The sequence below is a fragment of the Bos javanicus genome, chromosome 8, assembly GCF_032452875.1.
Source record: "Bos javanicus breed banteng chromosome 8, ARS-OSU_banteng_1.0, whole genome shotgun sequence".
NCBI classification, from domain to species: Eukaryota; Metazoa; Chordata; class Mammalia; order Artiodactyla; family Bovidae; genus Bos; species Bos javanicus.
The window spans coordinates 87,485,734-87,557,822 of record NC_083875.1 but is presented as its reverse complement, the minus strand read 5'-3'; positions in this window follow the sequence as shown (position 1 = coordinate 87,557,822).

The window sequence follows — 72,089 nt, the reverse complement described above, 5'->3', positions numbered from 1 at the left end:
TCTTCTTAGAGAATGTGTATCAATAAATTCAGGCTAGTTCATCCTCATATTCTCTCCACCTTGATGTCACACCCTTAAGAGCCATTCCTACATGTATTCCTGAGGACTCTGTCAATATAAAGTAGAAAGTCACCCAGTTCTCTGCATGCATACCACCCTTCTCTCTGGAGAAACTTTGTACCTCACCCTGTAGGGCCTGCTGGGACTTGAGTTTAATTATGATCTAGAAGCAGAGAGTGATCATGGAGGGTAAGTCCTAAGGAGAATCAGTGCCCCTTCAGGTCCACTATCTCAGGGAGGCCATTGCAAGTCTTCAGGTGAAGGGAGCTCATCTCTTCAGGTGGGGAACGGCTGATTCTATTATCATGCTGGGGCTCCCCAAGACCACCCCCAGTTCAACTCACAGGACTAGGCATATCAGTTGTACTCACGACTATTATTACCTCAAAGGGATATGAATCAAAATTGACCAAGGAAAAAGTCCCATGGGACAAAACCTAGAGGGAAACCAGGCACAAGCTTCTGAGATTCCCCACCCAACAAAGTCACACAGGAAGCATTTAATTCCTTTAGCAATGAACTATGACGACACATGGGAATGTTGTCTACCAGGGAATCAGAGGTACAGCACCCGGGGTTTTTTACTGGGGGCTGGTCATAAAACCACCTGCTATTTTGCATATAACAAAATTTCAGAGTCCCAGAGGAAAACAGGTCTCATGTAAACCCCACTGTTGGCACACTAAGACACTTTTATCATTTAAGGAAAGAAGGGATCTCTTCCAAAGTCCAAGTTCCTAGGAGTCAACTGAGGGTCACCTTGCAAGCAGGACTTTCTATGTTAATTCTTTCCAATACAACTGTCTGGGAAGACATGATGGCATGTAGGAGCTCAGGTCCCCAGCTTCACTGCATCTGTTGCTATGTCCCTGCTCCAATTTTCAGAATCCCACTCTTGTCCAATCAGTGCAATGTTGTGAGGTTAAGAATCAGGTTTCACTATAATTGAGCCCTTATAAAATAAGATTCTTGGTTTGCTTGCTTGACATGATAATTGAGGGGTGCTTTTGGCATTTAGTGGAGAGAAAATAAGGATTCTGATCATCCTACAAAATAGTAAATTGCCCCTCATCTCATAAGACTCTTGAATGCCCACTCGGATTTTCACATAGATGGGGAAACCTGTTTATGATGAACTGAACCTTTCCTATAACTCTTTACATGTAAATACAAAGGCTATTTTTACAAGGAATGAAACTATATTGAAATTTCCAAGAACGTATCTATCATGCAAATTAAGAGATATTTTTCTATTTTGTCTGGAACTTTACCAAGAGTGGTTCATCATTCTAGAAAATCACATTCCTAATGACAAAACCACTTATTTGAGTCACAAAAACAACACCTGCATCATCAGACTCCATTTGTGGGTGGGGCATCCAAAGTGGTTCCGTGTATGTGTGTGTGTGTGATTATTTCAAAATGCCAACTATAGAGACAAAATTTTTCAGCTGAGTATTGGCTTTCTTCTCTCAATCCAACCTTGTTCATTTTAAGTAGGCACAAAAATCTACTTACCTTGTCTCATGGTGAGGTTGCCCTGTCTCTTCTGTTACAATGCATGTTGTTGGGGAATGAATTTATTCATATGCCACTTCATGTACCTATTTCTAAACAACAAACTACCTTAAATATAGCAGTTTTTAAAACAACAAAAATTGTTTATCATTGCTCATAATATTGCAAACTGACTAGAATGGATAGGTGGTTTTTCCAACTTGCCAGATGTTGATTCCAGTCACCTGGAAGTCTGGACTGGGCATCGAGAGTGGTGCATACAGCAAGCACTGACTATGTCAGCTGGTAGCTTAACTGTGTGTGACCTGGAGTGCCTTGCTACCCTCTGATAGCCTCTTCCTGGTGTGCAGGTATCTCCCAGCACTGGGTGGGCTCAAAGACACAGTATCCTCAGCCTGGAATGGCCCAGCCTTGGACAACACAGAGCATCAAGTCCACTGCCTTGGATGGATCAAAGAAATCACAGACCCAGCCAAATTCCAGGGGAAAGGAAATGGGCTCCACCTCTCAAAGAGGGTGCAAAGAATTTATAGCTACCCATCATGATAAGAGCAGATCAATTGGAGAATAAAATCATCTAATAACAATAAAGGGCTTCCCAAGTGGTGCTAATGGTAAAGAACCCACCTGCTAATGCAAGAGATGTAAGACACACGGGTGTGCATGTGTGCTTGGTATCTGTGTGTGGTATGTGTGTGGGATGCACATGTACAAAACAGAACAAAGGAAATAAGAAGGAAAGTTTGCAGTTGTTCAATTCTTGTAGTGTGACTTGTTTCCTTGTAGGACAAACTGATGGGCCAGAAGCAACTAAACCAGTTGATTCCCATCCAGTGATCCCTCCCTCCATAAAATGAGAGTAGGAACACCGACCACGGCTGCCTGTGCCTCTGTGGCACCCTCCATCCCCTTGGGACACAAGTGCAGTGACTGGAGTTTCACCGAAAACTACTAGAATACAACATGCTCTGCCCATTATGCCCGTGTAATGGTGTGGCCAAGCAGGTCAGCATGGAAAGTGGTGGGAGCACTTTTTCCTTCAAAATAAACTAAGGAAACACTAGTCTTTGGAATTTTCTTGGCACATAGGAGACACTCAATAATTGTTCTATGAACAAGTGAATCCAAGAAGCTCTACACCTCCATTTCTTTGCCCTTTTCCTGAGCGACAGAACACAGGCTGGAACCTTTCCAGCCAACCAGTCTGGGCATGTTATGCTCAAAACAATTTGCACCCTCTACACAGGGTGATGACCATGAGTGCCAGAGTAGGACAGAAAAGCCAAAAAGGTGTATTTTCAGATTCTCTGAACTTAACAAAAGCTCCATCCTCAAAAGCATTTGGTTCCTGTTTAAGATCAGGAGTTTGCGTAATATTACCTGGAAGCACCATGGATTGAGACAGCGACTATTGTTAGCTGTCTAACATGGATTAAGTCAGATACTATTGTTATAACTTATTGTTATGTAAGCACAGGATATTGGCTTAAATGTAAATTCTGCACTGACAGATTAGGGACCATTTGGCCATTCCTATTTCCAGGAACTAGTTTTTTATTTTCTTCCTCTAGCATTGACCTTTGAGGTATTTGTCCTTAAACTTGTGTAGAAAAGTTGGAGGTTGGATGGGAGTATAGAATGAAAGAGAAAATGAAAAACAACAAAGACACCTAAACTCAAACTTTCAGTCATATATTTTTGCACAATAATCAAATAAGTGGGTGGAAGAGTTTTGGAAGGCTCTCAGTCCATCACCCAGTGACTGAGCAGCGTGGGGCTTGGGGGTGGGGGCACCTGCCCTGACTCATGGTGGCCAATAGAGCTTGGCAGTACTGGAGATTCCGCAAAGCACCAGGAGACCATGTCTTGGTTCTGGCATGCAGCCCAACCCTAGCCACGCCCCAGCGTAACTCAGAAAACAAACTTAGATTATCTTAATGAAAGGTAGGACTGATGGCTTACCTGCGCTGGAAGCATGATGTTATCTTGTTGTAATTGACTTCTAGCGTGTCACCCTCAGCTCTTTTCTGTATGGAGCCAGTGTTCCTTTAGACCTTAAATCTCCTAATTAAGCTCACTAAGCCTTACCATCAGAGGTGACTTAATAAGGAAGCTGAGTTGCATAACAAAACATCCTCCCTATTCACCCACCTCCACTGTTGTGCAACAGGCCTTGGAGACTGGATGGGGCACACATCACAGAGTCAGGGATCATTCTGCACCTGAGAAATCATTCTGGCCATGGGCCAGCTCTGCAGAAACAGGCAAAGCTAGGTCTTTCTCTTTTTTAAAATTTTATTGAAGTACAGTTGATTCACAATTTGTGTTAATTTATGCTGTACAGCAAAGTGATTCTTTCATATATATATATACATATATATATATATATATATATATACACACACACACACACACACACACACACACACAGGCTTACCAGTGGCTCAGCAGTAAAGAATCACCTGCAATGTGGGAAATTCAGGTTCGATTCCTGGGTCAGGAAGATCCCATGAAGGAGGGCATGGCAATCCTCTCCAGTATTCTTGCCTGGAGAATCCCATGGACAGAGGAGCCTGGCGGGCTGAAGTCCATGTGGTCACAAAGAGTTGGACATGACTGACAGCATGCCTGCATGTGTATATATATATAGTCTTTTTCATATTCTTTCCTATTATGGTTTTTCATAGAATATTGAATATAGTTCCTTGTATTATACAATAGGACCTTTTTGCTTATCTATTTTATCTATACTATTAATAGTTTGTGTGTGCTAATCCCAAACTCCGAATCCATCCCTCTTCCACCCTTCTTCACTCAATCAGAACAGCAGACAGAAAGCCAAATGAAAAAAAAAAAAAGAAAACAATGTAAGAGATCTATGAGATAATATAAATCATGCCAACCAATGCATAATAGGGATCCCAGAAGGAGAAGACAACTGGCTCTCTTCAGTTCTGTTCAGTCGCTCAGTCGTGTCCGACTCTTTGCAACCCCATGAATCGCAGCACACCAGGCCTCCCTGTCCATCACCAACTCCCAGAGTTCACTCAGACTCATGTCCATCGAGTTGGTGATGCCATCCAGTCATCTCATCCTCTGTCGTCCCTTTCTCCTCCTGCCCCCAATCCCTCCCAGCATCAGAGTCTTTTCCAATGAGTCAACTCTTTGCATGAGGTGGCCAAAGTACTGGAGTTCCAACTTTAGCATCATTCCTTCCAAAGAAATCCCAGGGCTGATCTCCTTCAGAATGGACTGGTTGGATCTCCTTCCAGTCCAAGGGACCCTCAAGAGTCTTCTCCAACACCACAGTTCAAAAGCATCAATTCTTTGGCACTCAGCCTTCTTCACAGTCCAACTCTCACATCCATACATGACCACTGGAAAAACCAAAACCTTGACTAGATGGACCTTTGTTGGCAAAGTAATGTCTCTGCTTTTCAATATGCTATCCAGGTTGGTCATAACTTTCCTACTGGCTCTCTAGATATTTCTAATTCAGTCAACACCAGGGAGTTTTCCACCAAACCTGTTAAGATTGTGAGATACAGCTAGTCTTTGCCTTTTAATTTACTGAATAAAAAATATTATGATGTCTTTGTCTCTGTTTTATACATACAATAGACACATTTGTGTTATAAATTATAAATGATCTATATGAAGAAATATGTGTCTATTTAAATGTCTATAACTGGTGCACAGACATGAGGTATATAGCAGTCAGGATTCAACTTAGGAGACCCAAAAGTTTGTGTACCTGATCAAGAAAAGTTTTAATACTTGGATTTAACTATTTCAAAAATTATTGAAGGAACAGATTTTAAGCTAGGGTTCTTGGAATGATTTTGAAACATTAAGAACCAGCCCAGTTGGGGAGTTACTGCCTCTGAGTTCATTTCTGGAGCCATACCAGTCTAAATTCAGAGCCGGTGGCGCTGTGTCCCAGCACATCAAGGAATGAGTCTCCTCACACTCAGGAAATGAGAGATCAGAGGACACAGCACTGGGGAGGCTCTTGGAGGAGAAAACTACAAAGACAGAAGCCACAGGAAAAGCACCCAGCCTCAACCCTGCCTTCCCAATCCTTCCCTAGACCAATAGTACAGACTTTTGGTTCTCTGGGCTACAGAGTCTCTACCATCAGTCAAGTGGGATGTTAATAGCATCAAAACAGCATAGATAATATGTAAATGAACAAATACTCTTGCTCTTATTCACAAAAACAAATAGCCCAACAGATTCGATCTGTGCTAGGCCATGTTAAGCCAAGCCTTACTTTCAGTTCAGTTCAATTCAGTTCAGTCTCTCAGTCATGTCCCACTCTTTGCAACCCCATGAATCGCAGCACTCCAGGCCTCCCTGTCCATCACCAACTCCCGGAGTTCACTCAAACTCACATCCATCGAGTTGGTGATGCCATCCAGCCATCTCATCCTCTGTCGTTCCCTTCTCCTCTTGCCCCCAATCCTTCCCAGCATCAGGGTCTTTTCCAATGAGTCAATACTTCACATGAGGTGGCCAAAGTATTGGAGTTTCAGTTTTAGCATCAATCCTTCCAGTGAACACCCAGGACTGATCTCCTTCAGAATGGACTAGTTGGATCTCGTTGCAGTCCAAGGGACTCTCAAGAGTCTTCTCCAACACTACAGTTCAAAAGCATCAATTCTTCGGTGCTCAGCTTTCTTCACAGTCCAACTCTCACATCCATACATGACCACTGGAAAAACCATAGCCTTGACTAGACAGACCTTTGTTGGCAAAGTAATGTCTCTGCTTTTGAATATACTATCTAGGTCGGTCATAACTTTCCTTCCAAGGAGTAACCATCTTTTAATTTCATGGCTGCAATCACCATCTGCAGTGATTTTGGAGCCCCCCAAAATATAAAGTCAGCCATTGTTTCCACTGTTTCCCCATCTATTTCCCAAGAAGTGATGGGACCAGATGCCATGATCTTCGTTTTCTGAATGTTGAGCTTTAGGCCAACTTTTTTACTCTCCTCTTTCACTTTCATCAAGAGGCTTTTTAGTTCCTCTTCACCTTCTGCCATAAGGGTGGTGTCATCTGCATATCTGAGGTTATTGATATTTCCCTGGCAATCTTGATTCCAGCTTGTGCTTCTTCCAACCCAGCGTTTCTCATGATGTACTCTGCATATAAATTAAATAAGCAGGCTGACAATACACAGCCTTGACATACTCCTTTTCCTATTTGGAACCAGTCTGTTGTTCCATGTCCAGTTCTAACTGTTGCTTCCTGACCTGCATATAGGTTTCTCAAGAGGCAGGTCAGGTGGTCTTGTATTCCCATCTCTTTCAGAATTTTCCACAGTTTATTGTGATCCACACAGTCAAAGGCTTTGGTGTAGTCAATAAAGCAGAAATAGATGTTTTTCTGGAACTCTTTTGCTTTTTTGATGATCCAGCGGATGTTGGCAACTTGATCTCTGGTTCCTCTGCCTTTTCTAAAACCAGCTTGAACAGCCTTACTTTAGTGAATCTAAATAGAATCTAATATGGGACATCCCTGGTGGTCCAATAGTTAAGAATTTGCCTTGCATTGCAGGGGACACAGGTTTAATCCCTGGTCAGCAAACTGGGATCCCACGTGGTGTGGATCAGCTAAGCCCTTGTGTTGCCACTACTGAGCCCATGCACCAAAAGTAGGGAGTTCGTGCACCTCAAGGAAAGAACCTACATGACACAACTAAGACCCTGAAGCAGCCAGGTTAGTTAGAAATGTTAGAAATTAATTATAAATGTTAAAGAATAAATGACGAGGAGAGTTCAACAAAACGTGGTCCACTGAAGAAGGGAATGGCAAACCACTTCAGTATTCTTGCCTTGATAACCCCATGAACAATATGAAAAGGCAAAAAGATAGGACACTGAAAGATGAACTCCCCAGGTCAGTAGGTGCCAAATATGTTACTGGAGAACAGTGGAGAAATAACTCCAGAAAGAATGAAGAGATGTTGCCAAAGCAAAAACAATACTCCATTGTGGGTGTGACTGGTGATGGAAGTAAAGTCCAATGCTTTGAAGAACAATATTGCATGCTGCTGCTGCTGCTGCTAAGTCACTTCAGTCGTGTCCGACTCTTTGCAATCCCATAGACAGCAGCCCATCACGCTCCTTCATCCCTGGGATTCTCCAGGCAAGAATACTGGAGTGGGTTGTCATTTCCTTCTCCAATGCATGTAAGTGAAAAGTGAAAGTGAAGTCGCTCAGTCGTGTCCGACTCTTCGCGACCCCATGGACTGCAGCCTACCAGGCTCCTCCATCCATGGGATTCTCCAGGCAAGAGTACTGGAGTGGGGTGCCATTGCCTTCTTCATAATATTGCATAGGAACCTGGAATGTTAGATCTATGAATCAAGGTAAATTGGAAGCGGTCAAACAGGAGATGGCAAGAGTGAACATCGACGTTTTAGGAATCAGTGACCTAAAATGGAATGGAATGGGTGAATTTAACTCAGATGACCATTGTATCTACTACTGTGGGCAAGAATCCCTTAGAAGAAATGGAGTGGCCATCATAGTCAACAAAAGAGTCTGAAATGCAATACTTGGATGCACTCTCAAAAACAATAGAACGATCTCTGTTCGTTTCCAAGGAAAACCATGCAATATCACAGTAATCCAAGTCTATGCCCCAACGAGTAATGCTGAAGAAGCTGAAGTTGAACAGATCTTCTAGAACTAAAACCCAAAAACGATGTCCTTTTCATTATCAGATCAGATCAGATCAGTCGCTCAGTCGTGTCCAACTCTTTGCAACCCCATGAATCGCAGCATGCCAGGCCTCCCTGTCCATCACCAACTCCAGGAGTTCACCCAGACTCAAGTCTATCGAGTCAGTGATGCCATCCAGCCATCTCATCCTCTGTCGTCCCCTTCTCCTCTTGCCCCCAATCCCTCCCAGCATAAGGGGACTGGAATGCAAAAGTAGGAAGTCAAGAAATACCTGGAATAACAGGCAAATTTGGCCTTGGAGTACAAAATGAAGCAGGACAAAGGCTAACAGAGTTTTGCCAAGAGAACCCACTGGTCTTAGCAAACACCCTCTTCCAACAACACAAGAGAAGACTCTACACATGGACATCACCAGATGGTCAATACCAAAATCAGATTGATTATATTCTTTTCAGCCAAAGATGGAGAAGCTCTATACAGTCAGCAAAAACAAGACTGGGAGCTGACTGTGGCTTAGATCATACACTCCTTATTGCCAAATTCAAACTTAAATTTAAAAAAGTGGGGAAAACCCCTAGACCATTCAGGTATGACCTAAATCAAATCCATTATGATTATACAGTGGAAGTGAGAAATAGATACAAGGGATTAGATCTGATAGACAGAGTGCCTGATGAACTATGAAGAGAGGTTTGAGACATTGTACAGAGGCAGTGATCAAGACCATACCTAAGAAAAAGAAATGCAAAATGGTTGTCTGAGGAGGCCTTACAAATAACTGAGAAAAGAAGAGAGGCTAAAGCAAAGGAGAAAAGGAAAGACATACATATTTGAATGCAAAGTTCTGAAGAATAGCAAGGAGAGATAAGAAAGCTTTTCTCAGTGGTCAGTGCAAAGAAATAGAGGAAAACAATAAAATGGGAAAGACTAGAGATCTCTTCAAGAAAATTAGAGATACCAAGGGAACATTTCATGCAAAGATGGGCGCAATTAAAGACAAACATGGTATGGACCTAACAGAAGCAGAAAATGCTTTTAAGAAGAGGTGGCAAGAATACACAGAAGAACAATGCAAAAAAGATCTTAATGACCCAGATAACCACGATGGTGTGATCACCCACCTAGAGCCAGACATCCTAGAATGCAAAGTCAAGTGGGCCTTAGGAAGCATCACTACGAACAAAGCTAGTGGAGGTGATGGAATTCCAGTTGAGCGATTTCAAATCCTGAAAGGTGATGCTGTGAAAGCGTGCACTCAATATGCCAGCAAATTTGGAAAACTCAGCAGTGGCCACAGGAGGGGAAAAGGTCAGTTTTCATTCCAATCCCTAAGAAAGGCAATGCCAAAGAATGCTCAAACTACTGCACAGTTGTACACGCTAGTAAAGTAATACTCAAAATTCTCCACAACAGGCTTCAACAGTACATGAACCCTGAACTTCCAGATATTCAAGCTGGATTTTAAAAAGGCAGAGGAACCAGAGGTCAAATTGCCAACATCTGCTGGATCATCGAAAAAGCAACAGAGTTCCAGAAAAACATCTACTTTTGTTTTATTGACTATGCCAAAGCCTTTGACTATGTGGATCACAACAAACTGTGGAAAATTCTTCAAGAGATGGGAATACCAGACCACCTGATCTGCCTCCTGTGAAATCTGTATGCAGGTCAAGAAGCAACAGTTAGAACTGGACATGGAACAACAGATTGGTTCCAAATCAGGAAAGGAGTACATCAAGGCTGTGCATTGTCACCCTGCTTATTTAACTTCTATGCAGTGTACATAGTGTGAAATGCTAGGCTGGATGAAGCACAAGCAGGAATCAAGATTGCTGGGAGATATATCAATAACCTCAAATATATAGATGACACCACTCTTATGGCAGAAGGCAAAGAACTAAAGAGCCTCTTGATGAAAGTGAAAGAAGAGAGTGAAAAAATTGGCTTAAAAGTTTTTAAGAAATTAAAACTTTTTGAGAAAACTTTTTAAGAAATTTAAGCATTCAGAAAACTAAGATCATGGCATCTGGCCCCATCACTTCATGGCAAATAGATGGGGAAACAATGGAAACAGTGACAGATTTTATTTTGGGGGGCTTCAAAATCACTACAGATCATGACTGCGGCCATCAAATTAAAAGGCACTTTCTCCCTGGAAGGAAAGTTATGACCAACATGGACAGCATGTTAAAAAGCAGAGACATTTCTTTGCCAACAAAAGTCTGTCTAGTCAAAGCTATGGTTTTTCCAGTAGTCATTTATGAATGTGAGAGTTGGACTATAAAGAAAGCTGAGCGCTGAAATGAATTGATGCTTTTGAACTGTGGTGTTGGAGAAGACTCTTGAGAGTCCCTTGAACTGAAGGAGATCCAACCAGTCCATCCTAAAGGAAATCGGTCCTGAATATTCATTGGAAGGACTGATGCTGAAGCTGAAACTCCAATACTTTGGCCAGTTGATGAGAAGAGCTGACTCATTTGAAAAGACCCTGATGCTGGGAAAGATTGAAGGTGGGAGAAGAAGGAGATGACAGAAGATGAAATTGTTGGATGGCATCACTGACTCAAAGGACAGGAGTTTGAGTACGCTCCAGGAGTTGGCGATGGACAGGGAAGCCTGGTGTGCTGCAGTCCATGGGATCACGAAGAGTCAGACACAACTAAGTGACTGAGCTGAATTGAACTTACCTCCAGACTACTTCCTGCAAAGGAATTTGGAAAATGTAATTCTCAGTTTCCTAGTGAAATGGCTCTGGAATAGTGAAGGAGTGTTGCTTTCCTGCTTGCTGAAAGTATATTGCTTCTGCTTTTATTTATTTGAATAAAGAGAAAGGACTAGCCAGGGTGATAGTTTGTACCAGGCATCAAGGGCCGTGGCAATTTTCCCTAGTAGAGACCACATCATGAAGAGTGCCGGCAGTTAGAGTCACAAGTGACCAGTTTATGATAATTTATTGTTATTCTCAAAGAATTCCCTTCCTTTGCATCAGTTAATAAAATGGAGAGACGGTACAGTCACTATCTCTGTGTCTCAGTGTTTGATGGTGGTGCTCATCTTTGCAGTTCTCCCAGAGGTGCTGTATTGGTTTTGGTTGCACATGGAGGATGGTTCCCAAGGGTGCCATTGATCATTTGTGGCAGAGAGGCACTTCCTCTATCAATAAGGGATCCCATGTGGGGATGCAGCTGATTGCTGAGTATGTCAATCTTTTTTTTTTATTATTGAGGTATAGTTGATTTACAGTAATATATAAGTTTCAGGTGTACGGTATAGTGATTCAAAAGTTTTTAGGTTATATGTCATTTATCATTATGAATATTTCTATTCTAACTCTATATTCAGGAAACTAATATGAAAATAACCATCAGATGGGTTTCCAAAGTCACTGGGCCTACCAGGAAATAGATATAAGCCAAAACTCCATTTATCCTCTGACCCTCCCACCCTCCGTGAAGTCCCAGCTCTGGGTGGATTCACATCAGCTCAGAGCTTGTGTCTATGGCTTCCTGAAAATCGGAGTCTCTGTCTCCCTCAAGAAGAGTCACCCTGATTAAGGGCTTCAGGTCATGTTCAGGAAGGCAGAGGAAGACTCACAGTGTGTTTCTGTGGCAGCTTCTCAGGGCCTAAGGTCAAGAGAACCAACCAGCTCCTCACTCAAGGCCTCTCCTCTGGTTTCCTTGCTCAAGGCTCCCGAATGTTGACTCAATGTTTTTCAGTTTTATTGATCAAGCAGGGTGTCCATCTACTTCCCTGACCAGTGTGACCAATGAGACTCACCCCAAAGACCTGTGGGCCCAGACACTTGACAACAGCTTGGCCCTGCTACTGGCCACCGAGATCACTCTTATCTTGTCTCTGAAGCAGGGGTCTTCCCTCCTTCTAGTGGATAAGGCCTTTTGCCATTTCTATATAGATCACATGCCAAAGAATTTGCCACTTGCCTGATCATGATAGGAAGGATCATGTCGTTGTACTTTTTTCAATGAAAGCACTTTGATGTATTTAACACAGCTTTCATGCTTGATTTATTTTCCTATTTATGTAATACTGATAACTATTAAAAACCTGTATTTTTGTTTTGTTTAAGTGCTCACCACAAACACAAAATTTGGAATTATTTGGTTGGCACCAAATTAAGTGGTTGGCACCACTTGTATGTCAACCTACTCTAGTATTCTTGTCTGGAGAATCCCATGGACAGAGAAGCCTGGCATGCTATAGTTCGTAGGGTTGCAAAGAGTCAGACACCACTGAAGCAACTTAGCATGCATTTATGCAGCACTCGCAATTTTGCCTCTTTGCTGGAAATTATGCAAAAGCTGGTAGCAGCAGGCCTTACAGAGGTGTTTTCTGTAATCAGTCTGATCTAGAGTAACTGAGGAATAAGATACCCTTTATGAGTCAGAAATCTATTTAGCTGGAAGTTTTTTTAAGAATTCCTGACCCATATCCATTGTGACTGCAAACTCTGAAAAACTCTATAGGTCTCTGAGACTTGGGGTGGTTTGTCTATAACAGTCAGATTACATAAAGCTTAACTTGGAAGCATAGTAAAATAGGTGAGGGGCACCGCAAGTGGAAAATTGTTTCTAAGTGAGATATGACTCTAGAGAATGACCTTAATTCTCCTGTGTTATAAGCTGCTGCTGCTGCTAAGTCACTTCAGTCGTGTCCGACTCTGTGCGACCCCATAGACGGTAGCCCACCAGGCTCTCCCATCCCTGGGATTCTCCAGGCGAGAACACTGGAGTGGGTTGCCATTTCCTTCTCCAATGCATGAAAGTGAAAAGTGAAAAGTGAAAGTGAACTCGCTCAGTCGTGTCTGACTCTTCGTGACCCCACGGACTGCAGCCCACCAGGCTCCTCCATCCATGGGATTTTCCAGGCAAGAGTACTGGAGTGGGGTGTCATTGCCTAGGACTGCCCAAAATGAGGATGGACTTCCTGCCTTCAGGAAGGAGAAGACCAACAGAATGGCTTTGTGCTCAGGACCAGATGAGGTTAGCAAAAAAAACACAGACTCTAGAACCAAACTTTCCGAGTTTGAATCTCACCTCCACCACTTGATGGATAAGTTATTAATTTATGTTTAAGTTTCTTTATCTATAAAATGGGAGTGAGTGAGATTGTCTTGAGATCAAATAAATGAATCCACATAAAACATTATGAGTAGTGCCTGCACACTCAAGCTCAATATAATAGATACATCATCAATGTTGTGGGCAGATAGGGCAGTGGCAGGGATTAGAGATGAAGACAGAATAACAGGGCTTACCTTATTTAACTAGGTTCCATTTATCCCTATGTGGTGTTTGGATGGAATTATGCTAACTTTTACAAATCTTTCTTTTGTATTTATAAATGATCTCTTTCAATAAAAACCATTAGGGTGAGTAAAAGCTCATGTGGTTAAAGACCAGACTTGCCTTTCAGGCAAACAGCACACAGGAAAACTAGTAGCTCACCCTCTTGCCCAGGTGTTCCAACCTACTAAATTGTTCCAGCTCCAGGTATCATGGGGCTTCCCTGGTGGCTCAGACAGTAAAGAATCTGACTGCAGTGCGAGACACCCAGGTCCAGTCCCTGGGCTGGGAAGAGCCCCTGAAGAAGGGAATGGCTACCCACTCCAGTATTCTTGCCTGGAGAATCCCATGGACAGACCATCCTGGCAGGCTACAGTTCGTGGGGTCACAAAGAGTCAGACGTGACTGAACAATCATGAGCTGTAGCCACTCTTCACATGGATACTAGATGTCTCAGCTCTGAATCTGTTGATGATTTCAAGGAGAGTAAATGGGAGAGTAGCCCCTTCCACTGACTTTGCTCCTTCTTCTTTCTTTCCTCTCTTCCTCCCTCTCTCCTTTCTATATTGATGTTTGTTGAACTAAATTGAATCCTAGAAGAAGTTGAAATAGTCTTAAGCTACAGCCTCTAAAAGCATCTAAAAACCTTACTGCTGGGGAAAAAAAAAATGTGATTTGTGCCAGACAGAGTCACCAGTGATGAGCAGTCCACTTCATCAGTTTTTCTGGGATGAGTTTTCAGTTCTCAGTCAAGCCCATTCACCTGCCACAGGTATTTCCTCTACACTCAGGAGACACCAGCACAGGCAGCCACACTCTCTGTCCTCAAGGGCAGTCAGTTTAGTTATCCATGCCTATCAGGGAGCACATGGACTTGTTGCAAAGAGACACAAATGGCTGGAATCCATATGACTGGACCACCAAGAGCTTTGTGGGCATCAACAGCTCTGAGGATGGCTAGAGCAGCTTTCAGTTCATAAATGAAAGCAGGAAGCTCTCTCAAGGCAGTCTTCATAGGCCCCTAAGCAGAAGTGATGGTAAAGAAGACAGGTGAGACCCATCAAAGGACAAAAAAAAAAGAAAAAAGATGGCATATGGTACCATTGGACTTACTAATTCAGCCAGTCCTCTTTGAGATTAGCTTGAACAGTAAATATTAAAAAGATAAAGAAAAAACAAAAGAAGAAAATCTGCTTAAGCTACCAAGGAAAAAAACAGCTAACAAAGAATTAGCAGTGAAAAATCTGAGTGGTAAAGGAAGGATGGAAGGAGGCCTAGTCTTGCCAGAGATGTTGACCAATTCAAAAAAAAAAAAAAAAAAGCAAATAAGAGGAATCAAGAGTTCCTGGCAGCCTTTCAGTGGAGGAGATAAATCCTGGAGCCCAGTGCCAACCAAAGGGCAGGAGAGTCTCCTAGGCCACCTGCACTCTGGGTGGGGACTATGAAGAGCTCCCATCCTAGGAATAAGGGTGACCCAAATGTTGATTGTTTCTCATAGGGACTGAATCCCACCTTCAAATCATGTGTGAAACTGGATTATTGTGAATGTCCCAGCTGCCAGTTGGGAGAAAGCCCAAATCTTTCCTGGAGGACGATATCAGATTAGGTCTCAAATTATTTCTACTACTTGTCACATACAGCCTACTACCTGTCATATACTTGCCATTTGACCCTCAGTCAAAAATACCAAACATCCATGAGACAAAACGCAGGAAAATAAACCAAAAAAGTCAAGAGAAAATAGAAGCAAACTCTGAGGAGCACCTCCCAGAAATTGAGTCATCAGAACAAGACTTATTAAAAAAATTTTATTATTATTTTGGAGAGTTTTAGGCATACATCAGAGAAAGAATAGTATATTGAACCCCCAATATTAGCACAAATTATTCAATAACTACACTCATATACATATGGGGGGTGGCATTTTAAAACAAATCCCAGACATAATATTTCACCTCTAAGGACTTCAATATATAATTTAACAACCTAGCCATCTGACCATTATCATATATCATAAAATTAATAATAACTTATCAATAGAATATAAAACCTAGTTTGACACTAAAATAACTACCTTTAATATCATCAAGCAAATTAAGAATGAAACTGAAATTTCTGGCAGAATATTGGAAACTTTTAAATAAAAACAGTGAATATCCTAAAACAGAAAAAATAAAATTATTCATATTAAAACTCAATGGACTTAACAGCAGATTAGACACCACTGAGGAGAAAAAAAGTGAATAGGGATACAGATTAGAAGAAAAGATTCTGAAAGAGATGAACAGATGGAAAACATAAAGGAAAAGGGAAAAGATAAGAGAATGTAGTCTACCAACCAGAGGTAAGAGACAAACTGGAGCAGAAGGAATCTCAAGAGCTACTGGATGATGATTTGTGAAATCTGAACATCTTGGCCCCTTGTTCATGGACATCCCAAGCTGCTGCCACCATGACTGCAGCTACAGCTTCCACTATGTCCCATCCAAAAGCCAGGATAGGTTGACCTCACTCCTGAGTGAAATCAAGCTCCTTCACATTCTGTTTTGGTAGCTGTGATGGTGGGAGCTGCAGCAACTCCAGTGCACAGGTGTGGCCTGACCAGACTCTCAGGCTCCTGCATTACCACCACCTATCACCTTAGCTGGTGCTTGGGATTTGACTTCTCCAGGGTAGTGTACTCAAAAGTATGGGAGTGGGGGAGAGATAGAGGGTGCCAAACCCTCAAGGGGAAACTTAATAAAGGGAGACAAGATAAGAGTACCAGGAAATAAACTCTCCCTTCCTCTGATGGTTTAACAGTGTCTTCCTGTTCTTTCTGTCCAGCCTGACTAAAAATACTCCAGATAATGAGCACCCTGCTGTGCCTTCCTATTAAGCTACAATCGGCTCTTTTTGGCACTTGTTTCTCTTCCTTTCACTTCACTCCTGTTCCATACTCATAGTCCTATGACTGTACCTCCCTTCACCTTCAATAGCATCATGCTTGTCCACAGTTTGTGTGTACCACAGTTTCATCAGCAATTCCACCATAGATGGATATTCAGATGGTTTCCTGTGCTTTGCTATTAAGAAAATGCATAAGAATATCTTTAGATGTACATTTCTGTGTTTTTTTTATTTTTGGTAAAATATATTGTTAAAAGTGGGATTTTTATACTTACAGAGTTAACAGTTACTTCCAGATTGCTTCCCCGATTTCTACAGCTAGAAGTTGCAGCAATTGACATTCCCATTAGTAAAATTACAGGGTGCCAGTTTCTCCAGGCCTTTTTAGATCTTGGATCCTATCAATTTTTTTCCAAATTATTAAAATTTGCTAGAAAACTGCATATTTTTGTTTTAATTTAAATTTTCTTAATCCTAGTGAACTAGTGAAATTGAGCATTCTAATCTTTTCTCACGTCTTCCATTTTGTCTAGGCTATTCATACCCTTTGACATATTTTTCAACCAGATCTTTGCTTTTTTTCCCTTTATACAGAAATTCTTTGCAGTAGGAAAAATATTAAACTTTTGTCTATATTTATTGCAAAATTTTCACCTTTCTATCATTTACGTGACTCCTCCAATATTCTTTGCCATATAGAAATGTTACCATATGCAGTGAATCTATTATTATTTGTCTGTCACTTGAGAAGGCCTTCCTCACTCTAAGGTTAGATACATATTCTTCTTTGTTTCCTTCTAATATTTTTATAGGTTTGTTTTGTTTTACAGTTAGTTATTTAAACCTTTTGGGATTTATTTACATTGAACAAGGTAAGGGTCTTTTTTTCTTCCAAAAAGATGATTAATCCCTTTCTACTTCCTCCTTAGCAATATAATCCCAGACTTTTCTCAGGAAACAAGTTCTGCCATGTTTTCACGGGAAGTTCAGTTCAGTTCAGTCACTCAGTTATGTCCAACTCTTTGCAACCTCATGGACTGCAGCAATGCAGGCTTCCCTGTCCATCACCAACTCCCGGAGCTTATTCAAACTCATGTCCTTTAAGTCAGTGATGCTATCCAACCATCCCATCCTCTATCATCCCCTTCTCCCTCCGCCTTCAATCTTTCCCAACATCAGGGTCTTTTCAAATGAGTCAATTCTTCACATCAGGTGGCCAAAGTATTGGAATTTCAGCTTCAGCATCAGTCCTTCCAATGAATGGGAAGCTGTCCCCACTCAATTTCAATGTAATGCTAACTTGTCTAATTTTTCCCCAAAGTTTGGTTTGAAAGTTGGCATGCAGCCCAATTCTGGCTGAAAGGATATGAAGAGAGCTGTGTGGTCTTTGGAGAAAGCTACTTCTTGCTCAACTGGGTCAACACCCACAAGTTACCATCTCTCTTCTTCCTCTGGAAGTGGCCATGCATGGGAAGAGGCCAAGACTTGCTACAGGATCTGAGCATCTGTAGGAAGCTTACCAGATGGTGCTGGTGGTAAAGAACCCGACTGCCAGTGCAGGAGATGTAAGAGATGTGGGTTCGATCCCTGGGCCAGGAAGATCACCTGGAGAAGGAAATGGCAACCCACTCCTATACTCTTGCCTGGAGAATCCCATGGACAGAAGAGCCTCACTGGCTGTGGTCCATAGGGTCACAAAGAGTCAGACGTGACTGAAGTGACTTAGCATACATGCACCAGAGGAAGCCTATGAGGAGGGCAGAGCCAAGAGACTCAGAGAAGTTCTGAAGACTGCATATCTCTTAGCTCAACTCGCTATACATCACCTTGTCTAAAGACTGTTTAATAGTCTTCCAATATGTTCTGTTAAATTCATTTTCATTTTTTAGTTTTTATTTTTATTATTAAATTCATTTAATTTCCATTGATTTTCTAGCTTTTAGTTTTGTTTTAAATGGGGTAGTTTTCCATTTAATTTCTATTGATTAATAATATTTTAAACTATTAATTTTATTTGTTTTGTTTGCAAAATTATCTCTTTAATTCATTAGTTTTTCTTTTAATTTGACCTGTTGTATTTTTCAAGCCTGCAATTCTATCATCTACAAATACAGATAATTTTGATACTTCTGTTCTAAAAGTAATATGACTTATTTCCTCTGTCTTATTTTATTACATTAGCTAGACACTCCAAAATCATGTCCTTTAATAGTGATGGTAGAGGGCATTGCAGTCATGTTTCACATTTTAGATACTTAATATTTCATAATTTGACATGTAGATTTCTGGTAAACTGCCTTCATTATGTTTCAGTAGTTTATTCTTAGTCCTATTTCATTTTCGGCTTACACTACCAATAGCTAAAAATTACTCAAATGTTACTTTAAATCTGTTGCTATAATTACATGTTTTTTTTAATGTGTTTATGTAATGAGTTTGCTAAACACATTGAGTCATTTTTACAGTCCTGGAGTAAATTCCACCTGGTCAAGCAAGATTTGTTTTCTAATTCACTGCTGAATTTTATTTGCTAATATTTAGAGTACTTTTGGGGTTTTCATCTATATTTACAAATGGAATTGATCCGTTGTTTTCCCTCCTAATGTAATCTCTTTAAAGTCAGACTTTGGTATTTCACTGTCATGAGTGAAATATAAAATGAATGAAAAGTTTTCTTCATTTTCTATCACCTGCCATGTTTGCTTGAATAACAAGAAAACTACGTTTTATTTATTAAGATATGTCTTCTAAAGGCACCACACACTATGAAATGAAGTGATGTGCTTCCCTAGTGAATATAGTACCACAAAAGTAGTTTTTTGCCTGAATAGCTTCTTTGAAATCAGAGAAATAACACTGATTCATGAGACACATACATTTTAATGCTCAGAGAAAACATATTTCATCCCAACTCTTCTAAAAGTCAAATAATATTTCATGCCCAAACTGTATTGTCAAATCAATAGTATTTTTCATGAGAAATTTATTATTAAATGGCTTCATTGAAACACATAAAAATATACTTTTGAGGTGATGGAAATCGTACCAATAAAGGATTCACATAGCCCATCACAGTAACCAGAACAAAAGAAAACCATGAAACTAAAGTTGTATAATAGAAATGTATAAGAATACCCCAATTCACTGAGCTTAAGGAAATGGTCATTTGACACAAACAATTACTCATCCCTTTCCTACTTTACAAGGATACAGTAAGAATAAAAAAGGTTTCCATGAGAATACTTCAGGGTGTTTCAAAGGAAACTGCATTCGCTGCATAATCATCATTATTATTGAGACTGCCAATTTAAAAATGACCTATCTCTGGAATGACAAAAAGGTATGGCCATTTATGGTATTTTCAATGACTTCAACTATGAGAAATGATTGTTATTCTTGGCTCCACTATAAAACAGACTTATTCAATAGGTGCTCTGTGCCAGGAAATAGTAGGTTTTTCCAGAGAGCTCGCAAGCTAAAATTAGATGATAGTTGCCCAGTCTGGGAGTGGGCAGGGACCCGTTATTAAAGGATACATAATCATATTATTAAGTCATCACAGTTGAGAAAAATGAACATAATTTTACAATTCAGGCTTGAAGATTCACATAGAATGATGTGGTCCAGAGCAATTGATTTATAGAATGTAAACTGATTCTTAAGATGAAATGATTTCAGTAAGGTCTCATTTACTTTGCAAGCATATCAGAAATGGTACAAGAGGTTGAGGAAACAATGATAAGCAAATATTAATTGTCTTGCTCTCAATATGTTTACAGCTTAAAGGAAAAATATAAAGATCAAAACAGATAATCACAAATGGTACGCATACAAGGAGATAAAACGTTAATTAGCTTGACTGTGGTAATCATTTCAATACACATGCATGTTCGTGCTAAGTCACTTCAGTCGTACCTAACTCTTTGTGATCCTGTGGTCTGAGGCCCACCAGGCTCCTCTGTCCAGGATATTCTCCAGGCAAGAATCCTGGAGTGGGCTGCCATTTCCTCCTCCAGGGATCTTCCCGACCCAAGGATCCAACCAGGACTCTTAAGTCTTCTGCATTGGCAGGCAGGTTCTTTACCATTAGCCCAACCTGGGAAGCCCTTTCAATACATATATGCATATCAAATCATCATGTTAGGGACTTACCTGCTGGTCCAGTGGTTAAGACTTTGCCTTCCACAGAGAGGATGCAGGTTTGATCCTGGTTTGGGAACTAAGATCCCACATATCTCATGGCCAAAAAAAAAAAAAAGGAACATAAACCAGAGGTAATATTGTAACAAATTCAGTAAAGACTTTAAAAATGGTCCACATAAAAAATATTTTTAAAATTATGTTGTACAACTTAAATATATACAATTTTTATTACCAAAAATGAATTGTTAGACCTCCACTGAATATAAAAATTGACTCAAAAATGATCATAAACCTAAATTTAAGGGCTAAAACTGTAAAAGAAAAGAACTGTAAGAGAGAATATAGGAATAAATCTACGTGACCTTTGGTTAAAGAATGATTTTTTGAATGCAACACCAAAAGCACAAATGACAAAAACAAAAAAAAAAAGATAAGCTAGAGTTCATCATACCCACTCTAGTGTTCTTGCCTGGAGAATCCCTGGGACGGCGGAGCCTGGTGGGCTGCCATCTATGGGGTCGCACAGACACGACTGAAGTGACTTAGCAGTAGCAGCAGCAAGAATGTAGAGAAACCAGAACCCTCAAATATTGCTGCTGGAATTGTAAAATGGGGCAGCCACTTTGAAAATCAGTTTGGAAGTTCCTCAAAAAGTTAAACAAAGAGTTACCATATGACCCTTCATTCCACTCCTAATATATATCCAATACAAATTGAAAACAGGTAGTGAAACAAATGGCTTCCGTGGTAGCTCAGCTGGTAAAGAATCCACCTACAATGCAGAAGATCCTGGTTCGATTCCTAGGTTGGGAAGATCCCCTGGAGAAGGGATAGGCTACCCATTCTTGGGCTTCCCTGGTGGCTCAGATGGTAAAAATTTACCTGCAATGCAGGAGACTTGAGTTCCATCCCTGGGTTGGAAAGATCCCCTGGAGGAGGGAATGGCAACCCACTCCAGTATTCTTGCCTGGACAATCCCATGCAAAGAGGAGCCTGGCAGGCTACAGTCCATGGGGTCACGAAGAGTTGGACACAACTGAGCAACTAAGTATAGCACAACATGGTCAAACAAATACACGAACGTGCGTTTTTATCACAGTATTGTTCACCATAGCCAAAAGTTGGAAACAACCCAAATGTGCATCCATAGATGAATGGATAAACAAATTCTGGTAAACATATACAACAGCATATTATTCGACCATAACAAGAATGAAGTCAGATACATGCTATAAACATTATGCTACCCAGATGAACCTTGAAAACATTATGCTAAATGAAAGAAGACAGAAACAAAAGGTCACATATTGTACAATTCCATCTATGTGAAATGTCCAGAATAGGTAAATCTATTGAGACAGAATTCATGTTGTTGGTTGCCAGAAGTTAGGGAGAATGGGAGCAACTGCTTATTGGATGTGCAGTTTCTTTTTTGTTGAAGGGATGTCAAGGATGTTTTGGAACTAGATAGAATAATAATGATTGTACAACATTGTGAATGGACTAAATGCCACCAAACTGTTAAAGTAGTTAATTCTGTGCTATGTGAATTTCAACTCAATAAATTACTTTTAAAAAGCAGATAATCACGTGATGAGTTGTAGCACCTGCTTTACTTAGGTGGTCAGCACCTTCCCTCTTAGATTTGCTCCTCAGTTTTCTATTAAGTTGTTTTTGATGAGCTCAACATGCTCATATAAAGGGACTACCTAAAACCCCTCAGCCCAGGATTAGCAACCTCTGGACAGGTACCAGCATATAGGGGCAGAATCAGCCCCCACAAACTAGGTTAAAGATTCATGCTGTCCCCTCTCAGGTGTTCACCACTTGGGGCAGCTTACACTTTCCCTCTGTAAACAAGGGTCCTAACAATGTCCTCATCCAAGTCTCATGACTACAAAGAGAATGATATAAATGCTCTTCTGTAAAGCAACATGCAGGTGTAAATCTTATATTTTGTTGAACCACATGAAATTGCCAAGAATCAACCATTTTTCAGCTACAGTTACCATTTTTGACCTACAGTTGAAGTTTTTTCTTAAGTTGAAAATGGTTAATGCTTGGCCATTTCATGTGATTCAACACAATTTTTGATCTATTATGTGGTAACAATCTCTTGCATTAAAAAGTAAAACATAATGAACTCTATAATAATTTAGTTTTATAAATTCACAGGTAGTACTTCATCCTATCTCATCACTGACACCTTAAACATGCTAATCTATACTCCTTACAGAACACAGTCACATATAAAGAGGATAAAATATAAACAAATATATTATGACATAGAGGTTAAGAGAAAAGGTGCTGGAACCTCACTAACACAGTTCTAATCCTAGGTTTTCTATTATTCCCAGTGTGACCTTGAACACATTGCTTTTCTGTGCCTCAGCTCCTTCATCTGTAAAATAAGATTAATAATAATACCTACCTCTTACAGCTATTGACAGGAGGACACTATAAAGACTCTCGAATCATTCAGTGTTACTGTTATTGACTTTCACTTTGGGGATTTAATTCCACACACACCAAAAAATACTTTAGAATTGGACGTCATCCTTTAAATTTTCTGTGGATTTGCATGTGTCTATAGGTCTATCTGGAGAAGGCAATGGCACCCCACTCCAGTACTCTTGCCTGGAAAATTCCATGGACAGAGGAGCCTGGTAGGCTGCAGTCCATGGTGTGGCTAAGAGTCGGACACGACTGAGCAACTTCACTTTGACTTTCCACTTTCGTGCATTGGAGGAGGAAATGGCACCCCACTCCAGTGTTCTTGCCTGGAGAATCCCATGGACAGAGGAGCCTGGTGGGCTGCCGTCTATGGGGTCGCACAGAGACGGACACGACTGAAGCGACTTAGCAGCAGCAGCAGCATAGGTCTATCTGGTTTAGGGAGAATAAATGGCAGTTAAATTTTAAGAGGTTCAGTAAATCATTTTGCTCTGAAAACTCCAGAATCCATGACCCCTTCATAGTCCTATACAGATGGAATTCTGAGAATATCTTTCCACTCTTCCATAAGAAGCCTCAGTATTTCTAACCTGCTAATCATAAAATCTAACTTTTGACCAAAGTTTAAAAAGATACTGCAAAGGATATTCTTAGGGGAACTATGAAATACAAATTCTACTAGCATGTCAAGAAGAAAATTTTAACATTTTTTCTAATGTAAAAAACCTGCCTTTATTCTTAAATTATCAACATATAATTTTTTCTATTAAATTATGAAAAAAAATTGATCAGAAAACCCATTGCTGAAAAGTGGACATTTTTACATTTCTTAAATCATCCATGTTTCTCATGGAGTGTTCTGAGGAACAATTGCATTGGAGTAATCTGAAATATCTGTAAAAACACAGACTGCTGGATCCCACAGATTTTGAAATGAATAGAAACTGAACCTAAAATAATTATGCTATAAAGTAATTTTTTAAAGTAAGTCTGAAAATATGATCAAGGAACAACGCACTGTGAATAAAACCTACAAAGCTTTGAAAATTGCAAAAGTATTTCTAGAAATGAAAAAAAGTTTCACTCAGGTTAAAGTACAGTGGACAGACAAGCATCAGTTCAAGAACTGAGAGAGGGCTAGAAGATAGAAATAAATAAATAATTCAAAATAAAATCCAGGAAACAAAGAAACAGAGAAAGCAAAAGGGGTTTAGAGATGTGGATGTTCAAGTGAGAAGGTCAAAGTGAAGTGAAAGTCACTCAGTTGTGTCTGACTCTTTGTGACCCCATGGACTGTAGCCCACCAGGCTCCTCTGTCCATGAGATTTCCCAGGCAAGAATACTGGAGCAGGTTGCCATCCTTCTCCAGGGGATCTTTGAGACCCAGGGATCAAACCCAGGCCTCCTGCACTGCAGACAGATTCTTTACTGTCTGAGCCACCAGGGAAGTCCAATTAGAATTTGAAAAGTGAATAACAGAGAATGAGAAAGAATAAATGTTTTTAAAATGTGGCTACTGAGAATTTTCTGGGGTTACTAAAAATGTTCCCTGTAGCTCAAACAGTAAAGAATCTGCCTGCGAAGAAGGAGAATGGGGTTCAGTCCCTGGGTTGGGAAGTTCCTCTGGAGAAGAGAATGGCAATCCACTCCAGTACTCTTGCCTGGAGAATTCCATGGACAGAGGAGCCTGATGGACTACAGACCATGGGTCGCAAAGAGCTGGACATGACCGAGTAACTAACTTTCAAGGGTAAAATAGATCAACTACAGAAGAACAGCTATCTACAAAACAGTTGATAGTAGCAACAGGATCCAGAAGACAGTAGAAAGTAAATATCTAGGTTGGGCAGATTGTCAATAAAAGTATTCAGTTATCATTTCATATCTACCAGATTGACAAAAATATGAAGTCTGATCATACTAAGTATTGGAGAGAATGTGAATCAGTGGAAACGCTCATCACAATTAAGAGCTGTAAATCTGCTTAACTAGTTAGGAAAATGTTAGGTGTTGCCTAGTAAAATGGAGCACGAGCACGCCTTGGACCCATCCTTTCTGTTCCTAATGTAACACTTAGAAGCATGCTCTAGAAAGCAAACACAAGAATGTTCCTAGCAGTATCTCTGATAATAATGAGAAGTATGAAAATACCCAAATGTCCACCATTAGTATTATGAAAACAAATTTTGGTGTTATCACATAACAGAAGCCTACAATCATGAAGTAATCCACAGCTATATGTATCAATATGAATAAATTTCATAATGTAATATGAATAAACAACATAATGTAAGCAAGAGCAGTCACATAGAATATACATGGTATGATTACATTAGCATAAAGTCCAAGAACAGAGAAAAGCCCAGGGAAATAACCAACACTTTGTTAATTTAGTGTCTATGTGTGTGTATATGTGAGTATGTATGTGTGTGCAGTAAAAGAATAAAGCCATGGATATGAAACAAGTTCAGATTAATGTTTACTTTGCATAAGGAAGAGAAAAAATAAGAGAGGGGTAAAGAAGAGGGATTTCCGTGTATCTTATCTATAATTTTATTTTAAAAAATAAAATCTAAGCAAATGTAAGAACATGTTATGCATTAAACACGGGTGACAAGTTTATAGGATTTTTATTTTATTATATGAAATTTTTTCCATGTTTGAAACATTCCCTAATTTTAAAAATAATGCATATAAGCATACATAATATATAAAGAATTCACAGAAACTATTAATAAGAAAACAACCGCAAAAAAATGGGCAACAGATGTGAATAGATACTTGACTAAAGAAGACGTATGGATGACAAGTGAGCGCATAAAAAGCTCAACATCTGAGCAGTTATTAAGGAAATGGAAATTAAAACAACAATGAGACACAACACTCACTAGTAGAGAGGATAAAATTTAAAAGGCTATATCAAGTCTTGTCAAGGACATGGAGCAAGTGGAATTCTTACATTGCCAGTGTTAATGTGCAATGAAACAATCTTTTAGGAGGTCATGTAGGTAGTTTCATAAAAATTAAACATATAACCTATATATACATGTAAATTATATAACCCAGCCATTCCATTCCTAGGCATTTACCCAAGACAAAAGAAAATATCTTCATAGGAAGACTCAATCACAAATGAGTATAGCTGCTTTATTTGTAATAACCACAAATTGGGAACAAGTATCAACAGCAGGTAAGTGGACAAACACTGATATATGTATACAATAGAATATTATTCAAAAATAAAAAAGAAAGCATTAGAGGCTACAACAAAGGTCACTTTCAGAACAATTATGCTGAGTAAAAAAAAAAGCCAAGTAAAAGAATATATGCATCTCCATTCCTCAGACAGCATATTAAAAAGCAGAGACATTACTTTGCCAACGAAGGTCTGTCTAGTCAAAGCTATGGTTTTTCCACTTATGGATGTGAGAGTTGGACTGTAAAGAAAGCTGAGCGCCGAAGAATTGATGCTTTTGAACTGTGGTGTTGGAGAAGACTCTTGAGAGTCCTTTGGACTGCAAGGAGATCCAACCAGTCCATCCTAAAGAAGATCAGTCCTGGGTATTCATTGGAAGAACTGCTGTTGAAGCTGAAACTCCAATACTTTGGCCACCTGATGTGAAGAGCTGATTCATTTGAAAAGACCCTGATGCTGGGAAAGATTGAGGGCAGGAGGAGAAAGGGACGACAGAGGATGAGATGGTTGGATGGCATCACTGACTCAATGGACATGGGTTTGGGTAGATTCCAGCAGTTGGTACTGGACAGGGAGGCCTGGCGTGCTGCGATTCATGGGGTCGCAAAGAGTCAGACATGACTGAGTAACTGAACTGAACTGAATTCCTCAGAAAAGAAATTTTCCTCCAATTAAAAAATACATTTAAAAAAAATGTATGGCATGTGATTCCATGTATTTTAGAAAATGTAAATTAATGTATAGCAACGAAAAATAGACCAGTGATTACCAGGGGATAGGAGTGGTGGGGAGAGGAGGGACGGATTGGAAGAGAGCATGAGGAAACTTCGGGGGTGACTCGTATGCTTATTACCTTGGTTGTGGCGATGATTTTACAAGCACATTCCTATGTCAAAATTTATCAGATTGTGCCCTTTAATGTGTGCTTTATTATACATCAATTTAACCTCAATAAAGCTATTTTAAAAAGTAAATAAAGCCCAGGGAGCAATACTAATTGACTAGCAAGGTAGACAAAGTAAGGAATTCTTATAAAACTGGACAAATGCTCCAAAAAAACAACAGAAAGTTTCAGGAATTTGGTGCACCAGGAATTTTGGAAGATATGAAAGAAAGTCACAGAATTAAAGTGTTTACCAACCACGAGGTCACCATCTCGGTTCCCCTGCTAGGTGACAATACCCTCCCCAACTTACTTTGCCCTGGGCTGCAGCATCCTCCGCTGCTCCTACATTCATATATGCAATGGAATATTAGCCATAAAAAAAAAGAACAAAATAATGCCGTTTGCAGTAACATGGATGGACCTAGAGATTGTCACGCTGAGTAAAGTAAGTCAATCAGAAAAAGACAAATGTCATATGATATCGCTTATATGTGAAATATAAAAAAATGATAAAAATGAACTAATTCACAAAACAGAAATAGAATCACAGATGTAGAAACCAAACTTATGATTACAAGGATGAAAGGAGAGCGGAGAGATTAACTGAGATATTGGGGTTGAAATGCACACACTGTGCTTAGTCGCTCAGTCACCTCCGACTCTGCCACACCACGGACTGTAGTCCGAGGCTCCTCTGTCCGTGGGAACTCTCCAGTCAAGAATACTGAGGTGGGTTGCCATGCCCTCCTCCAGGGGATCTTCCCATCCAGAGACTGAACCCAGGTCTTCTGCATTACAAAAGGATTCTTTACCATCTGAGCCACCAGGGAAGCCCAATGTACACACTATTATATGTAAAATAGGTAACTGATAAGAACCAGTGTATAGCACAGGGAACTCTACTCAATACTCTGTCATGACCTATATAAGAAAAGAATCTGAAGAAGAGTGGATATATGTTTATTTATAACTGATTCACTTTGCTGTACACCTGAAACTAATACAATATTGTGAATCAGCTATGGTCCAATAAAATTTTTTAATAAAATTAAAATAAATTTTAAAAAGAGAAAGGTGTGGATCCCTATCTACCCACACACTCACAGGCCCCTGCAAGGTATTCCCCACGTGGCACAACCTGCCCCTGAAACAATCAGATCTCTGTCAACTGTCTCTTTAACAAGAATAGACAAGGATTTCCCAAGCACTTCAGGAAATCTTCCAATATGAAAGAGAGAGCCAAAAGAAAGAGAAGTGGGGAGAGGAATGAAGGGAGAGAAGGAGGGAGAAAGATCAAATCAGATAAGCAGAGACAAGACAGAAAACAAAACACAGCCTCAAAAAAAATGTCATTAATATCTTAGGAGAAATAACAGAAGACACTGTATCCATTAATCAAGAATAGTTGACACAAAAAGGAACAATCAGAGATTAAGAAGGGCTCTTAGGAATTAAAATTATGAGAACTGAAACAAACCTGGAACTTAGGAAAAAGGAATCTGGAGGAAGAGTGTGGAAAATGAGTAGAGCTGGTCTGAACTGGCCAAAAGGGAAGAGAGATGGAGGACAGGCCACCGGCTAAGAGCTCCAAGCTCTGGAGTATAACATTCAGCCCCCTCTCCAGTTTTTTGAGGATTTCATCCATTGCCAACTTGGATGGAGTATAAGAGGGTGCAGTTTATCTGAAGGGCCACCACTTGAGTTGTTCCATTCTGCCCAGCCACAGGGCAGAGGCGGCCTGATCCAGCCTGAAGGTCTGCTCACCTGGGCTGAATGCACGAGTGAAGACACCAGGGGAGTGTGTTCTGCTAAGGGGGCCTTTGTAAAATTCACACGAAGGAGCACAGCAGCTCAGCAGGGTGCCAGAAAAGAGGCCCTTCGTCCCATTAGGCACAGCTACTTTACAGACATCACCTTCTTCAAGTTGCTGCTCAGCCCCAAGGACAGTGCTTGTCCCACAAGGGAGAGTGAACATTTGACCCAGGTGCTACTAGTGGTAAGGAACCCACCTGCCAATGCAGGAGACGTAAGAGACGCAGGTTCGATCCCTGGGTCGGGAAGATCCCCTGGAGGAGGGCTTGGCAACCCACTCCAGTATTCTTGCCTGGAGAATTCCCATAGACAGAGGAGCCTGGAGGGCTACAGTCCATGGCGTCACAAAGAGTCAAACACAACTGAACTGACTTAGCACGCACAGCACATGCTCTAGAAACGTAGCTAGAGCACTGTGCTTTTGAAAGGCGGTCCTACAGAGGGCGCAGCTTCCACTGAGCTTTTGCCACTCCTTATTATTCTCCTGGGCTCCTCTCTGTGCTCTCCCCACCAGCAGAGCCCCTCTCCGATCAGCAGCAGCAGCAGCAACCTATTTGCTTTGTGCTCATCTCCCACAGAGGGACACTTGGGGGCAGTCATTCGACACTGCACACACTTTGTCCTTTGCAAGCCTCCTCCTGCACAGGCTCCTGTTCACTCTGAGAACAGAGCCTTTACTTGGTGACTCTAGGACATGCTGACAACTTGGAGTCTAATCCCCAAACAAGACCACCTGTGATGCTGTTCACACTCAGACATAGTGGTCCAGCCCCACCAGCCTGCAGACCACTCACTCAGGTGGGATGAAAGAGCTAGACAGCCCTGCTCTCAGGACTCATAAATCACAGCCCCTCGGCAAACAGGAAGAAAGAGCAGATTCAGAGACATTTCGTTTTAAGTGGATTTAGAGTAACACACCGACACGAAGCTTTATTTCCTTGTCATTCTGCCTCTCATTCTCTTAATAACCCTGACATTCCTGTGGGAACACTTCATCTCAGTGAAGGAGGTATGTACGGTTTCTCTGTCATAAAATCATCAGCTCTTACACAAATGAAGAGAGGGGCATAAAACAGACTGAAATTACAGCCTGGATATGTTCTGCCAGAGTCCTCACTGCAGAACTGGACTTTGTCCTTTTCATCTTCATTACCCTCATGCCGGCATTTTAACTGATGGAAACAATACCCCACAGCAGGATTGTGAGGACCTCAGGACCAAAACATTAATAAACAGGCATTATGCTTACGCATGGTAAGTTCCAGAAAGGGAGCCTGGTTAATGAGCAAAAGTTCAAAGGAAGCTGAGTGATGTAAGATGTACGATGATGACTCACATGTGTGGCATTTGAGCCAGACTTTCACAAACAAGGGGATGGCCAGCAGAGTCAGCAGGAGCAGCTAAGAAGTCCATCAGCCCAGCCCCGGTGGGAGTTCTTGGAAACCCCAGCAGAGGGGGAATTGCCACAGAATGAGAACCCAGGGCTTTCTTAAAAACACTATGACCCCCAACTTCTCTGTTACACTCTGCATTGCCCTGCATTCCTGAGTGACATGAAGGTAACTATTCACCACCATTGTGCACCTCTAAGTGATTGCAAGCTGAGGGCTCCCTTCAGAGGGGCAAGCCCAGTTTTGTGAAAGAGAAACCAGCGTCCTACCGAAGCTTAACGTAGCTTTCTTCATTGTTATGATGAAAACATCTTCAGATCCACACCCAAATGACAGCCCAGAAAGAAAGAATGTGTGAGCGTGTCATATGTGTGAGAGTGTATGTGTGTACGTGTGTGTCTGCAGGCACTTAGTCCAATAGACACACACCCACGGACTCCAGCGGGTTACAAAAAGTCCTCTGTACTGAAGAATTTCAGACTGATGGGATGATTCATTTAGGGGAATTGCTGAAAGTATTAATACATAAGGAAAGGAGTGTGTGCATACATACACGTGCTGTCCAATGCTTACCAACTGGTGTTCCGAGTGGGTGAAGTGCATTGCTTTCAGGTTTCATTGAAAAGGAAATGCAGAAAATTGTATCCACATACAAGAATGCAATCAGACAGAGAATGTTGGAGGAAACACGAGCCAGAGAACCACTGTGATTCAGGAAGCAGATAGATTTACAGGAGTCAGATTTGTAGTAGATTTCCTGCTTCCTCTGCCCCTTCAATCTGCTGGAGTCTGTGCTCTCCCTGTCAGCGGGGATCCTCCTTCCTTCCTAGGACTCTAGGACTCCTGCAGTGATGGGGCAGGCACCAGCTCCTCTGACTTCCATGGGCTTCTCCTCTGTTAACTGTGTCGATTTGGGCAGATGATGACCAGCTCATGGGCCACCTGCAGGGTTGAGGTGAGCCTGAGATCAGGCACAACCAGGACAATGGAAGACCGGGACGCTCCCCACTTAGGAAGGTCCTGTACCCATAGGACTGGACCAAGCCCACAAGAGCAACCACTGCTGGCACACACACACTCACACTTACTCACATATTCCTACAAACACATATACACCCTCACACCACTGTGTGTGTGTGTGTGTGTGTTCAGTTGCTCTGTCATATTCAGCTCTTTGCAACCTCATGAACTGTAGCCTTCCAGGCTCCTCTGTCCACAGGATTCTCCAGGGAAGAATATAGAGTGGGTTGCCATTTCCTTCTCCAGAGGATCTTTGAGACCCAGGGATCAAACTCACATCTCTTGCATCTCCTGCATTGGCAAGGAGATTCTTTACCACTGAACCACCTGGGAATACACACTCACATACATACAAACACTAATGCTTACGTATACACCCACATGTGCACACACATATACACCCTTTGACCACCACACACATTCACATACGTACATGTTCACATACCTACTTGCACCTCACACATGTTGTTCAGTCGCTAAGTCATGTCAGACTCTTTGAGACCCCATAGACCACAACACACCAGGCTTTCCTGTCCTTCACCATCTCCCAGAGTTTGCCCCAACTCATGTTTATCCAACCATCTCATCCTCTGTAGCACACCCTTCTCCTCCTACCCTCAATCTTTCTCAGCATCAGGGTCTTTTCCAGTGAGTTGGCTCTTTGCATAAGGTAGCCAAAGTATCAGACCTTCAGCTTCAGCATCAGTCCTTTCAATGAATATTCAGAGATTGGTTTGGTCTCCTTGCTGCTTGATCTCCTTGCTCTCCCTGTCCCTTTTGGAGAGCACTGGTCAGGTGTTTTGTAGATGTCCCTTTGTTGTGTTTATCGAATGTTCTTGCAGATTCGATTAGGTTATGGGGATAGAATGGGATCCATTTTACTGGTTTTTCCTTTTGCTTAAGGCTCCAAGGAAGGTCAGCATGGCTCCATCACTGACGGACTTTGTTTAACAATCTTGGATGGTTTTGCATTACTTTTGACTTTTTAAAATACTGCATTGAAATATTATTTATGATTATTATATATAAAGTAGATAACCATCAAGGACCTACAGTATAGCATAGAGAGCTACACTCAATATTTTGCAATAACCTATAAGGGTTATTGTATATATATGTGTGTATACATTTATTTATATTTATATATATATATATATAGAGAGAGAGAGAACTGAATCATTGTGCTATACACCTGAAACTATAATAACACAATGTTGTAAATCAATTAAAAAAGAAATCAGAACACCCAGGTACATATAAAAAGTTGGAAAAAATGTTATTTTATCTTGATGGTTGAGCTTTTTGGCTCCCCATTAAATTTGGCTCTTCAGCTGAGCACTGAATTATAGAAGCTTTTAAACTGTGGTGCTGGAGAAGACTCTTGAGAGTCCCTTGGACTGCAAGCAGATCAAACCAGTCAATCCTAAAGGAAATCAACCCTAAATATTCATTGGAAGGACTGATGCTGAAGCTAAAGCTCCAGTACTTTGGCCACCTGGGTCATGCCACCTGAGTCATGCTGGGCAGACTCACTGGGAGCCTGATGCTGGGAAAGATTGAAGACAGACCGAGAAGGGAGCAACAGAGCATGAGATGGTTGGATGGCGTCACCAACTCAATGGATATTTCTTGTTGTTCAGTCGCTCAGTTATATCCAACTCTTTGCAACCCCATGGAATGTAGCCTGGTGCTAGACTCCTCTGTCCATGGAATTTTCCAGGCAAGAATACTGGAGTGGGTTGCCATTTCCTTCTCAAAGGGATCTTTCCAACCCAGGGATCAAACACAGGTATCCTGCATTGCAGGAAGATTCTTAACCAATTGAGCTACCTGCTGCTGCTGCTGCTAAGTCACTTCAGTCATGTCCAACTCTGTGCGACCCCATAGACAGCAGCCCACCAGGCTCCCCTGTCCCTGGGATTCTCCAGGCAAGAACACTGGAGTGGGTTGCCATTTCCTTCTCCAATGCATGAAAGTGAAAAGTGAAAGTGAAGTCGCTCAGTCGTGTCCAATTTTTAGCGACCCCATGGACTGCAGCCTACCAGGCTCCTCCGCCCATGAGATTTTCCAGGCAAGAGTACTGGAGTGGGGTGCCATCGCCTTCTCCCAGGGAAGCCTAAGTGGACCACATAGCTGCCTCAAAAATACACATGGGCATTTACCAGAGCCCCCCAAAAGGTGCAAAGAGATGCTGACATTGCATAGCACAGGGCATTACTCTCTAGGCTTCCACACTCTTCTCCCGGCCACAGAATCCTTACAGCAATTGTTCAGAATCTCCCGTCTTTCCTGCCCTTTTCACTTTCCATCAGCCTTTACCCCATTCCCTTCCTTACACCTTTTTTTTTTTTTCCCCTTCCTGGAGTAGCCCCTGGTCCTTTAAAGTAACTCATTTTATGTATGACTTAAGAAGCTCAAATCAAGAGCTCTGGGACAATCTAGAGTGGTGCAGTGGGATGGGAGGAAAGTTCAAGACAGAAGGGACATATGTACACCTATGGCTGATTCATTAATTTAAATTTAAAAAATTAAGTAAATCATTTCCGTTCCTTCTATTCCACCACCATTCTCCAGTTAGGCTGTACCAGCACGGCACCAGCCCCTCTCTTGCACCCCACCCCCCACCACCTCTTCCATTTCCCGGACTTCTGTGCTCCCTCTGCATTCTTCCTCTCTCCTTCTCCTTCTCTCCCCTCCCTCTTCCTTTCCTTCTTCCCTCCTCTTCCTCCGCCTTGGGAGAAGCCTGGAATCCCTCCAACCTGGGGAAGCTGGAGGCTCTCTCCCAGGGTCCCCTTGGCCTCCTAGGTCAAATCCATTTCCCACTGGGCTGTTGGCTCCACCAGCACTCATGACGTGATAAGACAATTGACAACGCATGACTGACCCCTGGCGAGCTGGCGAGACCATGAAAAGTCAGAATGAACTTATCCTGCCACCCGTGTCATGCAGCACACAAACACGTACAGAATACAACATAAAATATTATGGTACACGTGTCTCTTTCCCTTCTGGTTTCCTCAGTGTGTATGCCCAGCAGTGGGATTGCTGGATCATAAGGCAGTTCTATTTCCAGTTTTTTAAGGAATCTCCACACTGTTCTCCATAGTGGCTGTGCTAGTTTGCATTCCCACCAACAGTGTAAGAGGGTTCCCTTTTCTCCACACCCTCTCCAGCATTTATTGCTTGTAGACTTTTGGATCGCAGCCATTCTGACTGGTGTGAAATGGTACCTCATAGTGGTTTTGATTTGCATTTCTCTGATGAGTGATGTTGAGCATCTTTTCATGTGTTTGTTAGCCATCTGTATGTCTTCTTTGGAGAAATGTCTATTTAGTTCTTTGGCCCATTTTTTGATTGGGTCATTTATTTTTCTGGAGTTGAGCTGTAGGAGTTGCTTGTATATTTTTGAGATTAGTTGTTTGTCTGTTGCTTCATTTGCTATTATTTTCTCCCATTCTGAAGGCTGTCTTTTCACCTTGCTAATAGTTTCCTTTGATGTGCAGAAGCTGGTGCACTGGGATGACCCAGAGGGATGGTATGGGAGAGAGGAGGGAGGAAGGTTCAGGATGGGGAACACATGTATACCTGTAGCTGATCCATTTCGATATTTGGCAAAACTAATACAATATTGTAAAGTTTAAAAATAAAACAAAATAAATAAATAAATAAATAAAAGAATGAGACAGCTTTAAATACCAAAAAATATATATATATATATTATGGTGATGGTCTCTTCTGTGGGAGGGCTGGAAGGGGAAATTAATGGTGATTTGTATATTTTGCTTATTTTCAGCTGATCCACAATGAGCTTCTACTGTGTTTACCTTTTTAAAGTTTAAATGTAGGCTCAATGGGGCACTGACATCCTTTGTCTAAAAAAAAATTAGAAGATAAAAAAATAAATATTTTTAAAAGATAAGCCAACAAATAAAAAAATCAACAATGGCAAGACATATACCCAAATTGTCTTCTCTGAAAACAAGAATAATCTCTGTGAAGTTTTCTGCCTCAGACAAGGCAATTTGAGAGATTAGCTAGAGAGGTCAGTTATTGAAAGAATTTAGCCTTAGTTTTGGCACATCCAGAGCCCCTGCTGTGATCAGGAAATATCCTGATCCAGCCGGATTAAACCAGCCAGGGGACCCTCCTGCTGTTTTCTGTGGAGCTACTGGGCCTCCTGGTGGCTTCTCTCTGCAAACAGTTTCCTCTGCTGATTCCTGGCTTTGGTGGAGCTTGTTGTTCAGTCGCTCAGTCATGTCCAATTCTGAGACCTCATGGACTGCAGCAGGCCAGGCTTCCCTGTCCTTCACAATCTCCTGGAGTTTGCTCCAACTCATGTCCATTGAGTTGGTGATGCCATCCAACCATTTCAGTCCTCTGTCATCCCCATCTCCTCCTGCCCTCAATCTTGCCCAGTATCAGGGTCTTTTCCAATGAGTCGGCTCTTTGCATCAGGTGGCCAAAGTGGTGGCGCTAGTGGTAAAGAATCCGCCTTCAATGCGGGAGATGTTTAGAGACTTGGCTTCAGTCCTGGGGTTAGGAAGATACCCTGGAGGAGGAGATGGCACCCCACTCCAGTGTTCGTGCCTGGAAATTCCATGGACAGAGAGCTTGGCTGGCTACAGTCCATGTAGTCAGAAGAGTTGGACAGGACTTAGCGTCTGAGCACATGAACTGCCTGAACTCCTTCAGACTCAGCTGAGACTCTAGGTGCCTCAATCACTCAGACACCCACTGCCATCCACCTAATCCTCCCTGTCCCAATTCCTATTGCAAATCCATGGTCAAGAGAATCTGATGATCTGTTCCTGAGTCAACCTCCATCCCTAGTCCATGCCAGTGATGGCCAGGGGCCAGCACTCAGGCAAGAAGAGGTGTAGAGAGAGGAAGACAGGCATATCTACTTAGTGTTCAGATTCCTCATCAAAATTAATTACCATTCTGACAAGGGTATTTAAACCAGGTTTCTGACCTGCAAGGATCTTGAGTTATAAACTTAATTGCAAACAGATTTTGAAACATTAGAAGGCTACACATAAACTAGCTCTTAGCATAGTGTCCAGAACATAATAGAAATAGATGCTTAATAAAAAATTTAGTTGAATGAATAGTTCTGAGAAACTGGAGAAATTTCAGGATGGTTATTTCAAATAACCCTCATAACAGGGTAGAAACATCTCTATTCTAGAAGAGTTTTTCCTCATATACCTTTAAATATTCATGTACAGCCACAAATCAAACCCACAGAATTCAGATGGTTCTTCTTTAAATTAATTAATTAAATGTAATTTTAAAAGATTTTTGGCTTTTTCATCGCTTCCTTGCTTGCTCGGGCATTCTCTAGTTTCGACAAGCAGAGGCTTCTCTGCATTTTAGTTAAAGGGCTTCACGCTGTGGTGGCTTCTCTTGCTGCAGAGCACAGGCTCTAGGCATGTGGGCTTCAGTAGTTGAAGCTCGCAGGCTCAGAAGCTCTCAGGCTGCGCAGGGTTCTGGGGTGCTCAGACTTCAGTAGTTGAGCCACAGAGGCTCAGTAGTTGTGGCACATGGGCTTAGTTGCTCCGAGGCAAGTGGAATCTACCCAGGCTAGGGACGGAACCTGTGTGCCCAGCCCTGGCAGGTGGATTCTTACCCACTGCACCATGAGAAAAGTTCTGGATGCCTCTTTTTAAAACATAATGTTATATAAAATATCTCATCTGCCCTCTGTGAACAATAGTAAAATTGTTTCAATCGGCCCATGTCCTCCAGCTGGGGATGAGATTATAACATATATTTGTTAAGTGCTACTCTGTAACTGGTCCTATTCTAAGCATTCTGCATATTTTTTACACACTTCACTCTTATAATAACCCCAGGAGGGTCATAATGCTCTATTATGGAAGAGGAAACCTACAAGTTACTTGAGTATTGTGCTCAGTGGCTGCACAGTATAGGTGAGTATCTGCAGCATGACCCAGAGTTTTGCTTCAAACCATCACATTGCCAGGTCCCCCTTAGAGTAGGGCTTTCACTTTCTACATCATGAAGATTACACATGGGTAAGAGAGACTTCAGAAGAAACAAACCAAATTGGTTTCCTTTTGTTTTAAAGTTCAAATCTAATTCATCAAAGGGAGGAAATGACATGCTAGTTTTCTTTTTTTTTTTTTTTAACCTACTGGCATACTTAAGTTTCAGTTTCAAGTCTCTTCAAAAACTTCATAAAAATCCCTCGGTCTTTATCAGTAATTTTTAACTGTCTGATGGAGTAGAATGAGCAGACATGTTGCCAAAGAACATCAGCAGGTTGTCACAGATCAGACCCACAACCTCAAAATTCAAGCACGTTTCTACACTCAAGTCTTCAGAAGATGGGGTGATGGCAGATTTCTCTCAGTGCCTGAGGTCTGCCCTGAGCAGAAGTTTTGTTGTGCTTTTTTTTTTCTGCTTCAGTAGTAAAAGCAAGTGTGTGAGTTTCTCTGTTGGCATTTCCAGTCTCTCACTGTGTCAAAGGTTACCTTGAGTAGTTTCTAATAGAAATACCATCTTTTTTTTTCTTTTTTTGAGCTTGAGCCATTTTTGTTAGTGGAGCACAGCTGCTCATCACCTCTCACTCCTTCTAGCATGTCCAGGAACCTGGCATGGCAGAGAGTTGGCTTCAAGTACATAAGAATCTAAGTTGGTTCTGCAATACCCCTTCCTGGCTGTATTCTCAGGTCTCCAAGCCTTAGGTTTCCATCTGTAGACTGGTACAAGTAATACCCTCACCAGTTTCAGAATGTCAAGGGCATTAGTCTGAGCCTGTTGTTTCTCAGCACAGACCTCACTTGGGAGACCAGCGGGGCATCCGGTTGATTAGGTGAGAGACTGGGTGTGTTCAATTATGCAGAGAAATAGGCTCCACTGTAAGAACCAAGACCAGCTCTGAGACTGGATCATGAGAGGGATTCAGGCCCAGTATTAAGAAGGAATTTTCAGGACTTCCCTGGTGGTCCAGTGATTAAGAATCCTCCCTTGCAGTGTGGGCGACCCAGGTTCGATTCTGGGTCAGGGAACTAAGATCCTGCATGCCAGGAAGGAGCTAAGCCTATGTGCCACAACTAGAGAGTCTGTGCACTGCAAGGAAAGATCCCACATGACGCAATGAAGACCCAGAGTTGCATTGCTAAGACCTGATGCACCCAAATAAATGAATTTAAAAAAGAATTTTCTACAAACTGGAGTAAACTTACTACAGAAAGAGGTGACAGATTACCTCTCCCCTGAAGTATTAAATTTAAGTCCCAATGAGCACTTGGGGGAATTTGCAGAGAAAATTTACAGAGCAGATAAAGGGTTGAGCTGAATGACTTTGTCTGTATGGTATCCATGGTACCACAATCCCCTCACCCTGAGATACTCTCTATCATAACATCATGATTATTTCCTTCATAGAATCTTATCAAAATCTGTAATCATCTTTATTTGCCTGTTGACTCCTTTAACCGCCTCTGCCACCTGTCAACTCATAAAGGCACTGAACTCTAGCACTGAACTCATAGTGAGTGCTGAGGATATATTTGGCAAATAAATGAGTGAAGGAATTATTTCTAAGACTCTTTCCAATTCTGAGTCAATGAGGCATCACACTTATTTACCCTTAATTTATCCTCTAGGATGCTTCTTTTAAAAGGATGAGGATGTTCTTTGGGAGCAATTGGGCAAGGGAAAGAAATAAAAGGAAAAGAAGAATTAAAACTATCTTTATACATGGAAGACATGATCTTGCATGTAGGAAATCCTAAAATAATCCACAAAGTAATCTCTCAGAGCTGAAAGAACATGTTGTAATACACAAAAATCAATGTTCTTCTGTACAACAACAATGAATGAACCAAAAGTTAAATTAAGAAAATATCATTTAAAATATTATCAAAAGAAATAAAATACTTTGGAGGAAATTTAACAAAAGAAATGAGTCTTATGCACTTTCAACTATAAAACATTGCTGGAAGAATTAAAGAAGGCATAAATAGTGGAAAGACAATCTATGTTCATAGTTTGGAAAGCTTAATATGGTTATGATGACATTGCCTGTCAAATCGGTCTATAGATTCAGTACAGTCCCTATCAAAATTTGAGCTGGCTTTGTTTTCATAAAGTGACAGGTTAGTCCTAAAATTCATAAGGAAATGAATTTTTGGCTCTGAGCAGCCAAAAATACTTTGAAAAAGAATAGCTTTAGAGCTCACATTTCCTGATTTCAAAATTTAATACAGAGCTACAGAAATCAAACCAGTATGGTTCTGGCATAAGAATAAACATGGAGGTGAACAGAATAGAATTAGGAGTGTAAAAGTAAATTTATATATATGTATTCTTTTTATTTTCAGCAAAGATGCCAAGACCATTTGATGGGGGGGAAAATAGTCTTTTCCTTGAATGACTAAATGCTAAAACAACTAGAAAGAAACATTCAGAGAAATGAGTTTGGACCCCTACCTCACACCACAGACAAAGTTAACTCAAAAGTGATCCTAGAACTGACTGGAAATGCTAATACTATAGAACTCTTAGAAGAAAACATAGGAGTAAATCTTTGTGATCTTGAGTTAAGCAATGAACTTCTACATAAAATACCAAAAGCATGAGAAACAAAAGAAGAAAAAAAGATAAACTTAACTTGATTAAAATTAAAAACATTTATGCTTTAAAAAAAAAAACACCATCAGGAAGGTGAGAAGGCAGCCCACAGAATAGGAGAAAGTAATTGCAAGTCATTTACCTGATAAGGGATTGTATACAAGGAAACAAGTTAACACGAAAAAAGACAGCCTAATTTACAAGATGGCAAAGTATTTGCATAGATGCTTCTCCAAAGATAATAAAAAACAACCAGCCAATAAGACATGAGAAGATGCTCAACATCACCAATCTTTAGGAAAATGTAAAGCAAAACCACAATGAAATATCACTTCACACACGCTAGCGTGGCTAAAATTATTAATAAAAGACAGACAATAACAAGTATTGATGAGAACGTGTGGAGAGATAGGAACCCTCACACACTGCTAGTGAGCATGTAAAGTGGTGCAGTGGCTTTGAAAAACAGTTTGGCAGATCCTCAAAAAGTTAAGCATAAAGTTATCATAGGGACCTCCAGTCCTAAGTACATATTCAGAAAGATTAAAAACATATCACCCAAAAACTTGTATGCTACTGTTTACATGAGCATTATTCAAAATAGCCAAAAAATAGAAATAACTCAATGTCCATCAACTGATAAATGCATAAACAAAATGTGATATACCCACAAAATAGATTATTATTTGGCAACAAAAAGGAATGAAGTATTGACATGTGCTACAATATGGATGAACCGTGAAAATATGCTAAGTGAAATAAGTCAGAAACAAAAGGCTACATATTGCACTATTCTGGCTACTAAATGTCCACAATAAGCAAATGCATAGAGATAGAAGATAAGCGGTTTCAGGGATTGGGGGTGGGTGGAAGTGAAAAATGGGAATTGATTGCTAAAGGGTACAGGGGTTTTTTGGTGGGGGTGATAAAAATGTTCTAAAATTTGAAAGTGGTGCAGAATCTTACTCAACTAAATACACTCTAAAAGGGTGAATTGTGTGATGTGTTAACTATATCTCAATAAAGTTCTTATGTATTTTTTTTTAAATTGAGCTATAGAAACAAAGTAGAACAGTAAAGGGAGTAGTTAACTTATGAGAGACTGAAATTTGAAAAAGCATTTATGGCCTTACATTTTGCTTTAAAATATTAACTAGAATGTCAAAGATTTTTCTTTTACTGATGGTTTTATTTCATACTATATTTTAAAATAATTTAAAATGTTCTTTTTGTAAATTAGTACTTCAGAATATTTCAAGAAAAAAAAAATAATATAACAAAACCCATGGATCATCTACCTAACTTTGCAAGAACTCAATATTCTGTTATATTTGCTTCAGTCAGATCTCCTATTATATAAGAAATAAAATTTTACATTACAGTTGAAGACTCTTAAATGCCCCTCTTCAATCATATCCCACTACCCCTTCCTCTAGAGTCACTGCCAACCTAATCAAGAAACTCTTAAGTCCCACATACTACTCTTTAGTACCCATGAACTATGTATGTACTGCAAATTTGGCATTATAAAATTATTTATGAATGTTATGTTGTAAATGTACGTGAATTGCTTTTTGTCAGCAGTATATTTTTTAGATGTATCAGTGTTCGTTCATTCACGTTATTAAATAGAAAAACTACGCATTTCACACTATAAGAACTTTACTATGATTTGATCCATTCTCCTGAATATGTATTAAACTTTTTATGTGTTTTCTACTACTAAGTGCCATCCTCCTGTGAACATTCACCTGTGACTCTTTGGGCATCTGTATGAGCTTAACCCGGCAGTGAGATTGCCAGATTGTAGGGGGTTTGTGTTTTCAACCAGATGCTGACAAGTCACCTTCCACCAAGGTCGCCTAAGTTACACTCCCATCATCACAGTTCTGAGTCCCTTCCGTTTTCACCATCATATAGTACTGCCACCTTTTACTTTTTTCCAATCTGCCTATTTTATTTTAATTTTCACTTTCCTGGAGCATATTCTAATGTTTGTTGGCCTTTAGGGATATGTTTTACATGAAGGATTCCCTGGTAGCTCAGCTGGTAAAGAATCCACCTGCAATGCAGGAGACTCCAGTCCAGTTCCTGGGTCGGGAAGATCCACTGGAGAAGGAATAGGCTGCTGCTGCTGCTGCTGCTCCTAAGTTGCTTCAGGGCTACCACTCCAGTATTCTTGGGCTTCCCTGGTGGCTCAGCTGGTAAAAAAAAAAGTCTGCCTGCAATGCAGGAGACCTGGGATCAATCCCTGGGTTGCGAAGATCCCTTGGAAAAGTAAACAGCTATCCAGTCCAGTATTCTGGCCTGGAGAATTCCATGGACTGTATAGTCCATGGGGTTGCAAACAGTCGGACATGACTGAGCAACTTTCACTTCACTTTCCACTTAAATGAAATGCCTGTTGATATCCTTTGCCCATTACTCCATTGGGTTGGTTGCTTTTTCTTAAAACTGAAAGGATTCTTCATATATTCTGAATGTCAATTCTTGATCACTTACATGCTTGCAAGTATAATCTTCTAGACTGCACCTCATCTTCACATTTTAATATCATCTACTATGATTTTTTAAAACTTTAATATGACAAAATGGACCAAATTTTTGCTTTATGCTTTTGCTTTCCATCTTTTAGAAATCCTTGCCAATTTTAAGATCATAAATATCTTCTAAATATACTTCAACCTTTTTTTTATTTTGCTTTTCACATTTAGATCTTTAATCAGCCTGAAGTTGTGTTTGACTATGGCATGAAATGGAGATTTAATTTTGTTTTCCAACACTTCTCCCAACAATACTGATTGACATGTTGATCATATTGTGATTGATCAATAAGGCCACATTGTCATATATCAATTTTCTACATATGCACAGATCTGAATCTAAGTTCTCTATTTTGTTCCTTTGACCAATTTGTTTATTATTATAGTCTCATAAAATACCCAGGAAGTAAATCCTCCTATCTTGATTAATCTTGTTTTTCCTTTGCTATTTCTTCTTCCACTTGAGTTTTTGATCAGTTTGTTAAATTTTCCCCAAAATATTTGTTCAATATTATTTGTAATTTCAATGAATTATTTGGTTAATTTGAGAAATAGATGTCTTTATGCTATTATCTTCCCATCCATGAACATCTTAACAATGCTCCCTCAATTCAAGTCTTCATTACTTCAATAGATTTCTCTACTTCAATTAACACTTTTATATTTCCTCCGTAAAGACTATTCAAAATTTGTTATGACTATGAATGGCATATTTGTTACAACACATTTTATGTTGTCTGTTGCTACGGATAACATATTTATCTTTGTATACTGCTCTTGTGTCCAGAAATATGCTAAACATCCTTGTTGATTCTAATCATTTGTCTGTAGATTCCCCTGGATTGTTCTATGTAGGCAATCTTATCATTAATAGGTAATGTCAACTTTGCTTCCCCCTTAGAAATTCTGCACTTCTTGTTTCTCTTTAGTATCTTATAACAGTGTGTAATTCAGATAAAATACTGGATGCAAAGAGTGATGGTGGACATTCTTAGCTTTTCTTGACTTATTCTAGTGGTTCACCTTAGGATGCTGCTTGCTGCATCTTTTGTGTGTGTGAGTAGGTACTTACTAGTCCCAGTTTCTATTCCATTTCCTATGAGTTTGTCTTGTGAATGGGTGTAGACTTCTAAACTGTTAAGATGTGAATTACAGTTGTCCTTTGGTATGCAGGGAGGTTAATTACAGGATACTTCAGACATGAAAATTCAAGAATTTCCCAGTTCCCTATATAAAATGGTGTAGTATTTGCATATAACCTAACTATGTGCATTCGTGCTCAGTTGCTTCGGCCATGTCCGACTCTTTGAGATGCTGTGGACTGTAGCCCGCCAGGCTCCTCTGTCCATGGGATTTTCAGGCAAGAATACTGGAGTGTGTTGCCATGCCCTCCTTCAGGGGATCTTCCTTACCTAGGGATAGAATCTGTGTCACTTGCATCTCCTGCACTGCAGGCAAATTCTTTACCCACTGAGCTACCTGGGAAGTCCCAACCTAAGCACAGTCCCCTACATACTTAAATAATATCCAGGTTACTTAAAATACCTAATATAATATAAATTCTATGTAAATAGGTATAAATACAATGTAAATACTATGTAAATAGTTGCCAACATGCAGCAAATTCAAGTTTGTTTTTTTGGAAATGTCTGGAATTTTCTTTCAATAATTTCAATCCATGGTTGGTTGAATCTGCAGATGCAAAACCTAAGTATACAGAGGGACAAGTGAAGTGAAAGTGAAAGTCGCTCAGTCATGTCCAATTCTTTGTGACCCTATGGACTGTAGTCCATGGAGTTCTCCAGGCCAGAATACTGGAGCGGGTAGCCTTTCCCTTCTCCAGGGGATCTTCCCAACCCAGGGATCAAACCCAGGTCTCCCACATTGCAAGCAGATTCTCTACCAGCTGAGCTGCAAGGGAAGCCCATACAGAGGGCCAACTATACACAAATAGATTTTTAGATGCAATCTTACATTTCTTAAGTAGCCCTTATTGTCTTGATCTATTAATGCTGAATTCTATTTGCTCATATTTGTTAGGCTTTTCATGTCCACATTTGTAAGAAAGATGAATCTTTTCCTTTCTCGGCTGCCCTTGTCTGTTTCAGTGCAAAAAATAAATTAGCCTCAGAAGATGCGTCAGAGAGCAGTGCCTTCTCTCTATTCTCTGGAACATTCTGCATCGTACCAGGATAACTGTTCCTTGACTGTTTAGCAGAATTCTCATAAAACTGTCTGGCCCTGGTATTTTGTATGTAGTATTAAGCAGAGTAGACTTTTAAACTGCTGCTTAACATTTCTTTAACAGTCGGAGGTCTGTTCAGATTCTTTTTGTTTTGAGTTTTGCAAAGTTTCATTTTTAGAAGTAATTATCTGTTCTATGTTTTTATGGGTTTTTTTAACTGCTGTTCTTAGTGTAGTCTTATTTTTAATTTCTACTCTATCTACAATGATATGCCTTTTTCATTCCTAGTATTGCTTATTTGTGCTTTCTCACTCTTTTTTTAAATCTATTTTGACTAAATTTGTCTGTTTAATTTGTCATTTAAAAAACCAGCTGTTAGATTTATTGATTCTATTTTATGTTCCTTTCTATTTCATAAATTTTTGTTTTTATTTTTATTACCCCCTTCCTTCTAAATTTTTTTTACTTTATTTGTTTTGTTTTTTCTCTTCCTGAATTTTTTGCTTTCCTCATTATGTTTGAGCATTTTTTTCTCCTCAGTTATACATATTAGACACTACACATTCTCTTCCAGATTCTGGTTTAGCTGTGTCCAAAATGTTTTAATGTATAATGTGTTACCATTCCATTCTAAATATATATAGTGTAGAACTTAATATATTATATATGCATATCTATGGACATGAACATATTAATTGATTTTTTTACTTAACTTCCATTATAATCAAAATATCATGTCTGTATAACTACTAACTCTTTGGATAACTAATACTTGCTTTGTGGTTGAAAGTGAAAGTGAAAGTTGCTCAGTTGTGTCCAATTCTTTGAGAGAAGAGTGGTTCAGTTCAGTTCAGTTCAGTTCAGTCGCTCAGTCATGTCTAACTCTTCGCGACCCCATGAATCGCAGCACGCCAGGCCTCCCTGTCCATCACCAACTCCCGGAGTTCACTCAAACTCATGTCCATCGAGTCAGTGATGCCATCCAGCCATTTCATCCTCTGTCGTCCCCTTCTCCTCCTGCCCCCAATCCCTCCCACCATCAGAGTCTTTTCCAATGAGTCAACTCTTTGCATGAGGTGGCCAAAGTACTGGAGTTCCAACTTTAGCATCATTCCTTCCAAAGAAATCCCAGGGCTGATCTCCTTCAGAATGGACTGGTTGGATCTCCTTGCCATCCAAGGGACTTTCAAGAGTCTTCTCCAACACCACAGTTCAAAAGAATCAATTCTTCGGTGCTCAGCTTTCTTCACAGTCCAACTCTCACATCCATACATGACCACAGGAAAAACCATAGCCTTGACTAGATGGACCTTTGTTGGCAAAGTAATGTCTCTGCTTTTGAATATGCTATCTAGGTTGGTCATAACTTTCCTTCCAAGGAGTAAGCGTCTTTTAATTTCATGACTGCAGTCACCATCTGCAGTGATTTTGGAGCCCAGAAAAATAAAGTCTGATACTGTTTCCACTGTTTCCCCATCTATTTCCCATGAAGTGATGGGGCCAGATGCCATGATCTTTTTTTTCTGAATGTTGAGCTTTAAGCCAACTTTTTCACTCTCCACTTTCACTTTCATCAAGAGGCTTTTGAGTTCCTCTTCACTTTCTGCCATAAAGGTGGTTTCATCTGAGTATCTGAGGTTATTGATATTTCTCCCAGCAATCTTGATTCCAGCTTGAGCTTCTTCCAGCCCAGCATTTCTCATGATGTACTCTGCATATAAGTTAAATAAGCAGGGTGACCATATACAATCTTGATGTACTCCTTTTCCTATTTGGAACTAGTTTGTTGTTCCATGTCCAGTTCTAACTGCTGCTTCCTGACCTGCATACAGATTTCTCAAGAGGCAGATAAGATGGTCTGGTATTCCCATCTCTTTCAGAATTTTCCACAGTTTATTGGGATCCACACAGTCAAAGGCTTTGTCATAGTCAATAAAGCAGAAATAGATGTTTTTCTGGAACTCTCTTGCTTTTTCCATGATCCAGCAGATGTTGGCAATTTGATCTCTGGTTTCTCTGTCTTTTCTAAAACCAGCTTGAACATCTGGAAGTTCACGGTTCACGTATTGCTGAAGCCTGGCTTGGAGAATTTTGAGCACTACTTTACTAGCATGTGAGATGAGTGCAATTGTGCAGTAGTTTGAGCATTCTTTGGCATTGCCTTTTTTTGGAATTGGAATGAAAACTGACCTTTTCCAGTCCTGTGGCCACTGCTGAGTTTTCCAAATTTGCTGGCATATTGAGTGCAGCACTTTCACAGCATCATCCTTCAGGATTTGAAATAGCTCAACTGGAATTCTATCACCTCCACTAGCTTTGTTCGTAGTGATGCTTTCTAAGGCCCACTTGACTGCACATTCCAGGATGTCTGGCTCTAGGTCAGTGATCACACCATCATGATTATCTGGGTTATGAAGATCTTTTTTGTACAGTTCTTCTGTGTATTCTTGCCACCTCTTCTTGATGTCTTCTGCTTCTGTTAGGTCCATACCATTTCTGTCCTTTATCAAGCCCATCTTTGCATGAAATGTTCCCTTGGTATCTCTAATTTTCTTGAAGAGATCTCTAGTCTTTCCCATTCTGTTGTTTTCCTCTATTTTTTTGCATTGATCAAGTGGTTAGCCTTCTTTTCTCCAAGAACGTTCTTTTCTCCAAGCCTTTCTTTTCTCCAAGAGTGGTTAGCCATTCCTTTCTCCAAGGCATCTTCCCAGCACAGGGATCGAACCCAGGTCTCCCGCATTGCAGGTGGATTCTCTACCAGCTGAGCCACCAGAGAAGCCTGAGAATACTGGAGTGAGTAGTCTATCCCTTCTCCAGGGGATCTTCCTGACCCAGGAATCAAACCAGGGTCTCCTGCATTGCAGGCAGATTCTTTATCAGCTGAGCTACCAGGGAAGCTCTTGCTTTGTGGTTAGGACATGGATAATTGCTTCAAATATTCTGCTCAAAAATAATGTATGTTTTTAAGTTGACTTTTAGATCAAGTGCCATCTAATCTGTGGTTTCTCTCATCTGTTGGGTTTTTCAGTCATAATTAAGTTCCATTTGAATTATGTTTTCAGAAATTCTTGTGTGTGTCAGCTGAATTACCCAGGGCAGTTTTTGCAGACCTCTTAGTTGATCGATTTGCAGGAAACAACACCTCTAAAGCCTTCCTTTGATAATTTGATGACCCTTCTCCAATAGATGGTCTTCAGGATGGCTAGTGCCCTTTGACAGCTGTGCTCTTGGAAAACAGACACAGCTCCAAGGCCAGCCTAAAAGGGAAGCACACATAAAGGCCTTTAACATGCTGCCAGCTTGGAAGTAAAAGCTTCCTACCTCTGATGGCCCTTTGAAGTAGAGATGTCTGAGATGATGCTGAATTCCACAGACATCAGCAGATGTGTCTCTTTGAGATTGTCTTCTAAAATTAAAATTTTCTATTGAACTTTCAAGAATATTAACAAGATCCCTCTTCTCAGCCATCTTTCCATACACCCAACTGCCTATGGAAGGACTCTGGACACCCTCAATCTTCCCATCCCTCTGACAAGACCCAAACAACAGGGTATGGGTTTTCTGTTGGAGATTTGTATTTTTGAAGATTTGTGAAGGTAAGGGAACTTACCTTCTCATGATGAGATTCATCATGAATTGCTTATAAGATGCAGGAAGATCCCAGGGGCAGACCTACATCTTAAGGAAAGGATTCAAATTGCCACAGGGGGAGAAAGGGTAAGCGAGTGGTGGAGGCCATTGTGATGGATATTTTAAAACATTTTAAACTCCAAAGATAAAGTGGGCAAAGGATGCTCAGAGAATTTCAGGTTAACTTTTTATGAGTCTGTGGGCCTCTTGCAAAAATAAAAATGAATTACTAAACATATAAAAACAATCTGTACTCCCAACAGCAATGAAAATAATATAAATTTTAAAAGATGAGATGGCATTTCTCATCTCTTATCACCAAAGAGTAAAAAGTGGTAATATTTGAGGCTTTTACAGGACAGAAAACAAGCTGGTGGGATGATAAAAATGTTATAAGCTTCTTAGGAAAAAACAGTTGGCAAAACCCAATAACTCCCTTTCTAAGGACATGCATCTTAAGTAAAAATCATACCCTCATGTAGAGGGGCTATTATCATTGCCTGCCCACATCCTGCTCTCTTCTCCTTTGGGTTCATAGAAGGTTACAAATCACCTCCTTGGCAGGCAGGCTCGGCCCTGGGACTGACTCAGGCCAAAGGCCATGAGTGGAAGTGGTGAGTTTCACATCCTGCCCAGTGCAGTGGAGCAGTGAGAACTGTCTGTTCACTCGGAGCTCTCCTGAAGCAAACTCTGGAAGGCGACTTAGAGTGCTGCTGCTTCTTTTGCTTCCAGGACTGAGTGACTCTGCTTTGCTCTGTTAAACCACCAAGATTTTGAGCTTGCTTATTATCAGCTCAAGTCTACGTGGTCCTGACAAATACACAAAAGCTTATATCAAATGAGATTCCTTGTAACATGACATGAAATAGTGTAATTTTAACAACAACATAAATGTCAAAAAATACATAGAGAACAGACTTCTGGTTGCCGAGGGGCAAGGCGGCATGGGAGATGGGTAGATTAGGAGTATGGGATTAGCAGATGCAAACTATTATGTAGAGAATAAATAAACAACAAGGTCCTGCCGTATAGCACATGAAACTATAGTCAATGCCTTGACATAAACTCTAATGGAAAAGATTATGAAACGAACATGTGTGTATATATACACACATTCTTTTCACGTATACACACACACGCATATATATGAATATTTAACTGAGTCACTTTGCTGTACGGGAAAAATTAATACAACATTGTAAATCAACTATACTTTAATAAAATAATTTTTTTTAATGAAAAATAGACAAAAAAATTATGGCCAGTGGCATAGTATAATACTATAACAAATACTTTACAACAAATAAAACTGACACGTTGAGGGTCTCTCAGAGCCATGGAAACAGTCTCACAAAAATCATTGAGGGAAAAAGGCAGATTATTAAGCTGTTCATACAGTATGATGACATTTTGGTTTCAAACTGTTGATATAAACCCAGAGGGAAAAATGAAGCACAAACATCACAATGTTAATAGTGATCACAATAGTGAAATAACACAAAATTAATGATCTAAAACCTAAAGTTGGCCATCGGGGAGTTTGTAAGAGGGAGCATGAAGAGTAAGCTGAAAGATGTTATTTTATATAATACGGAAAAAACAGGCAAGGACTGCTTTCCAAAACCACAAGGGCAGCAAGTGGGAATAAGTAATAACTGGTTATAGGAAGGTTGTTTTATTGAGCAAGCGGACCCATGACTTGTGAAATCATTTTATGGGGCATAGTGCCAACTTATCCCTTTATTTTCTTGGGTTTTCACTTTCACTTACCCAAATCTCAGGCTGCAGGCTGGCTGGGCATAGTGGAGGGACAGAAACAGAGGCGAAGTGACTATTTAAACATGCAAGTGGGTGTCAGAAGTACCCTCAAAGCTTAAGTTAAAATCAAGTCTTTGGCTATTAATATATGTGCCATATAACTGCATGGACAACTTGGTTTCATTATCCCTAGAGGTTTGAAAAATACTCTAAACTTTGTTCAGGAACATGGTGTACTTACAGAAACACACGAATGTTCTGGTATTACTAGGGCCCATTCCAGGAATGGCAGGGGGGTGACAGAGAACTGGAGCCTCATGTTTTTAGAAACGGCCATCAGGCTGATCAGAGAACACTCCTGGGTCTCAGCAACAAATTCAGAGTTCTGACCATTCCAGCTGTTTCCCAGTCTGGGGATGTCCCTTTGCCTGTGAAGGGACTCTCTCATCTTTGTGGGTTTTTCCAGAGGTGACCACAGAGGAAGTTTATTTCTCAGTACAGTTCAGGCTGGAATGGCTCCCACATAAATGCCGATAAACCTTTTTTTGGAGCCTAAAAGTGCTGTTGTGGGACGTCCACAGCTCCTGAATGTCACCAGCTGGGAAATTACTACTATTCTCTTGCCTGAGTGACAATTTATATATTCACTGTAAGTGCAAAGCAATGACAATGATTACAAAGTTTTACAGGACAACTCTGGGCTTCCCCTGTAGCTCAGCAGTTAAAGAATCCACCTGCAGTGCAGGAGACCTCCGTCTGATTCCTGGGTTAGGAAGATCTGCTGGAGAAAAGATAGACTACCCACTCCAGTATTCTTGGGCTTTTCTGGTGGCTCAGCTGGTAAAGAATCTGCCTGCAGTGTGGGAGACCTGGGGTCGATCCCTGGGTTGGGAAGATCCCCTGGAGAACTGAACACCTACCCACTCCAGTATTCTGGCCTGGAGAATTCCTTGGACTGTATAGTCTGTGGAGTCACAAAGAGTCAGACACGACTGAGTGACTTTCACTTCACTTCACTTCACAGGACAACTCCAGGGTGTATTTAAGAGAGGAGTTCAGTTCAGTTCAGTCGCTCAGTCGTGTCCGACTCTTCGAGACCCCATGAATCGCAGCACACCAGGCCTCCCTGTCCATCACCAACTCCCAGAGTTCACTCAGACTCACGTCCATCGAGTCAGTGATGCCATCCAGTCATCTCATCCTGTCGTCCCCTTCTCCTCCTGCCCCCAATCCCTCCCAGCATCAGAGTCTTTTCCAATGAGTCAACTCTTTTCATGAGGTGGCCAAAGTACTGGAGTTTCAGCTTCAGCATCATTCCCTCCAAAGAAATCCCAGGGCTGATCTCCATCAGAATGGACTGGTTGGATCTCCTTGCAGTCCAAGGGACCCTCAAGAGTCTTCTCCAACACCACAGTTCAAAAGCATCAATTCTTCGGCGCTCAGCCTTCTTCACAGTCCAACTCTCACATCCATATGTGACCACAGGAAAAACCATAGCCTTGACTAGATGGACCTTTGTTGGCAAAGTAATGTCTCTGCCTTTGAACATGCTATCTAGGTTGGTCATAACTTTCCTTCCAAGGAGTAAGCATCTTTTAATTTCATGGCTGCAGTCACCATCTGCAGTGATTTTGGAGCCCAAAAAAATAAAGTCTGACACTGTTTCCACTCTTTCCCCATCTATTTCCCATGAAGTGATGGGGCCAGATGCCATGATCTTTGTTTTCTGAATGTTGAGCTTTAAGCCAACTTTTTCACTCTCCTCTTTCACTTTCATCAAGAGACTTTTTAGTTCGTCTTCACTTTCTGCCATAAGGGTGGTGTCATCTGCATATCTGAGGCTACTGATACTTCTCCCAGCAATCTTGATTCCAGCTTGTGTTTCTCTAGTCCAGCGTTTCTCATGATGTACTCTACATATAAGTTAAATAAACAGAGTGACAATATACAGCCTTGACGTACTCCTTTTCCTGTTTGGAACCAGTCTGTTGTTCCATGTCCAGTTCTAACTGTTGCTTCCTGACCTGCATACAGATTTCTCAAGAGGCAGGTCAGGTGGTCTGGTATTCCCATCTCTTTCAGAATTTTCCACAGTTTATTGGGATCCACACAGTCAAAGGCTTTGGCATAGTCAATAAAGCAGAAATAGATGTTTTTCTGGAACTCTCTTGCTTTTTCCATGATCCAGAGGATATTGGCAATTTGATCTCTGCTTCCTCTGCCTTTTCTAAAACCAGCTTGAATATCAGGAAGTTCAGGAATTAAGAAGTGTTAGAGGCAGAGAATTCGAGTTGGAATTATTACTAGGCTCAGGCAGGATGTAGTAAACAGATAATTTGAAGCATCTGTTGTTCATTATTCACTTGGTAAATTTTCATTTAACATTTACTATGTGCCAGGCCTTGCTCCAGCCCGTGAGGACATGGACCTATAGGTATAAGCTGAAGCTCCAATATCTTGACCACCTGATCACAAGAGCCACCTCATTGGAAAAGACCCTGATGCTGGGAAAAATTGAGGGCAGGAGAAGAAGGGGGCAACAGAGGATGAGATGGTTGGATAGCATCACCAACTGAACGGACATGAATTTGAGCAAACTCCAAGAGATAGTGAAGGACAGAGAAGCCTGATGTGCTACAGTTCATGGCATCACAAAGAGTCAGACACAACTTAGTGACTGAAAAACATCATAGTCATAAAGTTTACCATCTAATGGAGGAAACAGATATTTATAAACAAATAAACATAAAAAGAGTAGCAGAAGACTTGTCAGAAAAACAATCTCTGAGCTAAGCCTCCAAAACAAACAAACAGAAGTCTAACCAAGGGCCTGGGACTGAGCAAAATCTGTCCCTGGCTTCTGGAAAGAGTTGATGGGTGGGGACAAGTTCTTGGGAAATGAATAGTAAATACTGAACTATCCCTTCAGTGTTCAGGGGAACACTTCAGGCCTTTATCTCAGAATCTCAAATTTCTTGAACCAAACCTTGGAAGAAGGCTTGGAGGAAGTCATGAAGGCATTGAAGTTGTCAAGTAATTGTTCTAAGAGCAATTTAGAGACTTCTTCAACCAAGTCTGTTGGTTAGGCCCTTCAAGACAGAGTTCAAAAGGCTAAAGTATATTGGGAGTAACAACTATGAGATGAAAGGAGGGAAGCAGGACAGGGGCAGAAAATGGGAGCCTTCACATCGTCACACAAACCTGATACCTCTGAGAGGAGGGGGAGGAGGAAGGAAGACTAGCAAGCGTGAGACTAGCAGGCTGTGGTTGCAGCCTGGGAAAGGTCTTCACCAGCCCAACAGGGAGCTCCCCACAAGACAAATGTAGAGAAGTTCCATACTGAGCAGAAATGCCCAGAGTCTACAGCCCTGTTGTCTTCAGGCATTGGTTTGGCACTTCCTGAGGAGACTACAGGGGCTTCCGAGGTGGTACAGTGGTAAAGAATCCGCCTACCAATGCAGGAGACCCAGAAGGCACAGGTTTGATCCCTGTGTTGGAAAGATCCCTTTGAGAAGGAAATAGCAACCCACTCCAGTATGTTTGCCCGGAAAACTCCATGGACAGAGGTATCTGGCAGGCTACAGTCCATGGGGTGGAAAAAAGTCAGACACAACTGAGCACACACACACACTTGAGGAAAATACAGCTTCAGACTAAACATTGACATGGAGCCCAAAGGCATGGCAGGTGAAGGCTATCAGCTGACTGTGTTCCTTACAGCTGAATGTCAGTGGTTTTCTTGAAGGAAGAGCCAAGCAACACCTCTCTGTGGCTGCATCTCAAGACCACATGTCTCAGTGCTGCTGCTGCTGCTAAGTTGCTTCAGTCGTGTCCGACTCTGTGCGACCCCATAGACGGCAGCCCACCAGGCTCCGCCGTCCCTGGGATTCTCCAGGCAAGAACACTGGAGTGGGTTGCCATTTCCTTCTCCAATGTGTGCATGCGTGCTAATCCATTTCAGTCGTGTCCGTTTGTGGTAGACAAAAGAATAGACCATCACTTGCTGCACTGAGGACAGGAGTTGATTCAGAAAAAAATTTTAAAGACAAATTTTGTCTCTGGTCCTTCAGGGGACAACTCTCCATGGGTCTTTGGCAGCTCTACATGAATCAGGCATGAGGCGCAGACTCCTGCTATGTTCTGGACTCTCTTTGTGAAGATTTGTGGAGAAAGAGTAACTTCCTCCAAAACAAGTGGTTGACATGTCTACTGTTCAGGATGATAAAGATAAAGCCTCCCTGCAGAAACAGATGCAGGCCTGCATACAAAATATTCAGGTTCCCTGAGCTTGGGCTGCCTCTCCTATATAGCAACCACTGAACCTCAGAATTGGGAGACAGGGGGATTCCTGTAGGAGTCAGGGCTCAGGGAAGCAGCACAAAATCAAAATTGCTGATCTTCTGGCTGCCACGATTGAGCTAAGTAACAAACTGTTCTTTGTCTCTAACCAGGAGTCTCTTGTCTTCTGCCAAGAACACAGGAAACTTGCAGGCTAACTTGTTAGTTTGTAAGAAGAGGAAAGCTCAGACCCTTCACAGTTCTTGGAAGGGCAGACTTACTGGAAGAGAAAACATCATGTGCAGATAAGGATGTCCAAGGCAGAGAAGGTTCAACTGGCTTTTCAAGAAGGTAACCAGGGTAAAAAGGGTGTGAGGAGAATTTCTGTCCTTAGCAGGGCAAAAAACAGGAAGCAGTAGGCAACAGAGTGGGAAAGAGAGGACCTCTATCCACCACCTGGGCAGTTTTAAATGCCCCATTTCTGAGTTAGACTGAAGGAAATAAGAGGCTTTGGAAAGCAATGGCTCCCTTAGTGACCTAGCTATAAACAACAAATATTTGTTTTCAATAAGAGTGAAAGGCTGTCGTAAGATCTCATTTCTAAAGTTATTTATAGGCTTCATACGGCAACTTAATGAGACAAACCACATTTTAAAGCTGCAAAGCTTTCGGTCATAAGATACACTCTCATAAAGGTCAACATTTCCCTGGAGGGAATCTGCCACTTCAGGAACCACGCACAGAGCACTGCTGCTGCTGCTAAGTCGCTTCAGTCGTGTCCGACTCTGTGCGACCCCATAGACGGCAGCCCACCAGGCTCCCCTGTCCCTGGGATTCTCCAGGCAAGAACACTGGAGTGGGTTGCCATTGCCTTCTCCAATGCATGAAAATGAAAAGTGAAAGTAAAGTCGCTCAGTCGTGTCCAACTCTTAGTGACCCCATGGACTGCCCCCTACCAGGCTCCTCTGTCCATGGGATTTTCCAGGCAACGGAGCACAGGTGGTACTTAATATGCCCTCCTGGTACTTTAAACATAGAGGGCATTTTCCAAACGTCAGAGCGGAGTCAACCAAAGACGGCAACTTCCTGCCAGCTCTAAGCCATGTCGACCCTAAACCCCTGGCCGGGCCCAGAAAAGTTTATCTTTTCCTCTTAAGTTTCAGCACCATCAGCTCTCAGTGATCTCTGTCAGTGCAGGGCAGGGATGGGCCTGATGCTTCAGCCCCACAGATGCTCATGTACCACCTCTGCTTGGCTGTGAAGTAAATTTTCACACCAGGCTTTTAAGCACTGGTGTGCTGAGCATTCGATCATGGAGTCCGACTTGGGAGATGCCAACTCAGGTCTCCTTTTCCCAGACATACGTCAATGCTTGCATCCCCTCCCTCCTCTGCTGTGGACTGCTCTTCTGAGGGCATGCCCAACTGCCCAAATTTCATTTCTCTTGATTCTATCCAACTCATGTTTCTGTTCTGTAAAATGAGGCTGGAGGGGGATAAATAGAATTTAAAAGGTCTCTTCTCCTAGGTGTGTGGAGGAAAGGATGACACCAGGCCACAAACATCAGAAAAGTAAGTAATGACAGTATTTGCCTAAACTTTAATAGTTTCTAATGTTTTCCACAGATATTTTATGTTAAATATTTACATATTTTATTTAATTTATTTTTAATTATTTTTAGATAATTAATTGTAGATTCACATTCAGTTACCCTTGCCCAGTTTCTCTAATGGTATCATCTTGTGAAATGATAACATATCATAGTCACCTATCATGGGGCTTCCCTGGTGGTTCGGTTGATAAAGAATCCACCTGCAATGAAGGAGACCCAGATTCAATCCCTGGGTCAGGAAGATCCCCTGGAGAAGGAAATAACATCCCACTCCAGTATTCTTACCTGGAGAATTCCGTGGACAGAGGAGTCTGGTGGGCTATGGTGCATGGGTCGCAAAGAATCAAACACAACTTAGCGACTAAACCACCTATCATATTCAGATTTCCCCAGTTTTGTATGTACTGATGTGTGTGTGTATTTAGTTCTACACAGTTTTATCACATGTATACATTGGTATATGCATCACTGTAGTCAAGATGCTAAACCATTTCCATTTCTTCAAGGATTCCCTCCTGTTGCCCTTTTTTAACCATATCACCACTCCCCTTCTAACAAATAATTTAATGAAAATTCATTTTAAAAATAAAATGGAAAAAAAGAAAAATAAAATGCATTGGTGGGAATTTAAAATGGTATAGTCAATCTGAAAAATGGACCATTTCTTATAAAACTAAATAGTGAACTCCTATAGAACCCAGAAATTTTGTATGTGAGCATTTATCCCAGAGCTATGAAAACTTATGTTCATAAAAACTTGTATATGAATGTTCATAGAGGCTTTCTTTGTAATAGGCAAAGGCTTGGAGAAGGCAATGGCACCCCACTCCAATACTTTTGCCTGGAAAATCCCGTGGATGGAGGAGCCTGGTAGGCTGCAGTCCATGGGGTCGCTAAGAGTTGGGCACAACAGAGCGACTTCACTTTCACTTTTCACTTTCATACATTGGAGAAGGAAATGGCAACCCACTCCAGTGTTCTTACCTAGAGAATCCCAGGGATGGGGGAGCCTGGTGGGCTGCTGTCTATGGGGTCACACAGAGTCGGACACGACTGAAGTGACTTAGTAGTAGTAGTAATAGTAGTAGTAGTAGTAGAAACAACCCAGATAGCCTTCAACTGTTGAATGGTTCATCCACACTGTAGAATACAAAGCAGCCATCAAAAGGATGATTTATTAGTACACAAAACACCTCAGATGAATGTCCAGGAAATTATTCTCAATGAAAAAAGCCCATTCCCAAAAGGTATATGCTTTATGATTCCATTTTTATAACACTCGAAATGACAGGAATGTTAAAAACAGACACAAAGTACTTCAACCTGATCCCCACTACAGCCTTGAGAGAAGGGCTAGGCATTGCCATTGTAGCAATGGATTTGCCATTCAGTCACTCAAGGCATTGCCATTGTAGCAATGGATTTGCTGTTCAGTCACTCAGTCGTGTCCAGCTTTTTGTGACTCCATGGACTACAGCATGCCAAGCTTCCCTGTCCTTCACCGTCTCCCAAAGCTTGATCAAACTCATGTCCACTGAGTCGGTAATACCATTCAAGCATCTCATCCTCTGCATTCCCTTCTCCCCGTGCCTTCAGTCTTCCCCAGCATCAGGGTCTTTTCCAATGAGTTGCCTCTTCGGATTAGGTGGCTGAAGTTCTGGAGCAATGAATAGCAATGGACAATAATGGATAGGTAATCCTGAATCAAGGCTGGGTCCACAATGACAGCTGATTTGCCTCTTCAGCCTGTTTCCTTCCTAACGTTCAGAGTATTTAGTTAACATCTATCTATTCTGGGTAAGACATGAAAAGGCATAAAAGGAAAATAGTCAAACCGTGGTACTTTGCATGATGTGATCCACCTGGATTAAACATGATCCCACCTGAATTATTTCCCAGAACCTCCTTCCATGTCACAGAGTCAGCCCAAAGAGGGATTTTTGCAAGGCAGAAGCTGAAGCAGCTGCTGCTTCCTGAAGACTGCGGTGGCTCTCCGGGGTGGGACGCACATCCCACCACCCCCTCCACGTCCAGCTCTCTTCCTGAAGCACCGACCTGCACAGTCTGCTAGATGTGCCGGCATGTGGGAGACTCCCCACCAGCTGCCCAGTTGCCCTGCACTCCAGTCAAGTCCACCCTCCCATGGCCACAGGAGGCTAGTCAGAGATTTTCTCGGATCCCCTAACATCCCTTCCACCCTTCCTACCCCTAAAAGGATTCTTCCAGTTCTTGTCACTCATGGTGTCTCTGCTCTCCCTTTGGGACCTAACCCTGACATCCAGCAGATCACTCAGGACAGGCCATGAAAGAGCCCCGGACAGGGGACAATTCTGAGGAGTTGCTGTTGTTGTTCAGTAGCTAAGTCATGACTGACTCTTTGTGACACCATGGATTACAGCACGCCAGACCTCATTGTCCCTCATTATCTCCCGGAGTCTGCCCAAGTTCATGTCCACTGAATCAGTGGTGCCATCCAATCATCTCATCCTCTGCCACCCCCTTCTCCTTTTGCCTTCAATCTTTCCCAACATCAGAGTCTTTTCCAATGAGTCAGCTGTTTGTATCAAGTGGCCAAAGAATCAGAGCTTCAGCTTCAGCATCAACTCTTCCAGTGAATACTCAGAGTCAATTTCCTTTAGGATTGACTGGTTTGATATCCATGCTGTGCAAGGGACTCTCAAGAGTCTTCTCCAGAATCACAATTCAAAAGCATCAATTCTGCAGTGTTCAGCCTTCTTTATGATCCAACTGTCACATCTGTGCATGACTACTGGAAAAATCATAGCTCTGACTACGTGGACCTTTGTCTCGGTCTGAGGAGAGGGGGCAGGAATTCCAGGAATTCTGTAGATAGGCATTCCAGAGGAGGGAGGAGGTGCTCAGATCAGAAATGTGGAAGGAGTCCTTTGCACTCAGACCTCCCACCAAGCCACCCAGTGCATAATTTGCCCACAAACTCAGGCCCCTCTCTAGGTGGAATTTTTTGAGGAAACTGAAAATGGGGGTCTTCGGCCAGCTAGCATGTAATACAAACCCTCTCATTAGTATGCTTTAATGCCAGTAACCACTAAGAGGCAAAGTACACAGCAGGGGTCATGGAAGGATAGCCATGCTTTAGTACCATGAGGGATTGTCTCCCGGACTCCCCACAGATAGCAAAATCTGGGGATGCTCAAACCCCAGAGTTGGCCCTCCCTATCTTTGGGTTGCAATAGAGGGCTGAGTGAGTGTATGCTTTGGAAAAGGCCCTGTATGTGCCATAATTGTGAACCTGTGAGCTCCAGCATAGAACTGGGCCAGGGAGCTGAACCCCACAGGGACCATGTTAAAGGGGTCTTTTTAGAGGAGAGAAGGCAGCCAATTTAGAAACTGGGATGTGCTGTCACAGAGATGACCAGTGCTGCAACTCTGCTGCCCACGTGGTACAGGAAACACATCTCTGGACTTTCAGGATTTGGCCCTTGGCTTCTGGGCTCAACCCCTCCCGCCTAGAGAAACATTAGAAGGATCAACTAGCTGCCTAGTAAAAAGACCTAGAAATAGAGCAAGTGCCTTGTGTGCAATTAAACGTCCAGCAGGTAGGAATAGTCTATAAAATGGTTAAAGAGATTGCATGAAAAGTCCATGAACACCTTCCACAAAGGGCTGTGTGGCCTGGGCAGGGGACTCAGGAAGCGTGTGCTCAGCCTGTGCTGAGTGGGCCTCCTCTGCTCACTCTTATCCAGGGGCTGGAAGCTTGGAGAGAAAGGATAGAACCAGTATTGCCAGTCAAGAACAGGTCCTTGATGCTGTTTTGAACGACACTGGAACAAAAGGAGAGCATTTTGTTTGCTGCGTCCCAGCTGTGACAGAAACTACCTCTGGTGTAGCGAGTGGTCAGCCCAGGTGTGGAGCCACACTGCAAACCTGCAGTAGGACCTGGTGAGGGGCCAACCGGCTGGGCGAGGCAGTGGCACCTCTAGTAGCTGCCTGGCTCTCACACGGAACCTCCAGTGCCTGCCTGGCTGAGCAGCAGTGAGGACTGGTGACTGTGAGCGAAGTGCCTGCACACAGTAGGAGTTGCCATGAGGAGCCTCAACAGGGCCTTCGGTGGACAGCGGAGTCTGCTCACCACAGCGTGGTGCTAGCTCAAGAGACACGGTTCAAGGTGGAAGCAGCCACAGCTCCAGGACGCCCCTGGGGACACAGAGAGACCAATTGGTCCGGATGGAGGAGGGGGCCCACGCATCCTGAGGCTTGGGTGGGATTTTCTTGGGACAGGAGATTGGTCAGCAAAGTGCATTGTAGGGTCCTGCGGTAGACAGAAAGGGCAGCTCTGCAGGACCTCCCAGGAAACCCTCAGGAGGTCTCCCAGAACTGTCTGAGCGTGGCCTGTTTCCAATGGCTCCTGTCACTCTGTTTTACAGTCCCCAGCTCTCTTTCCACTATGCTTGGGAAGCACACAGACCACCACTCACCCTCCTGGCTGATCCAAATGAACTCTTTCCCTGCTCCAGGCAGCTGGGAAATCCAGCTGCCCCAGAATCCTGGGCCCTTCTGGAGCTCCGCCTGGGGACTTGCCTGTCTCACCATCACACCCCGGCACATTTGTCCACATCCTCAATTCTGGCGGTCCTTCAAGCAGAGCTGAAGCTCCCAGAGGGCAGCAGTCCTGCGTCTTAACACTTCCTTTTATTTCCCCAGGACTTGTGTAGTCTCCACCCATCGTAGGTGGGTGATCTTGCCTGCTGATAAGTGAGAATCCAGGGCATTGTCATTTGAACATAATCTCTTAAATTTTGAGTTCTTCCGCCAGTTTAACCTGGCGGTTAAACTGAGAAACAGATAGGATGTGTATAGAGAAGGAAAGCTGGCGGTTTCCTGAGAAACAGATAGGATGTGTATAGAGAAGCTGGGATGAGAGCAGAGATTCATTATAAGGAATTGGTTCATACAGTTGTAGAAACTGGCATGTCCCAAGATCTGCAGGTAAGCCATCAAGCTAAAGACCCAAGAGAGCCGCCAGTCTGAAGGCAGAAAAAAACTGACGTCCAGCGAAACACTGTCAAGTAGGAAACACTTTCTTTTTATTTATTTATTTATTTATTTTTGGCCTCACCACAAGGCTTGGGAGATCTTAGTTCCCTAATCGGGGATCAAACTCCAGGGCCTCAGCAGTGGAAGCTCCAAGTCCTAACCACTGGAACTCTAAGGATTCCCAAGAATTCTCTCATTCTCCAGAGGGTCTGCCTTTTTGTGCTGTTTGGACCTTCAACTAATTAGAGGAGGCCACACACACTGGGGAGAGCAATCTGCTTTACTCATTCCACGGATCCAAATACTAATCTCATTCAAAAATCCCCCCACAGACACACTCAGACTTATGATTGACTAAATACCTGGATATCTGGATATATATCAAGTTAACACATAAACCCAGCCATTATGAATTGCATTTTAATATAATTAATTTCCTTGTTGCTGTTCAGTTACTAAGTTGTGTCCAACTCTCTGCAACCCCATGGATTGCAGCGTGCCACACTTTCCAGTCCTTCACCATCTCCCGGAGTTTGCTCAAACTCATGTCCACTGAGTCGGTGATGGTATCGAACCTCTGTTACCCCCTTCTCCTTTTGCCTTCAATCTTTCCCAGCATCAGGGTCTTTTCCAATGACTTGGCTCTTTGCGTCAGGTGGCCAATGTTTTGGAGCTTCAGCTCAGTTCACAGAGCAGAGAGGTTCCTTTCGTTCCCAAACTTTGAGAAAGGGGTTTCACCTGTTCTCTGGGCTTCTTGCATTAGATGATTGATCCAGAAAAACAAAGACTCATTGGATTGCTCTCCCATGTTGGCCCTATGAAGAGAGGGGGCCGGCTAAGCAGTGTTTGGATCAGGGCCTCCCGGATGGGGCCAGAGAGTCAGCTGCTGGGGCCCATCCACGGTGCAGAAACCAGTCAAGAAGACAAAGACAGTTGTTTCCAGTCCCTGATGGGTGATGCCTCAAACAAAGTCAGCAAAAACAGCTAAAAAGGAAAGCAGACATCAACCCCCTGATGTGACATGATTCCAAAGAACCTCTAGACTGACTCACTTCTCTGTCCCAAATTCAAAATCCCAACATGGTCAGGGAAGGAGAAGGGAGGGATGTCAGTCAGTGTTAGTCGCTCAGTCATGTCTGACTCTTTGTAACCCCATGGACTGTAGCCCACCAGGTTCCTCTGTCCATGGGATTCTCCAGGCAAGAATACTGGAGTGGGTTGCCATGCCCTCCTGCAGGGGATGTCCCCAAACCAGGGATCAAACCCGAGTTTCCTGCCTCTCCTGCTTTGTAGGCAGATTATTTACCTACTGAGCACCTGGGAAGCCCAGAGCGGTGTAAGGATGGATTAAAACTGTCCTCTTGACTGGATGCATGTCCAGTCTCCTTCCTTACCTGGAGAGCCTTAGTGACCAAAAGCCAATTGAGTCCCCTTTCCTCACACTTCACCAGAGCTCTCAGGGAGTAAAAGAAAACTGAGTCCAATTCATTTTCAAGTTACCTGGGAAAAAAGGGAGGAAAGACAGATGACCTTTGATCCACTGCTCTGGGAAGAAGCCAGTAGGGTGAAGAAGTCCTGGCAAAGTTGATTCCACCCGAGACATGAGGACAAAGATGGGCTGCGTTGTGCTGAGTAGCAGGCAGGGCTATTTTTATCCCCTCCACATAATCTGATTTCCAGTTGGCATGCTTTCAGACAGAACTTTCCTATTAAAATGTGGTACAATTATGACTGAAAGGAAAACTTGTGCTCAGAAAACTCTTTACAAAAGCCTCTCTCACCACAATGCCCGCATGACTATGGCCTGGCTGGACTTTTGAGGACTGATTTCGTCACCAGTGTCAGCCCGACTGGACACATGTAGCCAACGCTTTATGAAGGATGAGGAATTACTGCAGAAGACGGACGGTGACAGAAAGACATCATTGCTGCCCTGCCATTTCATCCCCGGCCCAAGCAAGTGCTATGGATTTGGGACCTCAGACACGGCCCCCAGAACTCGAGGTTCTGACGGAATACTTGAAAGAGGTTTAAAGAAAATGTTAGTGTTTAGATGGGGCTCAACTGGGCAAGCGACTCTTGTTTCCTAACCTGGAGAATAAGCTTCCCACTAAAATGTACAGAGGGAAGGAGATTAACATAGCAATGAAGCAAAGCAATGAAGTAAAACCAGATATGCACTGCTCTCATGGATGGTACCTGGCCTTGGCTCCTCTGGTCAGGAGGAGAGAGCATCCCCCTGCCAGGTAACTGGGCTAGGCAGTGGGGCTAATGTCAGGGAGAGGAGCCAGGCTCCCAAGGCAGAACAACTCAGAGCAGCCTGGCTTCATCTTGGCCTCCATAAAAGCATCACAACGCTCCATCTCTATTTTTAGAACTCAGCATTTAAAAGGTCAAGTGCCTTCTAAAGTGTTTATTTTTCTCTCCGGTGTTTGTGCCCTGATTGAAGTGCCAGCCTTGTGCTGCTACCCCACCTCCACACCAAACCAGCTCTACTCCCGACAGCTTTCTGAATTGCCAACAAAGCTTGAAATTAATAGCCTTTGGGGTTTTGTTTTGTGTCTGAATCTGGCTCCAGTCTTGACCCCTGGAGCCACAAAAACATGGGAACCACTCAGGAAAGGCATGGTGCCTTCCCTGGGGTGGCCAGTGGGCAGAGTGCCCCCCACCAACGAAGCTCTTCATAGATGGGTGCAAACCCTCCCTGCATGAATGTAACTTGACCCCCGAGAGTTCCACCTCTCATATTCGGCTCAGTCCTTGCAGGAAGTCTGAGGCCGCGTCCAGGAGCCACTCTTAATTCCTGAGCCCCTCCACGGATTGCTGTCAGCACATCTGTCTTGGCCATCACCTGTCACCTCTTGCCCTGGGCTTCCCCACCTGTCCCTCTGTGTCACAGAACTCTCTGAGCTCCCCCGACTACAGTCTCTCCCAGGATCACCCAAGGCACAGATGAAACCTAATTCCCCCAAAGCACAGCAAATACAGAGTAGCGGTGCTCCGTGCAACCTTAGCTGGGGCAGCTGGATAACAGTCAGAACCCCAGCCCCTGGAGACAAGCCCCGCCTGCTCTGCAGACGCCTGTCTCTAGTCCAGAGGCTGTGCTTCAAGCCACCAGCCGGCAGCATCCCAGTCCAGCCATCTTCCACAGGACTCCCTTTTGACTGGTCCCCTCTCCAGTGAAAACTGAGTCAGGAAAACTCCACCGGGAGCCCCATCGGCAGCAGGGCCAAGGCAGTGTGGGGTTCCCAGCCCTCCTCTGCAGGTTCGACTCATCCTATCTAAGGACCTGGAGCCTGAGACCAGGATTCCAAACTCACCAGACTGCTTGGCCCCAACCTCAAGAAAGAGGAGAAAAGAGAAGCAGGGCAGAACTCTCCTCTAGCAAAGCTCTTGAATTCTTGTGCCAGGAAGACAAAACACTTCTCCCAAAGAGAAAAACCATGCTTCTCAACCCGAGCACATAAAACCACTGTGCCCGGGGAAGGGACATCTTTCAGGTCCAGTCAAAAATGTCTGTGTCTGGGTCATTTCCTCAACTCTCCAGAGTAAGACCAAGACCTGCTGTCCAAGACAAGTGCCAGCCCTTTCTCTAGGACAGGGCAGGGCAGTTTCTAGTGGAAAATCACAATAAACAAATAAATCACAACCAGCCCCCAGGGGTTAGAGGTCCCAGTGTCCAGCTTTTGGTGGGATGCTCATCGTCTACTCTGGGTTGGTATCTCCATCTGCAAAATGCCGCGATTCATCCAACTCCCTCGATTCATGAGAGAACACAGTAAAAGGAGAAGCGAAAGGCAGCGCAGCTAGAACCAGAACACAGAGTTCTTCAGCAGTTCTCACCATGGAACCACATCCAAATTAAAAATAAATAGAAGCTGGGTACATTCTTTTCTCTGGGAACATCCACTCCCTTGCCTCCTCAATCTCGGCCTCCCCTCATCCCCCTCCTCTCTCCTCTGGGCGCTGCCTCACTGCTCCAGCCCCTCTCCACCTCTGGCCTGCCCATCACTGTCTAGCTGTCCAGGGCCTGTCCCAGCCCAGCCTGGTGCTTCCTACCCCCTGCACCCTCTAATCCACCCACCCAGGTCCCCATCCTCCACTGAGACCACAGGGCAGCTGTAGGGTGTGGGCAAGTTTTGGAGGTGACCGGTACACCATGGTGAGGGCCCCATGGGAGACCACAAGATCCAACAAGAGCCTCGCACCAGCCCAGAACTCTTGCTCCCCTTTCCTGCAGGGTTAACCCTTCCACTCACCAAAGTGGCTCTTTCCTTTAGTCGGCTCTGTCCTTGGCCACACACACCCTCGCCCTCCCCGACAACCTCTGCTTCAGGGAGAAAATAAAAGCGAGCAGGCGGTGACTCCCTTCCCATCCCTCCAGGCTCTGATCTGCTTGCTTTTGGACCCAAGGAAGAAAGCGCTACTCCTCGGCCAGAGCACACCTCCCCTGGTGCTGGATGCACCCCTCTGCTTTCTCAGCAACTTCTCTTCCCCAGAAACAGTATTTTTCTCTCTCTACCAGATACTTCCAACAGCAAGAAAACCTACTCTACTATATATCTTAAATTTTTTTCTTGACTCCACATCCTCCTCCATCGATAGCCCCATTCCCTGTTTCCCACCACAAAATCCAAAATGCTGTCTATAGACTCCAGTTGCCTTTTAGTTTCTGCTGGGCCCCCTCCCATCCTTATGTATTCCCCTCCTCCACTGAGAACCTCCTGTGACTTTCAGGTAGACAAAGACAGAGGCTGCTCTCTGAGTTCCCTCACCTCTCAGCAGCATTAGAACCTGACTAACCCCAAGATAACACACTCTCCTGTCCTTCTGCATCAGTCTAATGCCCTCCTTCTCCTCATTGTCCTCCTCTTCTCTGCTCATCCTTCTGGGTTTCTGTGGCTCCCTTCAGGTGCTGTACAGGTCCTTATACTAAAACTCATCTAAGGCTCAAGAGCTGCAGATATCAGCCTCTCCTTTGAGCACCACACACATACTCAACTCCCTTCTTGATTTCCTTGAATCAACCAGAATCCCATACTTTGTGTGGCCAAAGGAGTCTTAATTCCCCCCAAGCTTCCAGATGCTCCTTTCTTATTGGTCAATCTCAATTGCTGGCTCTAGCATCATCCTCAACCCAGCTGCTTCCGTCTTCCTCCATACAGACTCAAAGCTCTCATTGTCCTTTTGGTTCTACCTTTTTGTCTCAAAACACACCTTGTATCCACCCTTCACCCTGCCCAGGCCTCCATCATCTCCAGCTGGGCCTGTGGCAGCCTCCCTGGCATCTGCTGTTCCTCTTCTTCCATCTCCCGCCCCGTTTCCCTGCACCACATATAACCAAGGAGACCCCGCGGGACTTCCTGGGCTGCTGAGGTCCCTGCAGCTTCCACTTGGCTCTCCCAGATGCTCGTTCACCAGACACTTCCTGTCAGGACTCTCCCTCTCCAAACAACCCAGCCACCACACTGTGAGCTGCCCAAGCCACATGAGGGGCTGGGAGCTTGTAACAATGTTCTGGTTCAACACTCAGCCAGCCTCAGAGGCATCCCTGCCTGGAGATCACTCATTTTGTATCATCTTTTTAAGGTGATACAGACAGCAGAACATGTATCACATGCATAGAAACAGGGAGCTATCAAAAAGGGGATATTAAGACAATAAAAAAATTAAAAATACATACAAAAATGAAAAAGTCAATAGAAAGGTTGAAAGAAAATGTGGACCAATTCCCCCAGAAAGCAGACTAGAAGAGCAGATGTGGGAAGCAATAGCGAAAAGATAAGACAGTGAGCAGTGGACCCAACATCCAAAGGACAGGAAGTCCAGAAAGAAAAGTGAGAAAACCAAGGGGAAGAAATTGTCAATGAACCAATTCAAGAAAATGTGTTTCCAGGCTGACAGCACCCACTGAAATCCCAGCATGTGAGATGGAATATATTCATAACCAAAGAGGGCCCAGGGGAGATCACAGCACAAGAGAAGATCCTAAATGCTACCAGGGGCTTCTTGATGCCACAGTGGAAGCTCGGTGACAAAGGAGTAATGCTTTTGAGTCTCTAAAGGAAAGTTATTTTCAACCCAGAATATTACCTATAGCCAAACTATCATTTTGAATGAAGTGGTTTTCAGATACAGTGATTTGCCAAATATGTCGTTATCAAAGGGGAAAGGCAGAGGAAGGGATAAAATAGGATTTGAGGAGTAACATATACATACTGTGTGCGCACGTGGTAAGTTGCTTCAGTCTTGTCCAACTCTTGGCGACCCTACGGGCAGTAGCCCACCAGCACCCTCTGTTCATGGGATATTCCAGGCAAAAATACTGGAGTGGTTGCTAAGTCCTTGGGAATCTTCCTGACCCAGGGATCAATCCCACATCTCCTGTGGCTTCTGCATTGCTGCTGCTGCTAAGTCGCTTCAGTTGTGTCCAACTCTGCGCGACCCCATAGACGGCAGCCCACCAGGCTCTGCTGTCCCTGGGATTCTCCAGGCAAGAACATTGGAGTGGGTTGCCATTTCCTTCTCCAATGCATGAAAGTGAAAAGTGAAAAGTGAAAGTGAAGTCACTCAGTCGTGTCCAACTCTTCGAGATCCCATGGACTGCAGCCTACCAGGCTCCTCCATCCATGGGATTTTCCAGGCAAGAGTACTGGAGTGGGGTGCCATCACCTTCTCTGTTCTGCATTGCAGGCAGATTCTTTACCACTGAGCCACCAGGGAAGTCCAACATATACATACTACTGTATGTAAAATAAACAACAAGGACCTATTGCATAGCACAGGGAACTCTACTCCATATTTTGTGATAAGCTATCGGAAAAAGTATCTGAAAAACAATGTACATACAGATACAGTGTCTTCAAAGGGATTTTTTCTCAAGAGCCTATTGGAACAGGAGCACCATAAAAATGAGAGGAAACCAACCAAATAGGAGAATGTGGCATCTAGTAAGGTAAGGATTCACCACAGGAGAGATACAAATGCAACCCCTGAACTGATAATGAAACACGGCCCCAGGACAACATGAGGCAGCAGATCTGGACACCAACCAGGCCAGGTGGAGCCAGAGAAAGAAGAGGGTTTCTGAGAAATGAGAGGGTTTGAACACAGTGAAAAAGAATTACAGGTCTAATGGAAAATTCAAAAATGAATGATCAATAAGCATATAGAAATTAAACAATTTTTAAAATAGAACAAGGCAATTATTTAATCCTGGACAATTCAAAATTTATGCAAGGAAGGGAGTGCAGTCATCACATACCATCTGACTTAGCTGTGAGCAATAATCTACATAATTACAGTTAAGTCAAAATACGTGATTGATATTGTCAGAATTATTTTGTCAATCTGGCAGAAGCTTAAGCCTCACTTTCCAAAGAAGCAGGTCCATAGGTAGTATCTAAAATCCCAAAGTCAAGAAATAATATCAGAAATATGGAGAAATACAAAGGCACATATCAACTGAGATAGTAAAAAGAACTGAAAAGAGTTAATTCTGATGACTGAGGCTCAGGGATGGGGATGTGGGAGAGGAAGCTGCTTTTGAACCTGGGAGAATTTTTAGACACGATTGAATTAACAAAAAATGAGTTAGGGCAATATAGCAGGAGAGCCCCCTGCATAGAGTTTTGAAGGAACAAGACAAGCAAAATGAATTGGTAGATGGTAGGGTATGGAGAAATCACATGCTGACCATATGAATTTGTTACATATTTGTTATCTTCCATAAGCATTTTATTTCATCAGTTCAGAAAAATAGTTCTCAAAAAGAGAAAGGTGACACTTCAGGACTTCAGGGCTATCCCAAGGAGTCTGAGAAGCCAAGCCAGCCAAAGGGACTCTGAACAGCTCTAGTGATTGCAGCAGGAAACGAAGGGTCGTGCCCAGCCATTTCCAAATGTCCATTCAGACCCTAAGAGCTGCCAAGACTCCTGGTACCTGCCTCACTCACATCTCTGCTCTTTAACACTGGACATAATCATTTACATCCAGTTAGTTAGTGACTTCACTTTCACTTTTCACTTTCATGCATTGGAGAAGGCAATGGCAACCCACTCCAGTGTTCTTGCCTGGAGAATCCCAGGGACGGGGAGCCTGGTGGGCTGCCGTCTCTGGGGTCACACAGAGTCGGACACGACTGAAGCGACTTAGCAGTAGCAGCAGCAGTTAACTCTTCATGGTTAATTTCTAAAACAAGATGATTCCATATTGTTTTAATATACAATCACATTTCATTCCTGTTAACTGGCAGAGATACATGAACTAAGTAATTTAGCAATCTAATGCTAATACTTTCTCATAAGTGGAAAGATAACAATATCACCTGCAGTAGCGTCACCCCATCGTCCATGGAACCCCATTTGCCTCCTTTGTTATTGTTGTTCTGATGCTAAATCATGTCCAACTCTGCATCCTCATGGACTGTAGCACACCAGACTTCCCTGGCCTTCCCTATTTCCCAAAGTTTGCTCAATTTCATGTCCACTGAGTCGGTGATGCTATCTAACCATCTCATCCTCTGCCACCCTTTTCTCGTTTTGCTTTAAATCTTTCCCAGCATCAGGGTCTTTTCCAATGAATCGGCTCTTCTCATCAGGTGGCCAAAGTATGGGAGCTTCAGCATCAGTCCTTTCAATGAATATTCAGGGTTGAATATTTCCTTTAGGATTAACTGGTTCAATCTCCTTGCAGTCCAAGAGACTCTCAAGAGTCTTCTCTAGGACCACAATTCGAAAGCATCAATTCTTCAGCACTCAGCCTTACTTATGGCCCCACTCTCATGTTGGTGCATGACTATTAGAAAAACCATAGCCAGTGTGTTCTCTTGACAAAACTCTGTAAGCTTTTGAGTTGCTTCATTTTTTTTACGCCAAGGCCAAACTCGCCTATTACTCCAGGTATCTCTTGACTTCCTATTTTTGTATTCCAATCCCCTATGATGAAAATGACATTTGTGTGTGTGTGTGTGTGTGTGTGTGTGTGTGTGTGTTAGTTCTAGAAAGTCTTATGGGCCTTCATAGAACCATTCAACTTCAGCTTCTTCAGCATTAGTGGTTGGGGTACAAACTTGGATTACTGTGATGCTGAATGATTTGCCTTGGAAACAAACCAAAATCATTCTGTCATTTTAGAGACTGAACCCAAGTACTGCTTTTCGGACTCTTTCGCTGACTCTCAGGGTTACTCCGTTTCTTCTAAGGGATTCTTGCCCACAGTAGTAGATATTAAGGTCATCTGAATTAAATTCACCTATTTCCATTTTAGTTCACTGATTCCTAAGATGTCAATATTCATACTTGCCATCTCCTACTTGACCATATCCAATTTACCTTGATTCACAGAATTAACATTCCAGGTTCCTATGCAATATTGTTCTTTACAGCATCGGACTTTTCTTTCACCACCAAACACATCCACAACTGAGCATTGTTTGCACTTTGGCACATTCACTTCATTCTTTATGGAGCTATTAGCCGTTGCCCTCTGCTCTTCCCCAGTAGCATATTGGACACCTTTTGACCTGGGGTGGGGTGGAGGGGGGCGTGCATCTTCCAGTGTCATATCTTTTTGCCTTTTCAAACTGTTCATGGGATTTTCAAGGCAAGAATACTAGAAGGGGTGGCCATTTCCTCCTCCAGTGGACCACATTTTGTCAGAACTTTCCTCTATGACTTGTTCATCTTGGGTGGCCCTGCAAGGCCTGGCTCATAGCTTCATTGAGTTATGCAAGCCTCTTCGCTATGACAAGGCTGTGATCCATGAAGGGGGTTGTCTCCTATTTTTCTTAAATAAACATTTACTTCTGGAGTGATTTTATATGTTCAGAAGAGTTACAAAGATGGTACAGAGAGTTCCCACACAACTTCCCCCTACTGGGAAAACTTACATGACCATAATTCACTTGTCAAAACTAAGAGAGAAACTAAGTATTAACTAAACTCCAAACTTCATTCTGAGTTCATTAGTTATTTCCACTAATGTTCTTTTTCTGTTCCAGGAGGCAATCAGGGATACCACTTTTATTTGGAAATTGTCTTTTCCTATTTTTTTTTAATTTTTATTTACAAAGCATCAAATGACTGGCTCTATCTATAATTTTAGCAAAGATCTGGTAAACTTGTAATGCAGTAAAAATAAGACAAGGAAATAGAGTAGGAATTTTTTTAAATATCTGAAAACAAATGTTATTTATGGAGTTCTACCTACACATTCCTTTCCCAGACCCTGTAGGAGTAGCAAGAAATGGTGTGTTGCCTACCGCTGTTCTGTGGAGGAGCATAGACTACATACATCACTTGCCCTTTGTCTACCCCCTGCATTAGTCAGGATTCTCCAGAGAAACAGAGCCAACAGAAAGAGATTTATGACAAGGAATTGGCTCATGCCATTATGGAGACTGGCAAGTCCAAAATCTGCATGGTGGTCAGCAGTCAGGAGACCTAAGGAAAAACCAATGTTGCAGTTCAAGTCCAAAGGCCATCTGTTGGCAGACTCCCTTCTTCATTTGGGAAGTTCAGTTTTGTGTTCTAGTCTGTCCTTCAGCTGATTAGATGAGGCCCACCCACAATATGGAGGGTAACCTGTTTACCAGAAGTTCACCACTGAAATGTTAATCTCATTCAAAAACCACCCTCATAGAAACAACCAGTATGTCTGAGCACATTGACCCAGCCAAGTTGGCCCATAAAATTAACCATCAAAACCCCTTTCTCTCCTTTTCCCCTGTGGTGTCCCACAAAAGAGTCTTGAAAAGTGGGAGGGAGTTTAACACTGGCCTGAAAGAATCATCTGGTGAAAATGCACTGGTTTTCACTCTAGATGGGAGAGTCCATATGCATTTAAGTAGAGCATCTTGCTATTTGTTTTGAACAGGAAGTCCTGGGGCTATAAGAACATGCGTAATAAAAATGTGGGGGCTATAAAAATAGAGTATTGGTGTATGTTCTAGAAAGAGATTTAAAAAGTGGTTTTGACTCTGACCCTGGGGAATTCCCAGCAGCCTGCTTTGATAGTCCCAGACCTGCCACTGATGGCAGGAAATTGAGCAAAATTAAAAGTCTATAAACACACATGACAGGCTTTCTTGGAAAAGCTAGTCC